Source organism: Pipra filicauda, unplaced genomic scaffold (genome assembly GCF_003945595.2).
Source record: "Pipra filicauda isolate LSUMZ 115617 unplaced genomic scaffold, ASM394559v2 scaffold115_size4368891_pilon, whole genome shotgun sequence".
NCBI classification, from domain to species: domain Eukaryota; kingdom Metazoa; phylum Chordata; class Aves; order Passeriformes; family Pipridae; genus Pipra; species Pipra filicauda.
The window spans coordinates 4,159,725-4,231,813 of NW_024103607.1; the positions used below are offsets into that span (position 1 = coordinate 4,159,725).

At 36.1% G+C, this 72,089-nt stretch overlaps 1 protein-coding gene across 4 annotated transcripts; it reads right to left on the minus strand.

Annotated features, from left to right (window-relative positions):
- Positions 1 to 2,198: 2,198 nt before the first annotated feature.
- On the minus strand, positions 2,199 to 55,900 carry PRKX (protein kinase X-linked). Of its 4 annotated transcripts, none has more exons than XM_039384785.1 (9): positions 55,491 to 55,898; positions 30,075 to 30,243; positions 25,732 to 25,995; positions 19,083 to 19,202; positions 13,338 to 13,433; positions 11,440 to 11,497; positions 8,875 to 8,952; positions 5,670 to 5,818; positions 2,199 to 2,584 (listed from the first exon to the last, which is right to left on the minus strand). In XM_039384785.1, the coding sequence occupies exons 1-8, from the start codon at positions 55,675 to 55,677 to the stop codon at positions 5,693 to 5,695; spliced, it is 1,098 nt and encodes a 365-aa protein (XP_039240719.1). In that variant the 5' UTR covers positions 55,678 to 55,898; the 3' UTR covers positions 2,199 to 2,584; positions 5,670 to 5,692. The 4 variants fall into 4 exon arrangements, with proteins under 4 accessions (XP_039240719.1, XP_027599318.1, XP_039240725.1 ...); XM_027743517.2 differs by lacking the exon at positions 2,199 to 2,584 and adding an exon at positions 2,590 to 5,256 and having other exon boundaries at positions 55,491 to 55,896; XM_039384791.1 differs by lacking the exons at positions 2,199 to 2,584; positions 55,491 to 55,898 and adding exons at positions 2,590 to 5,256; positions 54,857 to 55,132.
- Positions 55,901 to 72,089: the final 16,189 nt, after the last annotated feature.

Below are 72,089 nucleotides of genomic sequence, written 5' to 3' on the forward strand. Positions count from 1 at the left end.
TGATTAGAAGAGGGTCCTAAATTCAATTACAATTTCTTTGTAACAGAGAAATTAAAATCAGGCCAAAGAAGCTACTAGATATTATACACACAATTTGAAACACTCCATATTTCTGGCATTTGTTCACCAAACTTCAGAAGCACCAAGCAGCTCAGAATCTTTTATTTTTGTATCCTAAATCAAAAAATGAGCTAATGTTATTAACTTCTGAAGAAATGTGGACTCAGAGAAAGCTGCCATTGTAAAGCTCAGAGTTTTCCTAAGGCTCAGTCCTAATATTTGCTAAGCTGCTCAGTCACACTCTCACAAAGCTTCTGAAAGAAAAGAGACTTGGGCCTTCAGGGTGAGAAGACTTAAGTTCAGGCTCTGAAGCAAGCCTGACACACTGTAGGCTTGAGCAAGCTGCTGTTTTCTTCAAGTGAACTGCAACAGTACTCAAAGCACAACCACCTCCTCTGCACAGCTTACACTTGGACAGGATGGAAAATTAAGAAGATGACTGTAAAGCACACTCCTTCTCCAACCAAGAGATTTTAGTATCAAGGACTCTCTAAACTAAACCAATTACTGACTAAAGTTGAAATAAACTCTGGGTCTTACAACTGTCTCTTAGTATACAATATTGAGAAGAACACAATTATAGCTTGACAGTCAGCATAAACCTAGAACTGACACAATTTTTTCTGTGTTTAGTGGTAGAACAAGTACATGTGCAAGTATGTACTGGCGAGGCATATCAAGTTATTTCTTGAATTAAAGTGCAATTCAAGCTTATTTGTTTTCCCAAAATAGTTTTATCCCATTCATTTGCCTTCTTTATTATCAGAGTCCAGAATAGGGACAATATGCTAGAGGCAAGAATAAAAAAACACAAAATAATAATCTCTAGTTAGTTAGTTGTTTAAGATGACACACATTACACTTTTCAAGGTATTTATGATACATACTCTGATTAAGTAAAAACCAGTGCAGTAGAGACAGCACCTGCATAGAACCTCAGAGCTTCATCTACTAGAAGGCAGGCCTGCATTTTTTGGTGTTTTGGGTTACATATCAGTTTTGGGATGTCTCTCAGAAACTTCAGTGGCCTGAATTACAGACACAGTAAGACGTGTTCAACTCTCAACTGCCCTCATTCTTATTGGCATTGAAACAAATGCAGCAAATCCGATAAAACCACCTTAAGTCAAAGCTCATATATTAGCCCTGCGTACTGCTGCAATTTTCACAAAATAATAGTTTGGAATATTACTGCACAAAACCAGAAAAATATTTGGATACAAAGAAATAAATTCCTACAAATCAGCTTGCTATAAGTTTACAATATTCCTGGTTTCAAGGATAAATACGATGCTTGACATATATTCATGTGTGGTAGATTTTGAAGGGTAGATGGAAAGTGTGTGTGGAAGACAGAATGGAAAGCTAGTCTGCTACTGAGGACAGCAGAAGATCCTTTTACTTTCTCTGTGAAAAGCTGTCTTAATTCTGAAGCTGAGACTGTAGCAGCTAGCAGGAGTTTGCACAAGAAGAGCTTGATATGTGCATTATGCAGGAATTCATGAAGTGCAGGGCAGGATCCCATTGTAACAGTGCCAGTGGCTTTCAACCATTAGCAAGACTTATCGGCCCTGCACGAGTGAAAAAGCTTATTTTAAATGGCCTTTACTGGATAAGACGGAGTCACACACGCAGGCAAAAAAGATACAGTACTCAGAACAAATGAACAAAAACTCTACCACATGGTTGGGGTAAGAACAAGATGCTAAACCAAATTTTTTACAAACATCCTGGATTCTTGTTACTATTCAAAAATTTTGTATGTTTTAACTGAGCAGTTCTTTTGATTCATGTCAAAGATATGACCAAAAGCTTTCCAGGGCTCACTGCAGTGTTCCTTCACTTTCCATTAGCAGTTTGTTGAAGCACATAACATAGTGGTTTATTACAAGAGGAAAAACATCAATGCACAAAATTTAGAATGAAGCAAGGCAGAAAGAAAAAACTGTGTTACAAAAATTAACGTTTAACTAGTACAAACTGTATCCAGTTGACTCTATGACTATGTAATTATCTCTGCGAGATTAAGATATCTAGTGGGCAAGAAATAAAACACATTTGACCCAGGAAAAGTAATTTAACATCAACAGCTAAACAAATTTTGTTGAAAATGGACTTTTCAAGTTCTTAATGGAAGATGAAATAAAGGTTTAGTTAGGTGTGCTTGACATTGTAAAAATACTTTGATGCTTAAAGAAACAAATTGAAATGAGTGTTCTGGACAGTGTTCAGGTCATTAAGCTATGAAAATGTCAAAGCAATTAGGGTCATATAATCAAAGTTAAATGAGAAGTCTGAGTTAACACTTTTCATTATTGATGTGCTACCTGGAATGATTTTGAAAATATACTTTTTGGTACTTCTTCCACACCATCTGAAGTATGTTCCGGCACTCCTGTCTTGTTCTGGAAAGACTTAACTCCTAGAAACAAGGAACAGTTGTTTTTCTGCTCCGTCTCCTCTCCCCTTCATAATTTTCTTGGATGAAGAACCTCAACCTCCTCCCAACACAAATGGAAGCAAACTAGATTAAAACATTTAAAAAGATATAAAGGTTTATTAAATGAATCCAGATTTGACAGATATTACATAAATTAACAGCAATAAAGTTTTACTAGGGTTTATGTACAGATCACAGTGATTTTCATTGTGCAATGAGGGCTGACTTTGTAACTTTGAACAGTACTTATACATGTGAGCTACAACAAGCAACCAGCAACATACAATGTTAGTTCAAGTTAACCTCGCAAGTCTAGCAGTTCGAACTGATTATGCAGCACACAAATGCCTGCTACCACTATCACTACTTACTACACAACAGAGTATTTATAGAGCAGTCAAAGTTTGCCATAGAAAAGTGCAAAACATAGAAAGTCTGTACACAGTACAGTACAAAAAGGAATCATGCTACAGTCATTGAAAGCTGAAAAACAATTCTATAGCATAGGAAGCACTGCATCACAACTCTTCTGAATGGCAAGCAGATGGGCTGAGGAACAGCCATAGCTTAATTGCTTTCAAAACTGCAAAATCCCTGTTCATCCATTTAAACATAGTTTAGTACCTCTATTTGACCCATTGACAATGACTTTCTACAGTGGAAGATCACACTAGTTAAAGCTCAGTAGCACACATATTCATTGATCAAGCTAATTTACAGGAAAATTTACAGCATATTCTTCATTGAAATCATGAAGCATTTATATAATTTGGTTACAAGGCAATTGAGTTTACAATGCAAGTTAATCACTTAAAACCTCAAACTGGGCAATTAAAAATATATATATATATATGTATATATATATATATATAAAACTCAAAAATAAAGGTTGGTTTTTTAATGTTTAACATTCTTGTTCACTGACGTGGAATACCAAAGGCCTAAGGGCTCTTTTGCAAGACAACAGTCTGTATGCAAAAACATGTGCTAACAGAAGCAATCAAAGTAAAATGAACTTCAGAGAATACCCTACTTGAATAGAAAATAAAAAAGTGTTCCAGTCTTCTTAAAAAAAAAAAAAATCCATAAATCCAGAGCTCTTAGTGCAGCGTATATCTGCATGAACTCTCAGACAGAACTACATTAGTGGGCCATGAAGTCCCAGCAAAGACTTAAAATAAAACAGGCTCACTTGTGCAAATAAATTAAATGGGCTGGTAATAGTTCATTAAGTCCAAGACTGTAGAAAAAAATAACTGATCACTTCAAATAATGCTTAAAAAACAGTTTGGTTGTAGTTTTTAATTCAGGATTTGAATTAAAAAAAATCTGAAAGCAGTTTTGTCCTAGAAAGCATTTGACGAGGTCAGTAGTTACAGGAGTATGTACACATGGCTCTGGAAACAATGTAAAGTCAATGTAATAACTTTTTGCAATTGAAGCACTTCAAAATCAATTCCTCTATATTAACACAAGCATCACAATATGTAACCTCAAAAAAAAATGAAAAAAAATTCTAACTTGTATACAATCTACCTTCACATTCATGTGCATTCATATACACAGATCCATATGCACACAATGATATTTGCTGCTACTTAAAATGAAGCAATATTGCAAATAGTTCCAAAATACAGTGTACTCAAGCTGCTAGAAAGATGTTAGAGCAGGATGAAAAAAGACTCCTTACATCTAGGGTTTGAACCCTATACATACGAAATTCCTGGCAGCAGAGACTTCGGGACATTTTTTAAAAAGCAGGAGCAAAAAAAATCAGGCTTTACTATATATTCAGTCTTCCCTCTGATATTCTGAAGCACCCAGCATTCAACAACAACTATTTCACTAATGAAAAAGGTCTGTTATGGCTCATGCTTGGAGAAGACAGCAAGCTTGAGACAGAACAACTCCTGTAAGAGCTAGTTAGAGCCCTTTTTCAGTATGCACTGAACTGCATGTTTACAGTGAGTCTTCACGTGAGGAATCTCATTTCAGACAGCGTAAAATCATTCAAAATCCAGGTTTGCAAAGAGACATAATTTTAACAGAACTTCTTGAATTAGCCATTAAGATGCACCTTAAACAACAATAAAACATGCCCTTGTCTTTCTGCTTTCAAGTACTATGGTTGCAAGTGTGAGGCATTGGAAATTTTAGGTACAAATCTTTTTTAAAACGTAATTATTTTTATTTTTTACAAAGAATTATAAAATGTATATAAGATGATGAAAAACTCATTTATCCTTTTTAAGATTTTTATTCCTAAAGAACTTCTTGAAAAACATTATTTGAAAAATAAAAATCATAGACTCTGCAAAGTACAAAAATTTACATCTTTGCACAATTCCTGTGCTTTAGTTGTTTTGTATTCATTATATACATATATACTAATTTGTGCTTTTAATTACACAAGTTTAGTATAAACTTATAAAATTAAGTCTATGAGTTAACTATGCAAAAAGGATCTGAGAATAGCAGGAAACTTAACCATAAGTTAAAAAAAATAAATCCTAAAAATACTATTTTAGTGAGTCTACTTCAGAGTAGACTATCATTATTACAATTAACTAAACTAATGTTAAATGTTTACAGCAAAAAATCATTCTTGCCTGCCTCCACCTCTTTAGGTATTTACTATATACTAATACACACATGTGAATTCAGTATCATTCTTAGCTACAACGAAAATTTTCATTTACATATGAACTCCATCATTCTTCAGACTTGCTCTTAGGACTTCAATTTTCTTCCAGCTTCTAAGACAAGAAAAGGAACACAAAACACAAGGTGGAGTATGTGAACTGAATAACAAGTATCAAACTATCACAGTTAAAAGACAGAATCCAGGGTACAGAATTAATCTGAAAATCTTATTCTTCTAACTAAAGCCTGCATTCTTAATAGAAAAACCTTGCAATTAAGAACAATCGCATTACCTTATCTGTCAAATCAATCTAGATATTTCTTTTTAACACATTATTTTAAAAGATTTAAGGACAGGACTTAAATATCTCTATGCAAATAATTCTTCATCACTGTAGAAAACCAAAGCCCGTGAGATAAATGATCTTTATCATTCCATAAGCCATTATGAATGAGAAGATGTAATTTCTGAACATGGTTCTCAGTCTGCAATGTTTTCAAGATGGCTCCTGACATTTGGACATACCTCATCCATTGTAGATGTTGCTTTCAGAAGTTCTTGAAAATTTCTAGATCTTTTGGAGGTACTGGAGGTGTCTTATTCCAGTCATCTTCAGGATAAGCTTCAAAATTGGAAGTATCTCCATCATTGGACACTTTGGGTACTATAGGAGGCTAGTCAGAAAAAGCACAACAAAAATGTTAGTACAGTTTCCTCAGTGATCTTCCCCCATCATATTAAAGCAAAAATTCTGTAAAAGACCAATTAAACAAACGGGGTACAGATTTGCAGTTCACAGATTTACAGTTCACCTAATAATGAACGGCATGAGAGAGAGAAGCCTGCAGAAACCCATACACATTCCCACACCTTGTCTATTTTGCAGTTAAATAATGTGGTTAAAACACACTTATAATAACACCACCTCTAGCTGCTTTGCAGACTGAAGATAACTACTGCAGAACATTACTACAACTAGGCTTCCAGGCACATGCCATCATAGCATAATCTGCCACTCTTCTTCCTCACTCTTCCCATCATCTGTGGCCTATGAACAGAAAGGAATGTAATCATATTAGGTTCCTTTCAATTAAGAAAAAGTCATCATAGCAGTGTGGGAGATGCCTTTCTAATTGAAGGAGAAAAGCCTCCTCTTCTCTTTGGTTTTGAATAGATTGATCAGTTTTAAGGTGGCTGAAATGACTAACTTCTCTATATCTCACACTACCTAGTAGGTAGTGCTTTTTCCTAACCTAGTAATAAATTCAAACAGGTAAAGAAATTGCTGCACCGTAAGTCATTTCACAAGGATGGTTGTAAAAGCAACTTAATTCAAATGGATCTTTTTTATGAAACCTGAAGATGTATGAGAATTATCTGTTTTCTCTTTCTCTCCTCAGAGGATCCTTTCAATTTCTAGTACTGCCCACCAGCTTCACAGTACCTGTAGTTTTTCCTTGTTTTATATTTAGCATTCATATTACTTTACCCTTCTGCCCACAGGCTATGAGATAAACCTCCTTTCTGAAATATTTCATTAATTGCAGAGGTTAATGTAAGACAACCCCCTTTTCTGTTTCTCAAGGGACATTCATCTCTCTAACCACTTCTCAGCAACTGAGAGCTGAACTATCATGTGAGTCCAACAGAACACTTTAGAATGAGAAAATCTTACTGATGATCAATGAATTGGCTAATACAAGTTATACCACAGACAGAACTATAAAGTATAGCAAAATGTTACTCTGCATCTCCTCAAAAAGATGAAGGTTTGCCTTCCACTGCTTGTGAGACCTTATCTGATTTTCTGGGCTTTTCAAATCGATGTCATCATCAGTAGGTTTTAAATGGGAAACCAAGGGCCCCCGAGAGGTGATACTTCTAGCCTTCACCCAAAAGCAGAGTCCTACTTTTGCACCTGGCAGTCTCACTACACTGCCCAGATGCTTAAAAAATGTGTAGAATCTGTTCTGTTCCAGAGAACTGTCTGCTCCACTGTGGGCAATGCCCATACCCCCACCTCCCTGTAGGCATTTTGGCAGGAAAAAATAGTTTTGTGAAGTGACACACAAAAAGGAGACAACAAAAGAAAAGAAAGAGAGAAAGGATGATTAATGAAATTATTTTCTCTCTTTCAGCCATTAGTATTATTTATATAATACTGATACTTAAGACCTTATTAGGATGATGAATCAATGAGTCATTTGTACACTAGAGAAATTCACACTTTTTACAGGGAAAAGGGAGCATTGCGTGCATTATTTCATATTTTCAATCTCTTCATCAGTATGAAATACAGTGAGATTGTAAAAACAAATTCTGAAGAATAAAGCTGCCTCTAGAAATCACCAAGCAAAATTCTGACCCAATTCACATCCCTGCTCTGAAGTTTAGTTAAGCAGTGTCTTGTCTTCTAAGAACTTAATGTAATCATCACAAAGATTAAGAAACAAGTTTTAGATTCACAAGTGTGACAATGACTCTTTTTAAATTTTTTAATTAAAAAAAAAAATTTTTTTTTAAATAAAAATGCCACACAAAGGAGGTTTGGACCTGAGACGTTTGACTGTACATCTAACAATCAGGTTTTAATTTGTTTAATTTATTTGTTATTGATTTGGCAATAGAGAAGGTTTTCAAAAACTTCAGAATTTAAATACTTATAAAACAGGTTATCATCCAGATTGTGTTTTTTTGCAGATTTTCATGAACAGAATTTACAGTAAATAACTTGCAAAATGTGACTTCATTACAACACATTACATAAAAACGTGTGTAGTAATGATTAAAAATAAAACAAATCCACAAACTTAAAAATGTATGAACTTATTTCTGTTAAAGAAAAAAGCCATCTACAGCTTTGTATTAGGATGTTGTTTACAAGAATGCATCAAGAACATTTTAGTCTCTTCTAGTTTTTTGCAAGAACTCAATTTAAGATAACTAGCCAGAAATTAGGTGTAAGAAACTAATGCAAAAAAAAAGAAAAACAAACATTTAATTGGTACTTGATTGACTGCATATGGTAACCTCTGTTACAGAAAATCACTGCTGTAAGAAATCATATGAGTTAGAACTCTGGGGAAGGAAAGAAAGAAGGCAGTTTTAGTTCCAAAGGACTTGAAAAAGCATTTTGTCATGCTGATAGTTTTAGCAAACTTCTGCCCTCATACAATACTAGAATTCAGTGCTGTTAAAAAGTGTGTTAGAATTACATTCATAAATCCTTCTCTTTCACCTTCCCTATTCCTCCTACTCCCATATGCTTTACATTTTGTTAAAGCATTTACCTGAATTGAACTTGGCACAAAAATTTAAAGCCCAGAGTAAAATACTTCCATAAATGTAAGGGCAAGGAAAAAAAGAAAAATAATAATCAAACCAACAGACTACCAATCCCCTCCACCCCTCTAAATAAAAAACCACATACAAGTAATTATTTATAAACCCCTAAAACTGAAAACTAAATGTTGTATTAATCAACATAAGCAAAGCAGGCTTTTTTTTTAGACATTTTGTAAGTAGACAAAAATGCAAACAGACAGTCATACAATTAATTCTGCATTGTAAAAGGGTAAATATGCATTTAATTACTGAAGTGTGCATATAGACATTTAGTCATACACACACAAACACACAGATGCAACAGCCAACAAACCTTCAACAGATCAGCTTAAATGAACAATGAGTTCTCCTTGTGATGTCCTACACAGTATTTCGTGGAATATACCTTTAGTCTCCTTTGAGGTACAGCGTCCCAATCTATAGACCTGAACCATCGATGTCTCTTCACATCATCGGCTCCATTCTTTAAAGAAAAAAATCAAAATAACTATTTTGTTAGTTATATGTATTCCAAACCATGTATTTCAGCATAAGACCTGTGGTATCAAAGCAGACTAACAGTCTATCCTTTTGTCTTTTTTTGGGTGATAATCATTAAAAAAATCTACAGTATAAATTCATAGTGTTAATTCCCTAGCAGATCCTGAGTTCCAGCAATAAGACCCAAATGTTTGGTTTTTTGTTTGTTTGTTGTTGCTGTTGTTTGTTTGGCTTGTTTTTTTGTTTTTGTTATTTGGTTTTCTTTTTGTTGTTTGTTTAGTTTTTTTTTGTTTTATTATGTTTTGGGGGTTTTTTGCATTCTTCTGACACAATGCAGATCAAGAACAGGCTTTAAAGTACCCTCAAAACCATTCACTACAGTTCTATTCACTTTTGTATTCCCCAACATTTTTATTCAGATATACTTTCTAATTCTTACACTAATAAAAAAATAACTGAGAGTTGTTGGTGTCTTAAATAAAATAATGTCTGGGAAGCACAAAGTCTTCTCAAATATTACAGAAGTTTAGTGCTGACAGCAAGAGATTCTCAGTACTGTTACAGAAGTAAATATATTAGAACATTTGTTTTTATTTTAGATATACAGTTAAAGGTGCCTGTTTTGATTATGTACATAAGGAACAAAAATGTCTTTTTCCTTTTTCATGATGAAACTTGTTTCAAGCACAGGCTCATTCTCAAGGGATTAAGCACTGGGGAAAAACAGCTGGTTCTCTGTTTCAGGCCTGATCACAGCATAGCACTCAAGATCATACCACAAACAACTCCACAAAATGAAGTATATCACACATTTTCAGATTTATGTGGAGTGAGACCATCCATTGCCTCATATCCTATGAGACATCAAGAAGAACAGTATTATCACCTAGTTCCTTCAAAAGCAGATCTGTCTCAATGCTTCACCAGAAAGCGTCCAGCGGAATTTACCTCTTTTTAAACCAATTACAATCATGGAAAAGGATCAGACACAAGTCTGACCTACCGCTCCTACCCCAAAGCCTGCTTTTCATTAGAACTGGTTTTGATTTTGACATTTTAGTCAACTGCAGGGAAAAACCCCAAAACAAACCTAAGCAACCACAGACTAAAAATGACCAAAACCAACACAAAAGCCAGCCAAACACATTTTCTAAAACCTATGTTTGAATAAATCAAGGTTTGCTTTTGTTTTTGTTTTCCTTCAAAACTGTCTAAAGATATAAACATTTTCACTGATTAATCAGTTTTAAATTTTCAGCTTATGAAATCCTCCTGCTTCCACCCCTGAAAAACACTGCAAACCATTCTGAAGGATAAGAAAAACATTATTTCCTGGCTTTTCTTGCCAGTCTGACTTTGTGCCATAAAAGACTCCAAAAGAAAACCTTGGACAGCTGGTTACAGCATTTACACTTATACCAAAAGTATTTTAAAGACACCTGTATGACTGTGCATCTTCTAATTTCTTCACCTATGTGCACCATTCAATGTGCTTTGGGCAAAAAAGTAAACCACTAACCTCCCTTACCCAGAGAAATAAAGATGTTAGCTGCCCCTAAAGAAATAAAAAACTACCCAAGCTAATTTCGGTATCTGCCACACTGTAAGAACAAGAGCAAGTCAACAAATAAAGGATTAATTTACTTTGCCAGAAGGGTAAATTAACCCATACTGAGTTTGTGTGGTGTTCTGGCTAGCCTGTTAAAGTACTTGAGCTAATTCACATGCAGCTGACTGCTCACTGAACTACCAATCACAGCTGTAGAATCAAATAAGTTTGTCATACAGCTCTCATCATCTTGACATCATACTGTACTACATAAGGACAGCTCAAGAGAATTCAGAGGACCGCTTTGTGTTTCTCCTTGACATACCACAAATACAGGTGTATTTCTGAAATGCTACCCAGGACATGTGAGCACAGTCTCCAGTAAGTTATTACTTTCAGAAGTCTCTTGAGATTAGGATGCCTAATTCTTCCTGGTGGAAGACTATTTGGCTGTGCTTAATCAGCCCCACTAAGACAATGACCAAACATCATGGTATTACAATAACCCTTATACTCTTGAAAATAATTTTTAAGCTTCAAATATAATTAGTGTTCCTTCCAGGATTAACAACTCTAAAGAAAGAACCAAATGAGCTGGCCCTGTGTACTACAGGACTTAATCCTATGTTCCTGGTCTAATCTAAGTTTTCAAATTAATGAAGTGGGGTGGTAGTGGTGAACAGGGAGGGGAACTATTATGAAGGATAGCATTAACCCATATAGGAGTATGATTTTCAGAAAAACAGGAATACACAGACTAAACTTTGCATTTGGGATTGCATAACCAAAGTAACATATGGGAAACTGTAACTTTCATGCTTATAATAACAAAAGCTATAGAAGAGCTGTTCTACATCTTTCCTACAGAATTCTTTCAACCTCGTGCTGTGTTCCGTGTTACACCTAACATTTTACACTGACCTTCATATTTCCTAGTCGTCTTGTTCTGTCAACCACAAGTAGCTTCTTAATAAGATCTCTGAAGTAAAGAAAATACATTCTCTGTTAAGCAAAAGTTATTTATATTTGACCGTCACACAAATACAGACCTATTTCCCTTTGACCCATTCATTTCCTCATATTTGAGAACATTTTAGAGGAAATGATAAAAAAGAATAACCTGTTTCAAAAGGAACTTGCAGAATTCTTGCTCTTTCAAGAAACAAAGGAAAGAAACTTTCTCCCTCCTTTGTCCCTTGCCAAGTAGCATTATTTCTTTCTTTGTATATTTCTATTTTACTGGGCATTCCAAATCTCAAAATGGATCTCAAACCTCTTAGTCAGAACACAGCCCTAACATATATAAAGCAGATAACGCTGCACCCTTAACTTTATGCTAAATATCCAGGGAAACCATGGAAGAGCTAGTCATCTGCTTAAAGCTAGCAACATCTATAAGCTTCATTTCACTGAAAATGAAAATTATCCCCTGAGATTCATTGAACAGTTTTTCAGAAAGTTAAATCAACATTTTAGTAGTATAGAGACATAAAACTCTTCCATTTTAATAGCAAAATACTTTGAATATTAAGCACCAAACAACTACAACATAAATCAAAAGTATCATAATCTATTGAATTACCTTTATTACTTATGAGTTGAGGAAAAAATATAGCTTTGTATTTCTGCAAGCAGTTACTTTTTACCTCAAAGATTTTGCTATTTTTTGCATAAAGTACAATGGTAGCAAAGAACAAAAGTTTAACCATCCTTATTTCTACAATCTCAGATAGACCTGAGAGATGACATACTGTATGAAATGCTGGGGATCTACAGAGCATGGCTATTTCTAATTTTTAACTTTACAAAAAATTTAAAAAAGTGTCAATATTTACAGAAAAGAACGCAAACATAATAATGATACGCCTACCTCTCTCCATCCCTAACTGTAACACCTACTACCCAAAAATCAAAAGAGTTTTGCGTCACCTATCCTTGAAATCACAAAAGCCTATGCATAAAGAATATACGAACTGAGAGTGAATGTGCTGGATTGTTTGAAAAGCTGTTGTATTTGGCAGGAATACAATTCTAAAATTCAACTGGAAAAATATTCAATTGCCAGATAAAAGAATAAAAAAGTCCATGTTGAAAGCAATTTTTAAAACTCTCATGATCATTCCAGACAATCAATGTTTGGACTAGATTAAATCATGTGACCAACTCCTTTTACAGTCACCTTCACAGTTCTTCACAGACAAGACCTCTCCTTACGGAAGAGTCAGTTATAGAATTTTTAATTAGGAAAACCCATTACACCTGCAATATACCTTTAATGACTGCAAAATACTATAAAACCCACACATGCATATATAATACCGCATATTGAACTAGGCCCCTGCTATCACAAATTTAAGTTGATTTTACACTAGAACTTCTGAAGTACCAGAGTTCATTCAAGTAGTTATATTGAGAGAGATTTAAGTGGTACGTATGTATACAAAACAACAATTCAGTGTTTGCTTCCTGCTCTCCTAATTTTTACTCGTATTAAATTATCTCATTCTCTTTCTCCTCTTTACTTTTTACAGGGACCTGCTACCAATGAGCCTTGTACAAGGTGGAAAAGCATTTAATATCCTAGAATATGCAGAAAAGTAAGAGAGTCAGATACTATCTTACAACCATATCATCAGCTTGAAGCCTACCAGATATATAAGTTTATTTGGACTGCAAGTGTAAATGCAAAGTAAAATATTTTCCAACATGGTGTTTCAGAAAATCAGAATCTTGTATCTTGTCTTCTAAGAAGATCCTTCAGAAACAGTGCTCGGGAGATGTTTATAAAGTAAAATATAGTGTTGGAGTCACGGACTTACTTTACATATAAATCCAAATGCCTCGGGAAATCTATTTTGCCAGCAAGAATCTTCTGATATATACCAAATGGATTGTCATCAAAAAATGGAGGAAACCTATTTTAATACAGAAAATTTTTAGAGGTTAGAAAAAGAAGTTCTAAAAATCTTATAAGCAGTATTAGGTTATAGCAATTCCCCTCGGAAATAGCTGACTATGTCGTTCTTTTTGGTAGGGCAGCATGAACCAAATCCTAACTTGAAGAATAACTTAAGGCTCTCATTGAAAAACTGCAAACATTTCTGTACACAACACGCTGAATGTAGAATTAAAATTTAAGTATTACAACAGAATAGAAAAATATAAAAGTGTTACATTAATACAGTAAAAATATAATTTATCAAACAAATTTTCAGTATTAGAAGTAAAAAATACTTTGCCTTTATCTGTAAAACCCATGGGTATAGTTTCCAAAAGAGAATTACCATTTTTGACCTTGTCCTGTAACTGCAGGCACACTGTTCAGAACTCTCAAAATGTAGCTGTCTTTCTGTGTGGGACAGATTAAGTACTTATTTCATAACCTTCCCACGATGATCAGTAAATCAAGATGCAGATAAAATTCTACACTTATATTTTCTACAAAGTTCTTCATGAATTTATGAGCTAACAGAGACTGCTTCTTGTTGTACAGCTACAGTAAGAACTTAAGAGTTTTCTCTTGTGCTTCCTTTACCAGCACAATATATTACCCTGATTACTGCGAGAGCCTCAGAGTACATCAGAGTGCATCAGTACAGCCAGTATAGGCAGCTTAGCCCAAGTGCCAAGAAATTTCCAACTGTCAGTCATGTTTTTAAAAGTTACCACAGGAAACCTTCTAAGGGAATGGAATAAAGAACTACTCCATTCACTAATCTCAGTCCTGCTTTGCCTTCCGTAAATGACTGAAGCATCTCTCTCACTATGTTTCTGTCTCAAAATGCCTACAGAATAAAAATTAAAAAAAATGATTTTGAGTGTCAACCATATTCACAACATCCAAATACTATTACAGTTCAATGTTTAAAACATTTTCACATGACCCTAACATTTTATAATTACTTTCTAAGACAACTTAACTGTGTGTATACACACACAAATACAGTGCTAGTGACTTTAGAAATCACTGATAGCACAAACAAGGGTGAAACCAAAGCTTCTTCATTTCATGTTCTTTCTTTAATTTTATGGTACTTGAACTAGCTTATTCCTCAACAAGTACTATGCATCATTTCTATTCTGTTTTCAGCAGTACTAATTTCTTCATTTTTCAGCTGATGGTCAAGTGGATTAGCATTTCCTTTGAAATACTGTAAAATTTGGCCATGGGTAAAATCAAATTCCATCAGAATAGTTAAGTAAAGGTGTCTGTAGGCACATAGTAAAAAAACAAGTAATAGTTCAAAGCACTGAAATGCACAACAAAACTATATGGTTAAGGAAAGACTAAAGAACATTTCTTGGTGGTGTTCAGAAAGCCAGAGTAGTTTCATTATGAAAATCTACTTTCCAAGTAACTGGAAAATAGAAGAATCTCAGGAAGAGTACTTTGGTTATCAAAAATTTCTGCTTTGACACTAAAGAACAAGGAAAACGCTGTAAGTATTTAACGCGCACAAAATTTTCCCACACAAAGTTTTTTTTTAGTCAGGTAATATTAATGTTCTTCACATTCTCCACAGCAAGTTGACAAACAGTACACTCAATTTTCTATTTGTTATTACATATTAGCATCTATAAATGCATAAAGCTATCACAATGAAACTTTGTGAATATGTATTACAAAAGTGCCAGCTGCAGTAAACACATTACTGTACACTGAGGTATGAAATCAAGAAGAATAAAAAGTGTGATTTTTTACATATTTACATGTTTAAATTGCTCTTGGCTTTCCCACTTTGAAAATTCAAAATTAGAATGTCTAGAGCTCTTAAGAGAAATTTAAATTACACTTGGCTATAGAATAAGTTTATGGCAATGCTGCTTAAAGTGTATTTGAACTATATACAAAATGAGAACTGCTTTCAAAGATTACATAGTTTTCTTATGACAAACCAAATAACTTGATTTTGATGGTTCTTGTAAATGTCTCTCTTCAACACAGCACAGTCTTTAGACAAAACACACAAGTATTGTGCTGGAAGCTACCTAATAAATCATCAAAAAACCCCTTGAGCTTCAGACTGTCTTCACACCATAACACAAAAACAAACAGCTGCCTTTTTTCCATCAACTGAAAACAAGCTATATTATAAATAGTAATATCTCTGTAAATGGGACAACAGCTTCAAACCATTCCTTTTGCTAACTTATGCACAACAATGGCACTGACATTAGTCTCAAAGATAACAGATAGTCTGAAGAACAGAAGTTGTAAAACCTCAGGTGAAAACACCCAAGTCTGAGAATATGAATCTGCAGACAAGAACCATTACCACCTAAAATGACAGAACAGCACATCACGTGTGACCACCAATGCAAAAAAACCCCACAAAGCCCTCATTAATAGGCAAAACTCAGTTACCTACGTATCTGATGACAGTACAATTATGATTTAACATATTTAATGTTAAATAACAAATAAATTTTCCTCTATGGTAAATTGTAACAGAACTCTTTTACTCAAACAGATTTTCCAGCTTTTTGTATTGACAGTTTGTTTAGATTAACTCTACTCTGTGTTCTGTAAAGATTTCTTCTCAACTTTGGTTCTCCCTGTTTTTTCCCTTTCCTATATCTTACTGTCTTAAACCTAAACGGGACCTTGCCTTAAATCTAGTATGTGCAGAACTAGAATTCCATGGGCCTCTAGAGATTAAGACAGGGAAATAAGACACCATAGAACAGGAAAGTGTGGGTTTGTTTGTTTGTTTTTACAAAGATGATTTCCTTACATACACATCTACCAATTCTTTTCAATTGCTTTTGGGCTTCAGAGAGACTAATTTCAGGAAATAACTACCAAATGTCTTAAGTTAATTTACTTGCAGACAATAATTTAGTCGAAGTCAGGTTTTGTTCACCTTAAAAAAATTTTCGTATTTCTTAAAACTTCTTTGGGTTTCAAAGGATAAAGTTACCTAGGACTGTTTATGCTTTAAAAGCCTCGATAGCATAAATATCAAGCCACATCTTCAGTTGGTGAGGAAAAGCATTTAAAAAGACTACTGTCAACAACAGTTAAAAGCTGATAAAACACTAAAAGCATCCGCCCTATGTGACAACCTACCCACCTAAAAGGGAACACATACAAGCCATAATCTCTGCCTCCCTCTATACCTCCTAAAAAAAAAAAAAACAACACAGACCTAAGTAGTATAAAGTTACATTCCCCACCTCAAAAAACCAAAAACCCAAACAACAACCGCCCCCCAAAAACCAAACCAAACCAAAAAAGAACCCAAACCAAACAAAAACCAAACCAAACAATCAAAAAAACCCCCCAAAACCTCCAAACCAAACCTTATCCCAGTTTTGATAATGACTGAAAGCTGCTTTTTATTTTTTAGTTTTGGATGGAGTCCCTATTCAAAACAGCATTCAATTATGAAGAGCACGTCTACACAAATACTGTAGCAAAGGCCATGACAAAGTCGCACGCAGCAGACAGCTGCTCTGTCAATCAGCCTATGTAAGGCCTCAACTGCTTTTTAGAAAACTGTAATTTACGTCTATTGGTTAAAGGTCTCTAAAGCCAAAGTGTTCAAATTAAGCCACCCCTCCCCACCCCCCTAGAATCCAGATTTCATCCCTTGAGCCAGATGGTGTCATGACACAGAAGGCCCTACATAGAAATGACTGCAGCTGCTCCCTTTTTTCATGAAGAAGATATGCCAGTCATATTTCAGTAGAATACATAGCAGTCATACTTCAGCACCCTCCAGTCCAGAAATGAGATCTTGCTCGATTATCACCTGTAGGCAGCATGTTAACTTAGTAAAATAGAAACTTTGCTTCTCTTATTGCTCTAGTAGAAAGAATCCCATCAACATCTCTGTAAGGCACACAAAGAAAAAAGGTCTGATATCCACTTACATTGAGACCACATAGACCAGTGAGTGGTCCCAGTGAAGCCCGTGGTAGGAAGGTAAATCACTCAGACTACAGCTGGGTGACTGCAGCACCTGTGCTCATGTTACAGTACCAGACGCTTTCACCTACAGTTTCCTGCTGTCTAGGACTAAGATTAGCAATTCCCAACAAGACTGCCGGGAATTGCTTTCATCCCTCTGAGAAGGATTCCTCTTGACCAACTTGGGCTGCTCACCTTACAGGGAGCGATAGAAGAAAGGTGAAGCCTGGTCTCTGCACAGATTAGCCTACATAAATGACGACTTTGTATCAGACCAGGCAGCAAAAGCTGCCTGGCTCAGTAAGAACTATTACATATTTTTATGCTTTTCTGTCTACAAATTGCCTTGAGATTCAAAGTCAATGCATATGCAAGCCTCCAGGATATTGAGAAAGCAAGCAGCGGGCAGCAATACTGTCATGGGATAAAGTTTTGATGCTATTGGGTGGACTTCTTCACAGTAATACACACAATGAATTAGAGCTCTGAAGTAATTATCCATCCACCAGGGAATCTGCTTGATCAGGCAATCTGATGAGCTTGTCCAAACACTGGAAGAGTCACCAAAGTTACTCTGAGTGAGAGCGACAGTGCTAACTAGAGAAAAGGATGAATAAATCCAAGCAAGGACATTTTGTTCCGATCACTCTACAGGGCTGCAGATCTACAATGAAAGGCCACAGAAGCACCCTGACACACATGTGGAGACTGAGAAGGCATAGAGCACACTCACTCAGGTACCAAAAAGAAGTTCTAAGAAACCAAACTCATGAAATATACTATGTTTCTTCAGAAACTATGAAGGCCTTGCTTTCGCCTGGATTTGTTCTACACCATGGCAAAGCCTTGTTTAGTACATAAGCAGAATTTCACATTCTCCCTAAATCAGTTATTTATTGTACTAAAAACAGTATTTCTTTTTTGAAATCAGAGCAAACTAAGGCAATTGCTTTTATATAACTAATACTAGAAAGTCATAAACGGTTAATTATATTAATGCCAGTTAATTTAGTTTAAATCTGTATCTTTAGGAAACATTGCTTATCAAACAAATTCCAAAACATCAAATGTAGCATTTGAACAAATAGATTTTAAATACACCTTTAAAGTTTTTCCCTGTTCTTCTTCCTTTGGTTTTTAAAAAAAAAATAATTAAAACATCAGTGCTCAGTAGTAATACAAAGTGTATTAATACTTCCTACTTGCCATTATGCATTTTTACAGACTAAAGCTCCCACTGCAAGTACTATATCGCTATGCTAGAAATTAATTACAGAAGTAATCCTCTTCTTTAGCCTTTAAAGGATTTTATGAAAAAAAAATCTAAACTTTGACAAAGCCTGAATTTCCAAAACAGATGGGGAAAAGAGCAGTTGTTATAAAAGTCTTAAGTAAAACAAAAAAAAACCCCAAACCAAACCAACAAACAAACCCAACAAATTCAAAAATCTAAAACATTCCCATAGGAACAGTGATATCTGTTCTTTTGTACAGCTTCCCAATTCCTTGCTTCAGAGGCAAAAATTAAACTAGTATATCAATAATAAATTTAGCCCAAATTTGCTAATCCAAATATTGTAAACAGAACTTGTAAAGAATCCTGTATTACTGTATTACATAATATTGCTGTGATATAGTAATTGTCACTTACCCTGACAACATCTCAAATATAAGAATTCCTAAGGCCCACCAATCCACAGCTCTTCCATGGCCTTTACTTTGTATAACTTCTGGTGCAAGGTACTCAGGAGTGCCACAGAGAGTCCACGTTCTGGAAGTAAAAGAAGGAAAAAAACCCACAAAACAAACAACAAAACCAGATTGAAGTTAAACTGAAACACAGGAATAGGAAAAAACAAACACACACATATACCTATGTATTTACTGTATATAGAAACAGAAATAAGAAAGGCCTCTACAAGATCTAAACAGACTGCTTTGATGATGCTCTCCACTTTGTAACAGAGATACATGGAAATGAATAAACTTCTTGGCTGCAGAAAATGTCTGTGGACTGAGTTTGCTGACTGGTAGTATGGTACTCTATCTATTAGCCTGCATGTTTCTTTGAAAGTACTAACAGTGCTTTTCACCCTGTGAGCTGCAGACCCTGGGAGTTCATGGACTACTACTGACAGGCACAGCAGAAGACCAGCTTATTAGCCTTTTCCAGAAGAAGGAAGAAGTTTTGTTTATAAAAACAAAGGGAAGAAGGGAGTTAAAAAAGTAGTAGTTTAAATCAGTAAATAGTCACACATACAAGATAGATTCATTTTACAATCTAAGTAAAGTTTTTCAGATAGTATTGAAATGAAACCTGTTATCACTTCCACAATATCCATTAAAACACTTTGTATTTTTACAAAGGTGTAGTATGCAAATGTGAGATATGTAAGCAGCACTATTTTTGATATATTTTAATGTCATTTTTAGTCACAGCTTTCTATGATAAGGTAAGGATAAAACAGTGTTATACTGCTAACTAATTGAAATGTATATTTTGAGTTCTGTAAAGACATGAAATAAATTGAAATTAAGCAGGTATGTTTACAAAGATTAAATTACAATTTGAAAAGAATATTCTGTAACCAATTTTTCCAGAAATATATTGCTCTTCTTTGTAAAAATGCCCAAGTAGAATTTGCCGGGCTTCACTCCTCTGATTTAAGTACACATTTGAGAAAAAATGTGCTTGCTTTCTGAATAAATTGCACTTACTCAATACCAAGTCAAAAGATGAAAAAGTGCTCACCAATTCAGAGAAAATGAAATAACAGCACAGAATAAGAAAGAAAAAAGTGTATCACATTTTAAAAACAGTTCTACCTAGATATGACAAAGAATAAAGTCACAAATGGTCACTGCACATGATTTCTACCTTGCACCAAAAAAACCTCTCATTGAATATTTGTGAGAGCAGGAAGAATCTTTTCCAAGCAAACTGGTAACATGCTCCTGAACAAATGCATTAAGATGAGTAGCAATCACTTTTAGAAGTAATACTAATTCAACAACTTTTCTGAGACTGCAGGGAGGTGATTGTCCCATCCTACTCTGCACTGGTACAGCCTCACCTTGAATACTGTGTGCAGATCTGGGCACCTCAATATAGAAAAGACATTAAGCTATTAGAGAGCATCCAAAGGAGGGCAACTAAAATGGTGAAGGGTCTGGAGGGGAAGTTTTATGAGGAACAGATGAGGTCACTTAGTTTATTCAGCCTGGAGAAGATGAGACTGAAGGGTCTCATTGTGGTCCTCATGAGGGAAAGTAAAGGGGTAAGTTCCAGTCTCTTCACTTTGGTGATCAGTGACAGGACTTGAGGAAACCACATGAAACTGAGTCAGGGGAGGTTTAGGTTAGATATCAGGGAAAGGTTTTACACCCTGAGAGTGGCTGAGCACTGGAACAGGCTCCTCAGGGAAGTGGTTACAGCACCAAGCCTCAGAGTTCAAGAAGCATTTGGACAACACTGTAAGGCGCATGGTGTGACTCTTGGGGTGTCCTGCACAGGGCCAGGAGCTGGACTCAATGATTCTGATGGGTTCCTCCCAACTCAGCATATTCTATGACTCCATGAATTATTTTAAAGAGAGCTTTTGCGAGGTGTTTTTCCCTTGTTTTCCTTTTGTTTGTTGGGTTTTTTTTAAGCCTTAGCTTATATTCATAAAAATATTTAAGATAAAGGAAGAGGAGCTGTACAGTCAGCCAAGGCTTTAAACGAAAAATTATGACTTGAATTTCTTCAAGCTTGATTTTCCTATGGTGAAAGCTAAATTACTCCAGGTAAACTGTCAGACTGCGTAAGACACGCTGTGCATCCAATGTGCTTCATGGCTCTTGAAACTACCTTCATTAGTGTAAACAATGCATTTTTAATTTTTATCATAAATTTATCTAAAAAAGTTTAAACTCTCATTTTCCAGATCAAGCATACTGAAGAAATCTCTTACTTTCAGCACTGCTTGACACTACTGCCATCTAGCAGTTGCATGGATCAGCACTACGGAATTCAGAAAAAACAGCAAAGCTCTGTTGTCTTTTAAAACAAAAATTTCTCCCTCTCCCAAATTTAAAAAGCTATATGCAAAACAGCACTGTATGCATTGTTAATCACATTGATTTAGCCAGCTCTGCAAGTGAAGCAGCTGACAGTTTTACTATACTTGGGAAGAAGAAGGTTTTCATCCCTTATCAAGGTCATTTACATACAAGAAAAAAATAAATCATTTGACCATGACTTCCAGGACCTACACAATTTGCTGGGGACAATGTAAAATGACTCAGTTACCATACAGGTTATTAACAAGATCTTTTTATGGAAGCAAGAGGAAAACTGCGAATTAACCAAAGGCTAACATACCTTGAAGTCTCCTAGCTGCACTAGGAAATAAAATTTATTACCACCAAGAAATTTATTCTCATTGACTACACAAAAACAGGGAAGAAGCTCGTGTTCTTTTCCAAGCTACGTATTTTGCTGTAAGATGTGTAAGACTTGTGTTTCCCCTTTTGTTGGTCAAGAAACAAACTACTTAATATTTTGGAAAACACATCAAGTAAGAGCTATAAATAGATAACATGCCTAAATTTTTTTTTATTATTACTATTTTATGACTATTTCATACTCATCTGAAACTTCAGATCATCCTTTTGAAGATAAATTACAATGCAGGAAAATAAGAATAGACTGTTCCCTTGAAACTGCTAGAAAATATCCACTGCTCTGCGTTTTCAGGAAAAAAGTTGAAATGCAGGTAAGTAATAGTTGATAAGGTTGAACACTGAATTTTAAAATATGGAAATAAAACAAAGAATCTACTGTGGTTACAAAGGTAAGTTATAAAATAATATTTGTGGGACTTATTAAGAGTACTAGTAGTTAATGTAAGAAGTTAATGTATTTTAGCATTCTACACCATTCAGCATCCATCTCTGTAGTAATTGACAGGCTTCTAGCATATGAGCCAGAGATTACCAAAAATGTTCTTTCTGGTATTCTGGCTATTTGTTTGTAATACTATTAATAAAGATTGCTTTGTTTCCAGCCCACAAAAATTTGTTCTGCAAGACGTTCTTGCTTGTTTCTACAGTGACAAACAATACACTTTGTAAACCAGACTTACTGTGTGTCTTACTTAGTTTTTTTCTCTGCAATATCCACTCTGCAGAAAAAACATGAGGCACATTCAGCTTAAGGAACAGTGTAGAACTATCCTGAATATATTTAGGATTAATCACTTCAAGTTTCTAAAAGACTTTCACAGGTAATTTTTTTTTAAGAATATAAACTGAAGAAACTAAAATTAACATTCCAAAAAAAAAAAAAAAGTTTTAACTTTACCTAAAACTTTTATAACTTTCTGAGTGAAATCTGAGCATAAAAAAATATAAAATTCCATGCAGATTAGTTTTAAGCTTCTCTGAAAGAACACAGGAATAAAAAAACCAACCAAAAGTATATACAAAAAAAAAAAACACATTAGAAAAAATTTTTAATGGAAATACTATACACAAAACGTGGTGTATACTTTTCAGAAAAAGAAAGGTCTACAAATGTAATGGCTGCAAAGTTCAAAGCAAATCCTTTCTAGAACCTTCACGTAACAATAATTTATAAAAATCCCCTCCCCATCGCTCTTCTTGACACTGCCCCTTTTTTAAAGTATAAATGTACTTACAAGAAACTGAAAAGGTTATTAAGTCTTCAGTTAAGCAACATCAAAGTGGAAAAGAGAAGAAATAAACAGCAGCTGAGGCAAAGACACACTGTTTTGGAGAAAAATTTAGAATTTTTAAACGTACACTACGACTGCAAAAGCAGGAACAAGGATAAACAGGACATACCAACAAGGAACAGAAGGAGAAAAGAAAACCTCCTCTCCTTCCTCTGTCTATATAAAGAAAATATTAAGAATCTAGCCCTTCAGAAATTGTACTAATAAGAAGGTAAACATGTAGGCTGCTTCCCAGAGTGGGAACATGAGCTATGAGCCAGACACTTCTTCTAAAGAGCAGCTTAATTGGAGATGGACATGGTGAACACTTCGTGTTTTCACATAGCGTAATGGGAAGGAAGGAAAATGTGTACAGCAAAACCTCAATTAGGCAGCTACAGAATCTTTCATGTGAAGTATTATGTATCAAGAATGTGTAATTGTATCAAAGGTCTCCTGGAGATGATGCTTTAATTTCCATATCGTGTTTTCTTCTCTCTAGGAATATATCTGCTGATCCTGAGTGGCAGGTTACCTCATAATGTTTGAGAAACATTAAGGCTTCTTGTCTTATTTTCGCAATTCATATACAGTGTATATATACACACACATCTACACACGTGTACATGTACATGTAAGACTCATATGTACAGATGTTTGCCAACATAAAAATGACAAAACGTATCCCATAATTTTAATTAAATAGCCTATGCCATAAACAAAAGAACTTACTGGAGTGCATTTGTGGATAAATGGTGACAACTGTGTATCTTTACAGTGACAAAACCAGCTTCGTAAAAATGACTTCAGCCAATATACTAGCGAGTGTACTATGGGAACTATCGTGTAGTTCCAATAAAACCAATAACACAAAAAACTAAACCAGACTTGCACAGGTGCAAGTCTTTGCTCTAACTGATAATGTTCTTGCTCCTTCCAATGTTATGTTCTGTATTTATATTACCTGTCATACATTTACAGGTAAATCAGCTAGGAATATAAAACCACTATAGTCTTCTATGGTTCAATTTAACACAAGCTAATCGATTTCACTTCCCCTCCAGGAAATACAGGAAACAAAAAAACCAATTAAAACCAGTAGTGATAACTTGTTTTGATGTCCTAAAATGCATTTGAACCAATCCACTCATAGAGATTTATCTTCCAGGTTGAAAAAATATACTCTGATGTGAACTATCACCTTATTTAACTAAGGGTTACTTCTGTTGTGCCTTAAAGCCACAGAAATCCAGATCAAGAATAACCACTAAGTGGCAGTATCTACATGTCAAGAGAAAGTCATAAGAATTTGCATGAAAATGTCTTATAAAGAGATTGTCCCACTTTCTTACATGTAAGTAGCATTACCTCTTTCTGCAAGAAGTTATTTTGATCTAAAAACAAAGTATTAAAAGAAAAGGTCAGCATTTGGATGCCTATTTGCTTGCCCAATGGAAACTGAATTCAATCAAATGTGTTGATATTAAAATTCTACGGTTTTCAAACATACTTGTAGACCTTAAAGGTGAATAGAACCAGCTTATTAGTTATTAGTTGTCTACCATTTTTCTGTGCCAAGGCAACCCAGCACTGTGTGCATGTTACCCGTGGGGAAGTAGATATTATGACCTCCATAATATGATTTGATTTCTTATCTGACTTTTACTTTGTAAGGGATCCATTAAGTAGCTCCCTCAGATCCACCCTCCTTTCAAATTGAAGTTGTAGAATTATCCTCACCCACCGAAACATCTGTTGCAAAAGCAGCATCAAACAGGTACACAGATGAGTGAAGAGAATAAGCACCTATATAACACCTAACTAGCTGCCTCAACTAGAACAATATAATACTGTTCCCCTCAAGGATGGCTCAAGGGCATAATATCAAACTTTGTCACATTGCTTTTCTGATACAACAGGCTAGATTTCCCTCCGTTTTCTTGAATCTCAATGCTCTTGCTTCCTTTTAAGAACATGCATGTCATCTTGGAAGAGTAGTTCAAACAGAGAGAAAAAACCCTCTGCATTATCAAAAAGTTTATATATACTATTAAAGCTTACAGTAACGTAAAAGTTAACAGTTAAATAAACCAATTCTGCTGAAGCTGACTTCATTGTTTTTGTCTAGATTTTTGCAGTTTCATTTTAGCAACAGGCTAACACAGTATGCAGTTTTAAAATGTTATTCTCACACTTCAAAAATCTCTAAAAGGAAAGCAGAAGGAAACACGAGTTACAAAACATTTAGCCATTCAATATGTATGGAGGATTAATGTACAGATTTTAATATTTGCTCATATTACTTTACTGAACTCCCTTTATATAAGATGACTGCTGAAAACTTCAATATACAAAATCACTCATCTAAAAATATTTTTCTACTGTTGCTTATGTGTGATATTGCTCCTAGTTATACTTAAGGGGTAATACGGGTTTCCATGCAGCCATTTCAAGATGATTACTTCCTTCATATTAAATGACTTGACATGTATGAATCACATGGGGTGTCAGATGAAATCAAACCTTTTTGTTCATAACTGTTTAGCAAGCAAAATGTAATTACCATAAGAAAACCCCACTTACCTATCCACCAGCTTTTTAGCAAATCCAAAGTCAGTAAGCTTGATATGTCCTTCTTTGTCCAGTAATATATTTTCAGGTTTTAAGTCTCTATAAACTATTTCTTTGGAGTGCAGGTATTCTATTGCACAAATAATTTCCGCAGAGTAAAACAGTCCTGTGCTGTTGTTGAAACGCCCCATGTTGCGCAGGTAACTAAAAAGTTCTCCTCCTGGTACATATTCCATTAACATATATAAAAAACGTTCATCGTGGTTGGTCCAAAATCTGTAATAAAAGTATTATTTTACTGAATAAAGAAATTATGTCTCCAATTTGCTTTAGAAGAAAATTTCCGTAAAATGTATGTAACTAATTTCTGATATCTAGTCTGCAAATATCAAACCCCCAAGAATCCAGCAAGATTATGTAACAGACATTCAAGGTAGCTGATTTAACCTGCAACGTAAAACAGGTAGTTGAGGATGAGTACAGCACAAGCCAAGGAAGTAAATTAACTGATAGACTCTGTTGCATTGTACAAAATAGGTATCAGCTAAGCATCAAATAACTGACTTGATGTAAAGACCAGACATTTCTTACACACCTTACATTTTATGTAATGAAACACTGTCAAAGTGATGGGGGTGAGCAGAATCTGCTTTTGTAAAGACTTTCATGACAATACATTCAAAATAAGACATCACAGAGTTGTCCTTCTATCTCTCCTTCCCTGGAAATACACAACCCCAGCTAAAGCATCAGATCACAATGCTTGCTCTTCTATGGTATCTTTTAACAAAAAGCAGTAGGAAAGCAAAAATGACACCAAAACAGGATTCATTTCTGTACCTCAGAATTAACCCAATGATAAGTACCTTCCATTCCTCAGACTGTGACTGCCACCTTCGATTTAAGAACTATTATTGTGGTACAGTCATTATTAGTGTGCAGTAAAGAACAGTAAAGAACAGGTAAAGAAGAAAGAAAATAATTCCATGTGGCTTTAAAATGCTTCATTTACAGAATACAGTAATCTTTCCTCCCACATTCCCCTAAACTAAGCTGTTTTTCTTTCTATCCACACTAAACAACTCACATACCACACACCCAAATGTAACTCAACTGTTAAGAAGAAACTATCTGTAACAACACCTTGAAGAACACTATCATTTAATAAAAAGAGATAGCCCCAATTTTTTAATAAAAGACAGAGAACATTGTATCCCTACCTACTTTATTGATACAAGAAGAGAGGCTACTTTAGCTTCTAGTAACTGCCTCTGCAGTATCACAAGTACTTCTGCAGTATCATCGGGCACTTAATCAAGGCAGAGAGCCTCAGCAAAGACAGGCAGAGTAAGCTGAGGTCCCAAACACGTGAATGACTTTTACTCAGTAAGGTTTTATTTTTTAATACCACCACTGAGGCAACCAAGAAAATGAGATGGACTACCAGACATCACTAACAGCTCCTCCATTCCTTCAAAGTGATGAAGAAAGCAGAGTCCAGGCTCGCCTTTGCTTTTATGGAACTTCTTCCCTATGACACCCATCAACATAATGAATTGACTATTGATGATGTCCACAGTATCTTTATTGACTGTTTGTAAAAACACTCTGGAGATGAACTTCAGGTAGTTAATAAATAATAAACAATGAAAGAAGAACAGGAGTGGGCAAAACAAAGCAAACCACATATTTAAAAGAACATGTACGTGGAGAGAAAGAGCAAAATCTGACAAAGAATACAGAGGGGGAAAAGTGGAAGATCTAGACCATTAAAACAAAGTAGCTTTACAGTAGTTTCCACAGAAAAAATGGATATGTTATTTCATATACATGAAAAAGAGTAAAATTAAGAACTTCGATACTTGCAATGTAGATTGCTTTAAACGGTAATTCCAATACAAAAAAGAAGAAAAAAATCTCAGAAGCTGTGATCAGAATAATATGCATGGTGATGTTAACTCTACAATTCAGCTTTACTACATGAACTTTCGATGCCACTGTGAACTCTCAGAGACAACCTTAGCTTACAAACAACCTTAGTTTTAGCTTATAGGTCTACAAGACACAGTGGACTTTTATTAATTCTTGTTCTCTTGAAAAAAAAAATCAAAAGATACATGTCAACATTACAGCTCACTATGAAGTGTTGCACACAGAGGTATGATATATCACTCAAACATGCAGTAAAGATTGCAAGAGCACCAAACAAGCATTTACAAAAAATTGTTTAAAAAATATGTAGATAAATAACTTAAGTGTCTACAGAAAAAACAGACCTCCCTAAATGCAGACAAGACATTTCTCACGAGCAACAGGAAAACGAAAAAAAGTTATATAAACTCTTTATATAAAGGAAGACATAGGAAGGACGAACACCGGAAATAAATTATGTGCAGCATTACTTATTATTTTCCATCATAAAATGCTGAAGTATTGTGCTTCACTGACACAGATTCCTTGAGGAAAATACCATCCATGTTTAAGATGGTGAAGCTAACTGAAGATATAAAACCCAGGAAGTAGATAACACAGTTTAAAGGCACTGAAGCAGAACTATATCAATTTTTTCCCTTTTTGTTAAACATTTAGTAAAACACTTTAAAGAATTCATAGAAAAATCCACATCTATTGGGCAGCTGAAAAAAGCTGTTACCCACATAAAAAGCTATAGAAAGTGTTATTTGTCATACAGTCAGTGATAATCACCCATGAAAACTTGTTTAACCTAAAGCACACAAATATTATTGTGACTTAAATTTTAACTACCTCATTTCAGCTAGGTTGCTTTGAGTCTCCTTTACCAAGGGACAAAGGCATCACATGGACAATTACATGAGCACAGCTGATGCAATGTCTCATTGGACATTTCAACAGAAAAGGCAGAGCTCTAGAAGACGTGAAAAATGTTTGCCTTGCAGCACACAAGCAAACTTCCATTTGAATTGTGTCCTTTGGCAACTTTAAAAATCTGGTATTTTGGAAATAAGGTATGAATGAAATTCAAGAAAACTTATCAGTTTGGATTTTTGATCACTTCTGTATGGACATGAATCCCTGCATCCCTATCTCTGACATGTCACACAGGTTTCTCTATTCTCACTCTTCCTGACACACAGACCTATTTAGCTGGGTTTTTTTGCTGGGTTTGGTAGGGTTTTCTTTAAAGAATTTACTTATGTACATAGACATACACATAAAATCCTGTTCCCCCTGTTCCGTCCGTATTCCAACCAGTCTAACCAGATGCACCCAGCCTCTTCATCTTGCTTTCCTCCAAGCATCTCAAACTCCACACACACCATAGAACTCATCTTACTGATCCTGTGCCATACACAGGATTTCTGAACACTAGTTGGAAACTAATTGCATCATGATGCTGGAAAAAGCAACAACACACCAGAGAAAAATCCTCCTCCTGCAAGGCTCATTCCATCTTCTGGATGACTATCATGCTGTTCCTTCTTCTTTCTCTCTGATACTTTCTGAGCCCTGGGAGGAGACTGCACTCCTGGCAGCTAGAGACTAAGGTTAATTTTGTCTACTTTTATGTAAAACTGATTAAGGCAGGTAAATGCAAAACAAATCTTGGTCAATAGCCCTATATCCATGCATGAGAAAATATAAATGGAAATTGACTCTGCAACTACCCAGAGTTTTAATTATCCAATTAATAGATCTGGACTCAGATACACAAGAAATGCTGTGGTGCTGTGAACAGAAAAGTATGATAACTTCTATCTTTAACAATGGGATTACTGGGATCATTAGAATTACCATAATTCCATGAAAAAAAAAAAGTGTTCTTTATGAATTGTGTTTAAAACATGTTTCTCAATAGGTTCCATCACTTAACAACCTTAAATATGGGAATATCAAAGTCCAAGAAATGATGCAGTTATTTAAACTCCTTAAAGTTTCCAAGAGTTCACATAAGTTTTTAAAAAGCAGATATTTAAATTTAATAATATCTTTAGCTAGATACCTACAAGACATACATGTAAAAATACTTTTATCACATTTCTAACATCAAGGATCATTCTAGAAGTCGTTTTGATGAGCAAATCCTAACAATTCTTCATTAGTATTTTCCCCTCACTTAAGAAGATTTCTCTTCTGCAGTATGAAAATAAGAGACAGAAAAATTCTTATCATAAATTATTGCTTGAATGTTTAAATTATGCATCTTGATTTTAAATTCTTCATTCTTCTATAATAAATATTTTAGTCCAAAGTCTATTTTAGTCTAGATTATGTAATAGAAATTAAATGCTCAGCATTGGTTAATTGAGACCCTGGAATATTTTAACTGCACTTAATGCATGAGTTAAATGAATTAAAAAAACACAAGAACTTACAATCTGATCAAAAAGGGGTGGTTGACTTCTTTTAAGACAGACTTTTCGTTGTGCACGTGTTGCTCTTGCTTCAGTCGAATGACATCAGGAATGCTCATTACTTTCAGTGCAAAGTAACGTTTGCCCATTTTTTCCCTCACCAGATGAACACGTCCAAAGGTACCCGTGCCTGAAAAGTTGAAGTAGAAACAACAATTTATTGTAAAAGGAGAAAAAAAAAACAGTGATAACTTGCTAAATCACAACCTACAGGAACTCAATTCCAGGTTAGTTTGTTTTGGTTTTCCTCATATTTTCACATATTCTACCTGTTTTCACAGAATTCTTTTTCTTGGGATTTCTCGATTTTGTCAATAGTGATTTGATAAAAAATAATGGTATTGTGATACTGCAACTCTTTGGATAGATACTGGAAGCATTTCTGGCAAAGGAGAGAAATGGTCCTGAGAAAGGGTAATGGAGATGCACACAAAAAATAAGTATGTAATATGTAAGTTTCAAATGTAACCAATTTAAATGGAAGAAGCAAAACTGTTGCCAAATGCAGAAGAAAAGCTGGGAAACATTCTCTTCAATTTCATTATTTCCATTTATTAATTATTTAAACTAGGTAGTTCAAAATCAATCAAGGCTTAAAACATAAGAACTCATAACACAAAGAATACAAAATACAGAATCATGATGACAACAAAAAAAATTTAAAATATTCATCTCCCAAGGTTTGGTGACTGAGAACAGCTCCAGTCTCCAATTATTCAGGGTAGGGAATTATTCCCTTAAACATGCACAGAGAGGTGAAGTGATTCAGCAGGATAAGGAAGTGATGGGAAAAAAATACTTAAAAAGTTGCTGACCTTTCTAAAAAGAAACTAAAAAATCTGCTTATAGTGCTGCAGCATTTTATCACTTGGAAACAGTAGCTCTCTGGCACCCTTTTTTTGGAGTTACTGTATTCCTTTTACAATTCACTCTTAAAAGTATAAAAGGAAAATAAAAAACATATTGACTTTTAAATAATGTATTAGCATTTGTCTATTCAATCATCATCATCATACAGTAGTCATTACAGTTCCTTTTCAGTGCATTGAGTTCATGACAATCATACATAACTGAACTATTTCTTTTAGTTTGAAATGAAAGTTAAAACTAGCACATTTAGCCACATTACTATTTGTAGTGCAGCACAGTGTTACACATTTGAACAGACATTTCGGCTCGTTGGATGGTTGCTTATTGTTTTTCAGCTCATTAAACAATGCCATGTAGATTCCATTACAGAACTACACCAGATACTTTTAATCCCATTCTGACAGAAATATGTGCTGCTATAAAGGACACTTGGCATTCAAACCAAGTGCCTAACTTGTAAAAGGTCACTCTCTCCAAAAAAGTCAAAATCCTGTACTTGAGCTCACAATCTTCCCTTTCCCTGCACACACCCTAGAAAGGCAGCCCACAGATGCATTACAGGATTATTAATTAGTATGTCAATTGATTTCAGATTGTGTTAATCAGTTATCATCAATCTATACTACCAGACAATTTTAATTTTCTAAGATGTGTAACATGTGCAAGGAGATGAGTATGTATGTGAAAGGAAAGGGGAAAGAGACCAACAAATGAACTTCTAAAACTGCACTATCTGGGGAGAAAAGACAAGGGAATTTTTGCCTCTGGTAAATTCAAGAAACTTGAGAATTTATTTTTAAAATGTTTGGGTTTTGTATGTCTATTCTCACCTAAAACATTTACATTTTATTTAACAGTTTTTCTTTCCAGTCATCTGTAATATTGTTTAAGACCATTGTATTTACTAAAAAACCAAACAAAGTACTCATTTTACAAACTAGAAACTACCAACTCCAGCAGTCCAGTTTTATGGAACTTGCAGCTCCCCTAACAATACAAGTTTTCAAAGCCAGCTTTTGAGATAAAACTTCTCACTACACAAACACATCAATGATTACCATTGTCCAAGCACAAAAGATTCTATCAAAGTTTTACATTCCCACCTGTCCCAAGCCTGCTATTATAACAAAGTAAGCCATCAGGTTACCCTGGAAAATTTATCATGCAATTAAATCCTTTAACAATGTAGTCACATTACATGACTATACCTGTAAACAACTTTATTTGCTCAGGGATGAGCTTTTGCAGTAAAAAAACTCCCATACAAAAAAATTAAGGACCAAAAGCTTCCAAGCAGAGACATCTGTTCAAGTTGCTTTAAATACTGATTATTTACATCTACATTGAATAAACAGGATAAAAAAAAGTAACTTATGTTATTTCAAAATTAGGAGTTGAAATTTTAATTCTGAGTAAAAACACTGTGAGGGATAACTAGTCATATTGCACACTGAAACTAAAAATCACCCTTCATTTTTGCAACTTCCAAATGTGGACTCAGGGAAATTAACAGTACTAACCCCATCAGCAAATGTGGGTTTTACATGCATTTTGACACCTGTGTGAACAAAGTTCTTCCACAGACATATGCAACAGGAAAGTCAGAAGTGAATACATATCTAATTGCTCCTAGGTCTCTAGTGACCGCATGTTTCATGACTTGTTCTACTTGTCCTAGAAACTTTTATTTTAGAATGTTTTACTTTTCCTTACGCTATTGGTCTAACTGTACAAACTGCTGTGCAGAAATAACAAAATCACAAGTTCCATCCATTTTCAAAGAACCTGTCAGGGACTTATTTAGCAATACTCCTAAGTTTGAAAACATGGCCTCCTTAAAAACGCCTTTGCCAGGAACAGCAAAGCTTGGCAAGCTATTCGAGAACAGTGGCAAGCACCTAATCTAGAGTGCCTCCGGGAAAACCAGAAGACCACACAGACAGGCGAGAACACAGAACTTCCCTAACCAGTTTTACTTTTGAACTGATCGCAGGCAGTCTTTTTTCAAACATCTTTAACCCAAGTTCAAGCAACGATGGAAATCAACAAGGCACTAGGCCTGCATTAGCTGGCAGTACCCAGACACACACCCACCACCCTTCCATGGGACTAATTGTTAACCTTTTTTTTATGCTCAGCCAGTCTTCAAACAACCAGATAAAGTTTGCATACAAAACCGACTATAATTTAAATATCTCACTTCAAACTTTTGGTCTGGGTCCCCTGCTCATACTTCTAGCCATTTCTGCAAACACTTTTTAAATTTTCTTCCTTGCAACTAGGGGGGTTGGGGGAAGGAACAGGATGACAGTCAAAGTGGAAGGCTGAGACAAGATGATGTAATGGTTGTTTAGCATAGTCAAGAAAACCTAACTCTTTTATATAAACAGGTCTTCTTGTGACTAGATGTAAATTCTGCTCCTCAGATTCACAGTAAGAAAACTAAAAAACTGAAGCAGTGAAGTGGCAGTGTGTAAGACAAAGGCCCAACTCCATAAATTTGAGGGAAAGTTTTTGGAAGCAAAGAAAGGCAGGGTTACCAGTCTTCCATCAAAGCACCACTGCCTTTTGCCCTCCACAAAAAAGACACTAAACTCACAGAAGTTTCTGTTAATCCCTGTGAAAGGACTGTTCAACCTTTTTCCCTGATTACCTCAGAGCTTAGCTGAATGAACTAAATGAATTCAACCTTTTGTGACAGATAAGTAAACATTCCTTAGGATTACCTTAAAATAGAAATATTTTATACTTGCACGCTATGAACGAAAGGAAATTCAGTATATACAAATCTGTACTTTATTCTACTGACATTTATTTCATACTTGGTTCAAAACAAGGGAACTTCAGGGACCTTGTACCATTCTGGATGAGTTCTGAGAATTACCAAGTACTATCCTGCTGAAGGAAGAGCAATGGCTACATACACACATGCATATCCCTACCTGTCTTTACAGCACATATTATTAGAGTTTTAGAGCAAAAAAAGCACCTCAGAAAATTATACTTCAGCTATTACTAGAAGGTTGAAGGCAGATTTGTGCAGTTTAGTTTATTTGTGCAGGCCCCTTCTCCCTGATAAGGCATATGGCAGGTGAAGGTTTCTGGCCACAAAAGAAAGCGAAGAGTGCCTGTGCTATTTACAACATAATTCAGGATTTTCAGGACTAAATGGGCAAACAGAATAAAAATATGCAAAATGCTAACCACTAATCCAGTACAATCTGTTTACAACAGAAACAATAAATTTTTTTGATCCCATTGCATATTTTATATGGTAGTAGAGCTTGAAGGAATGCCAGCAATCTTCTCCATTAGGTAACCTTCTCATGTTAAACACACACAAAGGGCCAAAACCTGCTGAGGACCAGCTTGGCCTAAATATCAAATGCAAGAAAGGCATTTTCAGTCTTACAAAAGCTGGATTCCCTAATGCCATGCCAAAATACCACAGCCAGTTTCTAGGATTTTACTCTCTTTGAAGCCTGGTAGAAAAGAATAAAGAATGTGGGAACATTTCTGATGCAATTTTAGATACTTTTGATGCTAGGAAAACCAATCCTGCAACTTTTGTTTAGCTAAAACAAGTGGTGAGTAGTCATGTAGTGACTATTTTGCTATTGATGTAGGTGACTAATTTAATGCTCAGTTTGCCTCTTTATTTGCTCCCATTAATTAGGCCCGGCTGTTCCAGCTTCCCATCCTTTTAATCCCCAGCTCTTTCTTAAAACCAAGTTTGCCTTGCTTAGACAGATACCATCTGTTTTAATGAAGAATAAACTAGGTCATGTGAGATCTACCACCCCGAGGGCTGCTTTCTGAGTCCCAAAGGGTTTGGTCCCGACTTCGACAGATGCCTACAAAAACCATCAGATGCATTCACTTTTATTTACAGTTAGAAGAAACATTTCCTACTGTGACACATATTAGTCTTTATTGATAGCCACAAGCACAACAGACTTAATTCTGTTGACTATCAGAGATGAACTAAGCAAATTGTATCACATTACAAATTCACTACTGAGTGTCAAATTCATCTTCCATTTAAACTTTGTCTCATTTTGGGATGGAACTTGAACAGCCTAGCCTGGGAAATGGAGGTTGTTACTAATTCCTGACAAGGAAGTGGCACAGCAAAGGAAATGAGCCTGCCCTAACAGACCGGTAATCAGAAGATTAACACTTGGGAGAAAGATATGGGGAAACCACAAGGCACAAGTAACTGTGGGCTTCTACAACAAATGATGCAGATGGCACATCAAAGGACAACTCAAAATGAGGATGATGATTTTGGAAATCATAGTAGCCAAGTTCACATTTTTATTAATGTTTCAACCCATAAACCAATGTCAACTGAAAATGCCAAATTCAGTGTCTTTGCTGTTCTGCAAGTCAGCTGTAGATTGCTCACTGTAACTCTTAGACCACTGCTTTTATAGCTCTGCATCACTCTAGAGGGTTCATATCTACAACTGAAAAACATGTCAGAGAAATAATGAAATTTAAAAGAGGTTCTATAGGAGGCCTTTTTTTCTGCCTAGAACTGCTCATCTCATACTCCTGAATATAAGAAGGAAATGTCAACCCACAATTTTTGTAAAGCTTTTGCATATACTTCAATGATATGCAGTGAAATAAGAGACAGTCTGATTAAAAGCACTTAAAAGCACAGAAAATAGAGATGCATGTGTAGAGTTCACCCTGTGCAGCTCTGAGAGTTCACCCTGTGCAGCACCCATAGAGCAGCTTGCTTCTATGATGCTTTTCATTCATGCATTGTGCTATGATTCAGTTTACACTAAGTACCCCTTGGATAGAGAAAACGTCTTTCTACTTAGCAAGCATGTGAGATAACAAGAACACAGCAAGAACTATGACCACCACATTCTAGGCAAGATCATCACTGTTCAGACTACCTGTCCCAAATATAGTTTTGCCAGTGGCATATCAGTGGTTTTCCCTTACTTCTGTTTTAGATTATAGACTCACCCCTTGTCAAACCATTTTTAAATTGGAAGTTCAGTCTCATTAATTCTTTATACCAGCTCAGCTGAAGTAAAAAAGAAACTAGCAATACACGTTCAAAGTACAGCCTAGCTTCTGACTCAAAGGGGCTGCTGTAAGAAATTTCCAAAGATTCCAAAGACTTAGCATATTTTCATGTTCCTTCTTACTTGGTATACAAGGAGTCTATAACAACACACCATTAAAACTGCATTTAACAACCTGTAATTCGTTATAGTCTCTTTTCAACTTTGCACAAAATTTAATATGGCAGAGAATACCAAGGAATTGTGTCAACAACTCTCATTGTTGACCCACCCATTTAAATCTTTCTGAACTACAATCTTAATGAACTAAGGACACAGGAAACACTAGGCTAATTAATAGCCATCAGTCAAGTTTCCTGTTTTTCACATAGTTCAGAGACAGGTTTCTGATTTCCAAAATGTGCCAATCAACTGAACACCGATGATGCAAGTTCCTTTATAATCCCGGATTTATCTATTTTTTTGGCTCACAAATTATTGTCTCTCTGTAAAAATACTTTAAATATCAAGATGCCTTTAAACAAAACAAGCAGAATCCTTGGAAATTTCTCCTCTCTCTATTCTTTATTTACTTATTTTGAAATATCAGGACCAATAAATAAATGCTACTGGTGATGGTAACCTTAAATCCATTCAATTTCTAAACAGCTCTTAGAACACTGAATTTACATGCATGTCCCTTCACAAAACTTTAACATCTACAATCTTCAAAACAATTCTCATAAAACTTGTATTTCCCTACTTGAATGGCACCTTTGCAACTCTTCCCATGCCTTCCTCTACCTATGACTCGTGAGACACTGATAGAAAGAAGATGAATAAATGAGCAGATGAAAAGCTTTTCCGAATAGGACATTGCAAAGTCATTATTACTTCTACTTTTACCTATTTAAATATTGCACTTGATGTATAGATAGGCCACAACTGCAAAACTGTTTTTTTATAAAAGCAGCTCAAACAGAAACCTTTAAAGATGAACTTCCTTTTCACCTAGAAACTAAGCTTCACACTATTTACTGAACTAAATTAAAGCCTATTGAAATAGCATATTTTAAATGATACCAAACACCTGCTAGAAATTAAGTGTATCAGTCTGTCTTGACCTGATTTTAAAAAACCTTAGTCTATCATGTTTTAAAAGACAAACGTAGTTAAGCTAAGAATCAGGTACCTGTCTGGCTAGCAACACATGCCAAGCTAGAACACTAGAAAGTATTAAATTCTCTCTTTCAACTGATGAGAATTTCAGGTAATCAAAGCATTATCAAAAAGTGTCAGGTTTTAATAGTTGGAAAAGAATCTGTAAATTGGAAATTATACTAGCAAGATAGACCATCTCTGGACTTTAAAAGGTTATTTCATTCAAATCCTATTCAGAGAATTGCTTCTTTCAGGTAGGGAGAGGTTAAAATAAACACATTAACTGAGAGGAATGCAAATATTAAAGAGAAGGATTTTTAACCTGTTGGTTTCTTTCTAAATAATTCCTCAAACAACAAAAGCCAGACATGCAAACCCCACATCTAGCCAACTTCTGTCCATTAACTGGTGCCCAAAATTCCCATCAAGTTTAGAGTAATTCAGTATTCTTTCTAAATCAATTTGTGCTCTAAGTTAATCTTTTATAATTGCTTTAATTATTTTTAAGTGTTTAAAACCACTAGGAAACAGCTTCCTTAAAATGAAAATTCAGACAAATTGATGGACATTTAGGCTAAAAGTAACTCTTTTTATTCAAGGGTGTTACACTTCTACTTACCACAAACAAAATGTGTCACAAAGTAAACCAGACTCAGGCAAAGAGAAGGAAAAACAACAAGATGAATAAAGTAGTATTCTAGGTATCATAAAAATCCCAAATAAAAATCATAAAAATCCAAGACTCCTTTTGATTGTTTAAAAAATGTAATAAAAATGCTATGACAGAAACATTTTTCAATACAACTCAAAGTGACGAATCCTGATCTCTCTTCAGATACTGTTTGATTTTGTGTCTGTGAATGGGTATGAGTTGCAAATATATAGCTCCTGCTTCTTGAGCTGGGATTAGTACTACTCTCAGTATTTTGAATTGGATGTCCCAGAAGCAGTCTAAGCCAAAAGGGACTGACTAATTTTCTATGAGGACGAATACCTTGCAGTTTACCTCTGGTAGTATATAAATAATCAATTCCAGTAAATCATTAATACATAATTTTTCATTTATTCTATTCAGTTAATGCGATAGAAGTGTTTCCCAGTGATTTTTTTTTCCCCTCTCAATGAAGGTAAGAAGAAAAAGTAGAACATATGCAGGGACATCTTACATGGGAATAAAACCAACCAAACAAAAAACAGATCAGTTGCTAAGTTTCATTCCCACAGTCAAGTTTTTACCCAAGAGAACAAAAGTAAGGCTTTCTCTCTCCATTTATCAGCACTTCTATCTTCACCTTCAGTTTCCCTCTTTACTGGAAGCATTTACAGAACTGTTCTGGCTTGTTGCTTTACTCAAATTCAGCATGGAGATATTTAGTTGATTTTTCACCAAAAAAAACCCTCCAAAACAAAATAAACCCCTCAAAACTAAATAAATTGCCATGTCACAGTCAAGAGCAGACTGAAACCCTTTTTAGGTAACTTCAACTAAAAGAAACAGTCATTTTGGTCTTAAAAATTTGAAACAGCACCTCTATAGAAAACACACTACTGTTCAGGTACTTGAAATATTGTTCCAGCAGCTTTTGCTGTCAGTTGCTACAGCTGAACATATGTTGCCATGAAACTATTACATGCACAAAACTCACAATTATGCACACAGAAAACAGAAAACCTTAAAATAAAACTGGCCAGCCAAACAACTACAAAACATGTCTGTGCCCAAAACTCATGTTTTCATCTGAGAAAAATAAATAGAAATAAAATTTTGATGATTAAGAAAAAAACACAAATGCAATAATCTGTGAAGGATTATGGAACTTAGTTCCATAGAAGTTAATGCTACATGGAGTCTGATAAAAATCAGATCCATGCAGCAGCATGGATCAAAACCTTAACAGCAGCCTCCTCTGAACTAGGTAAGCCTAAATGGGGGTACTTAGTAGGTATCCAAGACCTGATTAGCAACCTTTCTTTTCAACCCAGAAATGTCTCTACACACTTGTTGGATTTTTCCATAATCAGCATCTTTTTGCCTGTCCTAAAACTCAGCTTTTCAGAAAGAACTACTTGCTGCAAATCAGTCCCATATTAACGCAAAGAAAGCATGAGGCTTAATATCCCTGTGTCCTTTTAAAAAGCAAACAAAAAAAATCTTGTTGAAGTACAAAGGTTTATTATTGCTGACTAAATGTAATAAAAGCCACATTGTTGGTACTTGACCAATTTCCTCCTTCACCAGTGCTGGACAGAAGCCTTTGAGGGACTACTACCTCTTATAATACATCCCTTTCAATTACATTTCACTTCCATCTTCATCTAAAGCAGTGTTAAAGGAGAAAAAAATTGAGAGAGACACTTCACACAGTGCATAAAAACTGTCTTTTTAAATACTTTTCAAACAGATTAAAAGCATTGTAGAAATACCATATTAAATGGTGAACAGATAAAGTATAAGACTGAAGAGCAGATTATGTTGAAGAGTTCCTGGATGAAGACAGATCTAAGACTTAGACTTAATTTAAATGCACCCAGCACATTTAGTTCTCTCATGCATTTCAGGAAATAGCTAAATAGGCAACTAATAGAAAGATATTCCAAGATTACCTATTCCCTGCTATTTTGTGTGCTACCACATAATTCAACACAGAAGGCCCTGGTCCAGAAACATACTTGCATATTTACATACACGTGTACCACCAAAATTGAGACTCAGCCTGAAAGGTCGGGTTCAAAACCAGATACACTAATATTCAGAAAGTAAAATGAAACTAAAGCTCAGTAGTACTCAACACCTACTTTTCCATTCTTTTTTCCAATCATACTTTTGACTCCATTTTTAAATTTTAAACTGACCTAGAGCTAATTCAGGCTATAGAAAAAAAAAAAAAAACAACCACCAAACAACAAACCTCTGGACATTCCAGTGAAGACAAAGCCTGACCACTGAGTAGTAGTTAAAGACCTCAAAGCATCAGAAAGTTCACTGTTCACAATATATCTTAAAATCTTAGGACTGGTATTTTTGTAAAATGTCATACTGGAGTTCTTTCTACTTTCAAAGATAAAAGACTACCACAAAGCACCACGCAGCTCCATATCATCTCTTTATGGTTGGACATTAAAAGATACAATCCATGTATGTTCTGAAAAGCTGCCACTGTTCTTGGCCTGTTTCAACTTATGATGGAAACTTAAAGAAAGTCTTTCACAATACAAAAAAGTCAAAGTAGTAATGTTGCAGGTGAAGGCAGTACCCCAAAAACAAGGTGAGAGATAGAATTTCTCCCGTCTTTTAGGCAAACGACCAACAGTCTCCCTAGACACTTTGAATTGGAACACCCTCACTTATTACACAGCTTACCTTTGGACCAGATAGGTGGAATCCCCTGCAAGTCAACAGAGGAGAAAAAAGGCACTTCTATATTCAGAGTGGTTTTACAAATCCAATTTATGAACACAGAAGTACCTATTTACTCTGTTGATTCTACACATGTAGGTTTGATAGTCATTTACACTGCATAGGTCTATATTAAGACAGAAGAAACCAACGTCAAAGTTATACAGTCTGATAAGTGCATGCAGGATTTCATGACATGGAAACTATTGACCCAGAATGTGCTAGTTTGTTAAGGAAGTACACATTTGTGAGGTTCAAAAAAGAATTGTTAGCAACTCACTGAATTCTTCCTACATCATGAAAACTATGCCCAATGATACGTATGTGACTTTACAATCTTCAGCACTGTTATCTAAATATAACTTACTGGCACAGTGTCACAAATATGCTATTAAAATGCCAGCTCATTCATCTAGCTTTTTCTTTTTAAATCCTGATAATAGTTAAACATTACACGCAAGAAAGGATACAGTTTGTACAAATAATCACAGCTCAAACCATATCCAATTTGGAAGCTTGAATTTATCCATAGTCTGTAATTTTACATGTTATTCAAGTTTTTACAGCACAATAGTCTTAGAAGGTACTTAAAACTATTGTTACGTTACTCACACTTCAGCTGTTATGCTGGCAAAAAGAGAAAAATATTTCTGATATAATTAAGACCTTTTCTAGAATTTCTATTTAGTTTGATCTTCATTTTGAATGGGTTGTACTGAGTAGTAGAGATTTTACTATAATATGTACAAAGGACTTAGTGTTGTAACTACAGCAAAATGAATACCTTCACGAAAGACTCAAATAATAACTTTGCATCTCTAAGTTACAAGCAGTGCGCTGTGCCACTACAACTCTGTATTCTATCTTCTGTAAACAAAGTTTTACAAAACAAAAATCAAGCTACAAGCCAGTAAGAATCTCCCAAAATTCTATCTCAATCTGGAAAATGCACTGCAAATTATTTATTTTTTGTTACGGGTCAATACACTGAGAATTCATGATTGGAACAAAGTATTCCTCAAAGGGAAGGCTTTGTTTATATTTATAATGCAGCATCAACTGATATTCCTGAGAGACTACAGAATAACGATGCATTAGGTATACAGAATTTACTTCACGTGTTCATTACCTTTCCAAATTCTCACATAGTATACCTTACAAAAATTAGTATAACTCTGTACCAGACAAGGTGATGAAATCACAATTGTTTGGCACTAGTATGGACATCATAATATTCTCCATATAAAGAACTATTATGCAAGAAAGCGCAAGGAGGTCTACAATATTCAAATAAAGTTATATCTGATATGGAACTGGAACAAACACAGTAAGTTTCAAAATCCCAGTCTCCACTAAATTCCATTCTCGAACATTAAACATTTTAGAAAAAAATCTCTACAGTGCCCAAGAATTACATTAGTAATAGCAGACTAAAAATATTATTTGTATTAATACCTGATTTTACTGAAGACATGCCAATGGTAATTTGACAGTTTTGTCTTGTGTAAACACTTAAACTGCCTATCAGAAAAGGACCATGGTCTGAATTTTTCATGCTACTCAGGATTGTATGGACCACTTGTTGCTTTTTCTCTACAATGCAGAAAAGTAAGTCTAAACTTAAATTCTGTTCTAACTTCAGTTCAGCCTAGTATGCAACTGAAACACATTAGTTTTTTTCTACTGTTACTATAGAGTTTCTTAATAGGAAAGAAAAGCCACTCTACCAATTTTCCAACAGTTTCAACTGCCCTTCTCAGTTTTTATGCACACACTTTCCCTCCCATCTCAAAACTGGGATCCAATCTCTTTCTCCACTATTATACCTCTGAATATCATGGCCAAGAAACCCATCCAAGTCAACAAATAAGACTTTAAATAGAATGTTGTACATAATTCACATTATTTAAATGAACAAAATGAACCAAGACAAGATCATTTGAGAATTTATGAAAAACTACACCCAAACTTTCATGAAACAACTCTGATTTTCAAAGTGACTCTCAGGAAACTAAATGTACAGGAAAACAGAAATCAAGAGGTGAACAGGTCACTACAGTCACTACTAAAGTAAGTTTCAGAGGCTGCAGTATCTATCATAACAATGTCATTAATTTTGCAACAGTAAGGATAGACTTTTTGACAGATACTTGATGGCATTTCTGTGGTAGACATTTCAATACAATCTTTTTGTTTTTCCTTAAGCATAAAGTCATCTGACGTTCAATTTTTTTAACAAAATTTGTATTAAACATAGTTTGCAAATTTCATACATCTGAAAACACAGATGGAAAGATGCAATATGTCACAAACAGGCAAGGATGTAGGTGAACTCCCTACACAATACTTTTTTTCCCATGCAAAAGCAAGATTGACATACAAGATTATAGAAATAAATCTCATTTAAAACGACTAGTAGCTGCTCCTGAACAAATATATTTAAAGAATAAATATATACGTATAATAAAGAATTTATCAGATCTGAAATTATTCATGAGTCACATTATGAAACCGACAATCCTCCATATAGTCACATGAAGAGCAAAGAGAAGGATAAGGTTCAAAATTCAATACCAATGCCACAGGAAGTAAAATATCATGCCCTACTTATGTCCAATCACACACAGACCAAGGAAAGCTTAGCAAGCTGCAGAGTTCACTCTAAATTTCCAAGCTAAACACTGCAGAAAAGCTAAGCTTGTTACTTCTTGGACTATTCATGACAAAATGCAGGTAGCTGATTTCACACTCATTTTACACTATTTGATAGTTAGTTATTTTGGAATGGCCAACTTACCCAATATTAAACAGTATGTGTACTGTGAGAAGGCCTAAATCTAAGAAAATCAAAACCTGCACTGCAGAACACTAAGTCCCTTCCATTAAAGGCACAGTATATGTGACTTTAAATTGCATACAATCTTTCAAAATACAATCTCAGTGCCATTTCTGATGGTATTTGTGTTCAAATTTATTATTTCTCAATTGTTTATGAGTAGTTCTTTCTTAAATATTATCTGTCAATTCAAGGACTGGTTTCAATAAACTAAAATAAAACATCACCTCATCCTCATGCTGTAGGATTTGAACAATATCATATCAAACAAGAAGGAGGAAAACAGTAGGTACATACATGAGCATGTACCCTACACAAATCTTTCCATAAGACCTGACAACTTGCCATAACATCTGACAATCTTTCTTTCATATGTCAAAAAAATTTTGTTCAGTTTTTAAATCCACTGAGAGAGGACCATGTAACTCTTCACATGTATTGAGTTTGGGCTGACAAAATCTCATCCCTACTAATGACCCAGTGTTCAAGACTCCCCTCAAATTGCAGAATCTCATACTAACAATTAACTGGATTCACACATTAACCTGATAGAGACTAAGCACAGGGTAGCACAGTGGCAAATCACTTAAGATGTGTACATAAGAGAAGTCAATTGAGATGTTAAAAAGTGCATTTCAGCACAACTGTTCGGACAATACACTGACTCAATGCACATGGACAGCTCTCCATTCTCAGTGGACTGGCTAATTTAAGGAAGGTCTCAAATGGAAAACAAAGCTTTAAACATAAAACAACACAATACTCCACAAAAATCCCATCAGTTACCTGTGACAGTTGAAACCATCAGGAGATCAGAATCTACAGATCTAAATTTGATTAGTCCATAATTAGTGTTATCCTTATTACACCCTTTCTCACAAACTTTTACTCTAGACACAGTAGTTTAACTTTTACATGTAGCGTATTTAAAATACTGACTGAAATCAACTACCAGCAATTAAGCATTTACTGATTGCTCTGTTCCACAGGCGATTTCTCAGTTCTTAACTCATAATGCTCTGTATGGTCATAAAGAGTATCAAGTATATTACAGTAGTAATAATAGTGAAGACTAGCAGACAAACCTTACTAATAGAAACAAAATCTTCAACTCATCATATCACAATTACCATCTAGTCAGCCACACAGAGCCTTTTTTATGTCCACAGTATTCTCACTTTCCAGTCACTGAAAGCAGTTAGCTAGTCACCAGTTCTTGGGGATTTTCATGGATGAAAAAGCTGGACATGATCCATAAATGCATGCTTGCAGCCCAGAAGGTCAATCGCATCCCGAGCTGCATCAAAAGCCAGCAGGTCAAGGCAGGTGAGACCCTGCCTGGATTGCTGCACCTGTGCTCTGGTGAGACCCCATCTGGAGTGCTGCATCCAGCAATGGGGTCTTCAACATAAAAAAGATGTGGAACTGTTAAAATGGGTCCAAAGGAGGAACAAAAAGTTCATCAGAGGCCTAGAACACCTTTCATACGAAGACAGGCTGAGAGAGCAGGGGTTGCTCAACCTTGAGAAGGCAAGGCTCCAGGCAGACTTCATTGTGGCTTTCCAGTACTTAAAGGGGGCTTACAGAAAAAAACCTACTTCATATGTGGGCAGATAGCAACAGACAAGGGGGAACAGCCTCAAACTGAAAGAGGTTTAGGTCAGATGCTAGGTTAGATTACTCAGAGAAGTTGTGAATGCCTGGTTCCTGGAAGTATTCAACGCCAGGCTGGTTGGGGCTTTGAGCAACCTGGTCTAGTGTCCCTGCCCACGGCAGAGAGGTGGAACGAGATGGTCTTTAAGGTCACTTTTAACCAAAAGCATTCTATGATTCTATACATACTCAAAACTTGAAAATAAAACCAAGTTCTCTTTTTTCATCAGAATCAACATTTTCTTCTAGATTTTGTTATTTCACTCTATCCTATGTATGTCTTCATCATACATCAACCTTCTTAGCAACATATACATATCTATATGTAGATAACACATCCATATAAGTAGATGAGTATACATGTATACGCACGCACCCATTTACCCAAACTCACGTTTATTTATTTTGTTGTTTGCTGACATAGTTGCTTCTCACTTCTACTCCCTTCAATTCTCTCATGCCATACAATCTCTGAATTATCTGAACTTAGACTGATATATTTAAAAACAGGATCACAGTCTGCGGTAAAGGGAGTAATGAATAGCAAATCCAACACTACTTTGATAGGATAGATTAAACTACAGCTAATTGAATTCACGAGCTATAGTTCACATGCCGAGAGTACTTGACATGCCTTTTGCAGACTTTCTTTCTCCAAAACTGAAACATCATTGCTGAGGGTCACTTGCTATTACAGCTGACACAGCACACAGATCAACAGAAATATAATTTTAAATTGTATTCAATTTAAAGAACAAACATTTCAAAATAATTTAGGATTTACGCTTAAAGAAACAGTAAAAAAGCTCAAAGATGCTAAAATTAGAATGCAGGGGCAGATGTAAGGATCAGAAATAAACACAAAACGAATCTATCCGGGCTGGCTCATTGGTTCATATCTAACTCAAGTCAGTTGTAACTGAAAGCTACTGGTATCTGCTGGTTAATAGTTTATCATCCATTAACACTTTTACAGGAGGTGAAGCATGTGAAGTTTTCAGTAGCAAAAACAAAAGGCATACTTCTGCCCTGAAGACAGATGAAATACAGTTTGGAGAATATAGTTTATTTTAATAAATTCTAAAACTGGATAGCTGTCATAGGCTTTACAGCATCAGGAACAGATGTGCCCCAATTTGTATCTACTTCTCAAATAATGAAGGATGAAATGTACAAAACTGAAATTAAAAAAAAAATTAAAACCCCACCATTTTTTTTACCCCAGAAGAAATATATTTTCCTGTCTTTGAAAATATTTTGCATTAACTTTGATGTTACTTCTTTTTTCAGATTCTTTCCAATTCTCTTCTCAGTTACTTTTGTTTTCCTTCTAATGGTTCTGTCTTGTAGGACACACTGTCCTTCTCACACCTTCTTCCCAGCTGTCATTTGCAGCAGAAAAAAAAAAAAGTATCAAAATCAATTTTAATCATGAACAATTTTCCATTAACAGATCCAAGGAACCACTGCTACTCACTGTAAAAATACTAGAAGAGATGTAGAAAGCTTTCAAACAGAATATTTTGAATTAAGGTGCAATACTGGGAAAATTTTAGAAAGGTTCTTAAATTTATTATAACCCAAATTACATTATTTCCAAATATATTAATGAATGAGCAATTTCTACACATATTGTTGCTAATATAAATTTATTTTAAATTAATTGAACTATGCCGTCACTAAAAAAGGAGGAAGAATAATGTTGCTGATTCAGCATAAATTCCAAATTCACCACTTTTGAGTGTGACAACTGGGTGGCTTAAATAAAGACATACCATCAAAGTTTTTATAGGCCTCTGAAAGTCACAAAAGTCAGGGAGAGGTTAGTGGCCTCAGAACACAAATTCAACATTACAAACAGGCAATGTGAAACATTTTAATGAAAGAGGGAACAGGAATCCCAATTTAGAAACAGACTGACCAGCAGCTGTCCTCATTGTTTGTTCTCCAGAGACAGACAACGAGTTACCCACTAATCTTCCTGAAAACAAACTGAAATTTACAATGCATACTCTGAAGTTATTTTTGACAGGCCATGCAAATTAAAACTGTACAAGCTATCATCTCCTGCACCCAAGAGCTGTAGGAAGCCAGTGTCAAACTGGAGGGGAGGAAGAGGTCTGAGGCTGGAAGTCTGTCATCAGTTTGGGGGCAGGTGCTTAGAGGAGTCTGCTATTATAGCACTCAGAAGTTTACTATAAACAGTCAACCACCAGCTTCTTAATTTTTGTACTCGCCATCCATACAGCTATTACAGTGCACCCTTATGAGTAGAGCAGCAAAGTAAAAATCTTACACCCAGTTTAGCATGTTTTTGAAGAGTCTGTGGAGGGATAGCTCTCTGAACATCTACCAAAATCGCTTCAGAGCATTTAATTTACTGACTGGAGCAATACCTGAGAGGCATAAAAAGCAGTAATAACTAGACATTTCCATCCAGAGAGCACTCTGCACCTTCAACAATAATGGCAGTGCCATTACCATAAATATTTCAGATTTCTCAGTCTCCTCATATTCCCCAACACAAACAGAACAACACTTATGCAAATGCCTGGGACACTGTGTAAGAAATTGCATTTTAGCAAAGAACCATACCAAAACTCATAAAAAATACTGCATAGTGGACACCTTAAACGGTCATTTTATGTGATTTTGGTAACAAATCTTTACCTCCTTTGTAAGAATTATGTAAAGAAGAAACTAACAACAAAACCAACCAAACAAAAACAAAACAAAACAAAACAAAAAAATCCCAAACCTTGGAACCTTCATATGCTTTCCTCTTGTAGTAGACAATGTCAGTGGTTCTAAAATCCCACTTTCCAGGCAAAATAATGTACTGCTTTCATAGCTTTAGTGCTTTTAACAAACATGCATAAGACAATGTCAAGTGTACACACAAAAAATAATGCATGTCCAAGGGTACAACTTCTAATAACAGTTTATACTATATAGCTCTTCTGACTTCCTTTTCTCAAGTACTCCAATAAATACAAAATATAAATCATTACACCTGAATATGCAAATTGCATATTACAATTAAAGTAACAAGTATCAGGTACATGATCTTTCCTGAAAAATTAGCTCAGAACCAATACTTTAAGGAAGTAAAAAAATCCTGGCTTAAAAATTTAAAAAAAAAAAATTGCTGCATGCTGTAGGTACTACATGAACAAAGGTCTGATAAGTGTGATAGCCATAAAGAAGTCCATATATGTTGACAGAAAATGAGCAGAAGACTTACATATTCTCACTCTTCCTACATCAAGCTGCGGAACAGTAAAACTTAGGGTTTATGAGTTTGTATAAATTTAAATATATATGCATATTTACATATAAAATATAAAATCCAATAGGGAAATCTGAAGGTGATATTCAAACTGAATATCCAGAAAAGAAACAGAAGAAAATATTTCACATAAAAATGAGTCTATTTTAAACACCGCAGCTTGTTGGTATAAGGGTTATGAAATACACTGCAAACCAGAACTATATAACCAATCTACTTTTACTTTGGTAGTAAATAAACAACCTCCAACAAACGAGAGGCACAAGACTAGAAAATCAGATACTGCAGGAATGGTTCCACTACCAGAACAACTCAACAGACAAGTCTAACATTCCCCTACCACTGGTGGCACACCATACAGTTTAGTCACATAGAAAGGATACTTCCCTCATTGTATTTAATGTATTTCAGTTATACATAAATAAACAACACACACAAACACACACACACTAGCTATTTGTCTGACATGAAATGTATCGAAGCAGACCAATTGATTCCCTGGAGAAAAACGACAACACATTTACAAAAAGTTACTGCCAACCAATTAACAGACCAGCTAGCAACTAGTCCAAACTGGGATGGGAGCAAACAAAGTGGGCAGAAGAAAAAGGGCTGCCAAGTGGAAAGTTTGCACCACCAAATCCTACAGATCACCATCACTGATCCATCTTCAGTATTTAAAACAAGGATAAAAAAAAAATGTATTTCATATAAAAAACTGAACCACTGCTCTAATGTGAAGTTCAAACTGTGCACCTAACAAGGTAAACAAGCTTCACAAAGAATGTTGTATCTTATATGTCTCCCTTCTTCATTTAAAGAAACCCAAACAAACACACTTGTTCATTCATTTGAAAGATAATCTTCTTATAGGAAAGCAGAAATAGCCTAATTTTGAGAACTGCTCTTCCCTAACACCTGAATTTCCCAGGTGCACACTAACACACTGTACTCACCAGAATTTTACTGACCAACTTCTTTGAAGCTGCTAAAAAACCCTCCAAAACATCGCAGAGATGGAAGGGTGCCTTCCCAAGTAAAGGTAACATATTAAACTACTCGAGTAGTACAACTAATGTTGAACATCTTTTACATTGCTAAGTATCAACAGTAAGGAAATTATATTGTTTAACCTAAATTTGGTTAAGAACAGCTTATACTCAGACAAGACCTTGAAAGGTAAACACAAGTTCCCATCTTTTACTTCACAAAAATTCACTTTTCATCACTGTATACACATCTATGCCGCTCATAACAAACAAATTCCACCACATTTGTCTTTTTTCTAATTATACTGCATATCATCCTTAAAAGTGGACCAAACTAGGATTAAACACACTTTAGGTAGGAATTTGCCTCCTTAAGTTTTCATGATATAAAAGCCAAAATATCAAGGTATCCATCTCCAAAAGGTTGTTCTCCCTGTCCGCTACAAACAGTCCAGACATGCAAACTCAGGAACTTAAATATAGAAAAAGGTGAGTCAAGCCCTAAGAGCCTCCATGCTCTCAACCACCAGTACTTTAAGTTCCTGCTTCTTCCCTTTGAAAGAAAAAAAAATTAGTTCAAATTGGTATTTCTCTTCAGGTTTCATATCTTCTTCAGTTTGGGCTGACACACAACACTTGACAGAGAAATTTCTCAAAAGTATTTTCACCTGGAACATTACTTTTATTTAAGCATAAACTTGGCAGAGGAAAGAAAGGCATGCTTTTCATTTTGTGGGAGAGTTTTGCACGATTCTTATTCCTGAAATGTTAGCACTAGCTGGGTTCCAGACTATTTGATTATTTGCATTGCAAAAGGCACTTCTGGGCATCTCTGAGCTATTTATAGGACTTAACAAATTACTTATCTCCAGAAGTATATGTGAGTGTCAAAGCGTACTCTATAACATCTATAATACCTAACTCTATAATTCTGTGTTAAATTCACAACATCAGACAAAGAATAATGAATTTCTTTCTGCAATCACTTAAATATCTAAATTAGACTCAGACAAAAGAAACAAGTGACAGGCAAACACTGACCATTTACCTCAAGACTGATTTTAAACACTGAAGATAGAAAAGCAGAAATGTGAACTTTCAATTTTCACGTGTTCAGACTTCTTCAATACACTCTCACTTTCCTGACCTCTCTGAAAGATAAAAGAAAATACTTGTTTCAATCCATTTTTTCTAGCCTAGTGAGAAAAAGAACCTTATGGGAAAGAACCTGTTGCTGCTTAATCCACAATAAACATTATGCTACTGAAATTCACCTCAGCAGTGGATAACAGGAAAAGCAAGAGAAGAAAGCTGAGTCACACCTGGTCATTTTCTCTCTAGAACACCAGCTATAACAATAATAAGGATTTATTTTGGGACAAGTATCATTTAGTGGGAGTGAAAAATGAAGTAAGAAATATAGAGACTGAAAACAAAGTCCAAGTCATTTAGCTTTATGACTAAAGCCTCAAAGATGTACAAACGTAATGGTGAATTCAGGTCACCATTACAGTCACAACATTCAGACCATGTTTTCTTTCAAAACTTGTGGTATTTAAAAACACTGCCAAGTAAAATCATGGATTATTATTTATCATTTTAGTATCAAGAAAAGGTGACAAAAGAGGAAAAAAATGCTCATACATCCCTTAGAATATTTTAAAATAGGGGAAGATCTCAATAGTGAAACAAAAAATAACACTTGATAAGAAACTGGAGTAATATGAGAACTGCCATCTAAAATTCCCCTGGCCCCACCCCCGGGGGGGTTGGGGAAAAAGCCACCAGCATCCTTTAGTGTAAAGAACTGGCTACTCTGTAGCAGAATTTCTTACCTAAACAATACACTGGGAAAATAGTACTGCAGTGTCCTATACAGGAGTCAATTCCTACGGCATTAGACTACAGTTCCTACGGCATTAGACTACAGTTCCTACGGCATTAGACTACAGTTCCTACTGTCCTGCTGACACAATGTCATTTGAAATTTATTTGACTAGCAACTTTTGTGTGTGAACATAGAGAAATTAAGTATTTGAAAATACGCTGCACCTCATCTTTCCCATGAACTTTTTTAAATTTTCCCATGCTCATAGAAATGAAAATACTGGTTTGCCCAACTTTTTATTCTGCATTTGTTTAGTGTAAAGCACGTCATGGGAACACTAGTTTAAAGGAATCTTTTTGCATGAAAATACTGTTATTAAAATATTTCAATCAATTGAGTAGATTTACAAAACCAAATTTACATTTATAAATACTACTATGGAATTCACTGCACTTTGAAAAATGGGCAAGAAACAGATCTCACAGAACAGAGGGCAAGAATAAGTTTGTCATCTTTCTCCTCCTGGTGTTCTCTTCTTTCTCCCTTTCCTATCACCATACATTTCAATTGGGAACATAACATTCCCTCTGCCAACTTCACCTACACAAAAGTGAAGAAGTACCTTCTGGTTTTCCTGTACTACTTATTCTAGTTTACCTGAATTACTTTTTCATTGTGGCATAATTAAAAATTTAATATCTCCATTTCAGGATACGTGTCGGGTGTTCTGGCTACTGGAATAGGAAGGCTGCTCATGCTAAATGCTCACTAAAACCAAGCGTGATTCAGAAATTATGCCACTACTGTTCATAGTCTCCCTCTACCACTGACCGGACCTACAAGAAGTTTGAAATTAGTTCAGATAAGCAGAAGTGGTCCACAAACTTTCAGCAGTTAAATTTCAATGAACATGGTGGTCATGGCATATTAATTTTTGTTTCTGTGCAGCACAGAACTAAATCAATCTTGGCACAGCTGAGTATGTAAATTCACTAAGATGCATACAGTATTTCAGTCTGGCCTGAGCAACAGATTCTGCGTGTGCTGAGCAAACATCTGTATTTCAATCTCCTTTGAAAGGAAAATTAATTCAAAACAAGATGGGCATAACCAGGCACCTTCAATAGCTCCAGAGCAGGAGTGTTCATCTTTCATATAAGACTAGTTAAAAACTCCATACAATTCAAAGGTTCAAAAACACATCTTCAAGCCCTCAGATAGTATCCTTAAAGAAGTATTTTTCTTGTTCAACTTCCACTAGTGCCAGAAACCACTATGCACCCCAGTCCTACACCCTCCCCAAACGCATAACTTCCCTTTATCAACTAAATATTAGGGCACTTCCCCCAAAAGCATACCTGTACTCTGGACTCTGCCTTTTAACAAAGGGCCCACAAACACCAAACCAAAGGTTGAGCTCTGGGATGTCTGGGGGAGATAAATGTCCTCTGAATCATTATGCTAAACTGTACTTCCCTTTCGCTCTTCCTTCCTTCATAGCAAGTTCTTTGCTGGGACACTCTGCCTGGTTTAGCAGAAATCACAGAGAACACATGCAATTCAGCCTGCATTATGGTGGTCGGGTTAACAGAGAGAATTTAATCCTCTTAGACTATGAAGGATACTTAAAACAGTAGTTACTATATTCAAAGCAGATATTGCATTCAACTTTTTTTTTTACATGGCCTTTATTCTGTCCTCCAAGAGAAGTTCCCTAAAGTCATGGATGATCATAATCTCACAGACACCAACATAATTTTTTTACCTTAAATACTACTCATAAACAGCTGTAAGAGCATGGAGCTCACTGCCCTATTTTGACTCTTTCTGAAGTTGACTGTTTCCAAGGCCCTAACAATTTCTAAGCTTGGGTATATCTATAAGCAACAATGATTCTAGCAAAGAAGATATCAGAACTTCCTGTTATGTAATTTCTGAGCACTCCTCCTCCCCTCCACAAATATCTCAGAGCACACAGCTTTCGAGAACATCAGCAGAAAGAAAATGATTTTTCTTATCAGAGCAGTCAAACTGCAGACAACCCTAAATTGCTTTAGTGAAACTGGTGACATTAATCTCATCTATTTGTGCAGGGAGATCAAAATGGAAGATAGGATAATACTGACTTAAACCACTGCTAAAAAGAATTGTAGATATATTCTTTCAGTACCTGTGATATAAACCTACAGTGTACTTAACTAAATTCAAAAAGGTATAAACCAAGCAAAAAAGAGTTTTTCAAGGTAAACTACACATCTACATATTACCCTGCACTATTCTGCACTGGTTTAACTTGCAGCCCATTTAACTCAGGAATGCAATGCAGCATGTTAGTAGGTGCACACCGAGCAGCCCAACCTCAGATCTCAGATGCACTACAGAGACATTAGTCTCTGTAGTGCATCTCATAAACTCAGCCACTCAGAGGCAGGTACAAATGTGTTCAGTTTCAGTATCACTTTGAGGCTGCAATACTGCTTCCTGGTCAGGAGTGAGATCCTGTCCCTGTCACAGCCTTCTACTGAGATGCACAGGCATGTCATAAATTCATTTTTAAACCAACTTACAGTAAGACAGATCAGTTTCTTTGACAAGGTGAGGCCTTATGTATTTATTTGTGTACATTTTTATACCCTTCCAGTTTTGCATTTTGTCTTCCTTCTCCCTGCAAAACCACCAATGTCACAGTTCAAAAGAGATGCAAAGAATGGTCATCTTCTCAGACAGAGCTATTTGAGAAAAGAAGAAAAAACAATCAAGCTGGAGAAGACAGAAAGGGGAGACTGAGTATTCTGTCAGTGTCCTGACAGGCAGCTATTGCTCCTTTCACATTTTATTCTCTTCTCTCTTTCTTCATATCAAGCAGTCTGGTATAAAGTTTCTCTTTATACCATGTGGAATCACAACTTTCTGCTTCCTTCCTTAACCTTGAAGAAACACCTTAAAGAACACTCTAAAAAAGGTGCATTGTTTCCACATTTCTTCACTGGCCTCAGGAATATTTCCATGACTACTATGCTTTCTTTAAAAATTACTATTTTTCTGCAATCCGTGTTTCACTTAAAGTCTTAATCATCTGTGATGACAGTTGTATCAACAGCAACTGGTCATGATGTAACGAACGAGATCAACCACTTCTGGAGAAAAAACATATCACAGAGCTTTCAAGAAGTCTCTTAATAATCTCAAATAACTTCTCAATAAAATGCCCGTCCATGTTTCAAAGAGGAAAAATATATCAAAAAACAACACACTTGAAGAAAAAATAACATGTTCTTCATCGATAACTACACTCTTGGGCCTTTCCAACTCCATTATTCAAGACCTATTAAAACCATCAACTTCACTAAGAAAGGGTTTGTATCACACGTTTTTGGCTAAAGAGAGCTTATGGGAAGTTCAGATTTACAGCACTTTCTGAAATAAATCTACCCAAAATAATTTCACAGTCCTATAAAGAAAAAAGTCAACAAAACTTCCCTGTGGTTGAGCATTCAAGCTTTCAAACCAGGTGCAAAAACGCCTGTAACTACACGAATGTACATTCAAATGCAACGCACAGATATATGAACACAATGAACATCATCACTGACGTCTGAAATGCCAATTTATTACACACACGCATTTACTCCACAATGCCACTGACTACATGTAGTTTTCAATAAGTGTGGTACATGTCAGATGCGACCTTACCTTCTACCAAAATTCTACACACGCAAAGCATCTTTGCATCAATATTCCAGGCAACAGCGTGTTGGGTGTTTGACATACACTCAGCCGTATTCAGTTAACCTGTTTGATCTCTTCACTGGCCCGACAACTACATTTAAATGATGAATTTTTTATCATGATGCAGGTAAATGAAGTTAAACCAGATAAACCAGGTTTTACACCAAAAGGTCTTTCCGCTTCAGCAGTGGCTGCCCCCGCCTTAGACAGGCCAAACCCGGCTACAGGCTCGCTGTGCTGCAGATCAAAGCCGCGATCCCGGAATCGAAGGCACCGGCACAGCACCTGGAGCAGACAATGCCAAGAGCCTCCCGCAGACCCGCAGCGCGGCTCCCGATCTGCGCGGAGGCTTCGGCGCGTCCCCCTCGGCCGCCCACAGCCACCGCAGGCACCCGAGCTGCCCGACACCGGCCGGCGGGGGGCGGGCGGCAGAGAAGGGCACGGACCGGGGAGTGGGGCACACAGGGGAAAAACAAAAAAGCCTAAAAAGAGGCGCTGGGAAAGGAGGCAGCCGGCTGTTGGGGCACCTCCTCCCGCCGGGCACGGCCGCAAGCAGGCACCTCAGCAGCTCCTTTGTTCCACCCCTTCCCCTACTCACCCACGGTGGCCAGGGTCTCCAGGTCCTCCAGCTTGTAAGCGGCGGGCTCGAGCGCGGCGGGCGAGCCGGGACCGGCGGGGCTGGGGGCCGGCGCAGCGGGCGGAGGCGCGGCCACCCCCGCCGCCGCCGCCGCCTCGCCGCCGCTCTTCGCCCCCATTTTGGCCTTGGCGGCGCTGAAGGCGTCCATGGGGCCGGGCGGGCGCCCCGCGGCCGCTCAGCGCATGGAGGAGGGCGAAAGGAAGGGGGAGGAGAGGGAGCGGCGGACACGCAAAGTTTCTGTCTTCAGCAGAAGGGGTGGCTGCTCCCGGGGGCTGGAGCCCGCTGCCGCCTCTGAGGGAGCACGGAGCCCTTCAGCATCGCGGTCGCAGCCGCCGCGCCGCCCGCCGGTGCCCGCAGCAGGGACCGCCGCGCAGACAATGGCGAGGGTGCGCCCAGCTGTGCCGCGCCGCGCTGTGCCGAGCCCAGCCGAGCCGCGCCACACGCGGGGCGGGGGGGCGGGGTTTGCCGCTGCCGCTCCGTCCCGCTGAGGGCTGGCGGAGCGGGGAGGGGCCGGGGCGAAGCGCGGCCACGGCGCACAGCGGGAGAGCGGTGATCGCCCCTCGCCGCGGGCGCGGCCCGCGGATAGGTGGCAGCGGCGGTGCTCTCCGCTCGTCCTTCCACACCCCTGCGTCCCGCCCGAGGGGCGGCGCGGCAGTGCTGCGAGGGAAGGGGGTGGAGGGGAGCGTCCCTCGGCGCTCCCTCACTGCTCCCAGGCGAGGGGGAGGATCCCGTCCGCTTCCCGCAGAAAGTTAAAAGTGAACGATGGGGCCCCTACGAAGCGGCCTCTGGGCCCACCCGGCTGCACAGTAACACCTCTGGGAAGGGCCGGTCGTTCCCCACGCGTGGGAGCTGAGTAACGCGGCTGTTCGGGTGTCAGCGAGTGTCCCTCACCCGCACGTCTTCTAATAGGGCTTCTCACGCCTTGTTTAACTCCCCGTTTTCTCGCAGGTGTGGATACTGCACTGACCGCAGCCCATCCCCGCCCCCTGCCCCATCCTGCGGGATGTCTGTGTGGCTGGGGATGGCTGGCGGGTGTGCTGAGCTGCTCGGCTGAGCCGAGGAGGCGCCCATCGCATGTAGCAGCAGCAGCCGAGTACCGAATATAGCTCCTTCCTCAGCGGCCAAGAAGCTGTTGACGATTACGCTGGAAGACAGGGAAAATTGGTGTGTGAGCCAAGTCACTGCGAAGCGTAGGTGTCAAAATTGGGAAGGAAATCCTGATTTTTTCCACGCCTTATTCTCAGTTTTACCCCGTTCACAACTCCCACCCTATGCTCCAGTAAGCAGGATATCTGCATAGCTGATGTGTAAATCAAGTCAAACGGCTGGCTTTTGGCATCTCCTTTTTATTAAATGTGGCAACATGGGAATATAAGGCCTAGTAGTTTCTATGTGGAGGAGGTTCAATAATAATGGGAAATAATTGTGTGTATGCAAAAAATGAATACAAATATATGTTATTTTTAAGAATTACAAATTTATGTACATCTGTCTTGAATTTTAAGACATCCTTACAGTGTCATTTGTAGTCATGATACTCAGAGGATATAACATGCATTTTTATCTTTTAGCTTGTTTACACGAAGGGTTATGAGTAATTCGGAAAAACGTTAGGTCATCTCTGTTTCCTGTCAGCCTGTGAAGAGTCACCAGTCAAGGAGGATGACATCACTTTTGCTACAGAATTTCAAATTTCATTTGTGAACTCTCTGGAATGCAAGTTTTGCACTTCTATTTTGCTTTACTACTTCACTTAATTTCTTTTTGTGCTTCTTTACTGTGAGGGTGACTAAACACTGGAACAGATTACTCAGGGAGGTTGTGGAGCCTCCCTCACTGGAGATATTCAAGAACCACCTGTATGCAATTCTGTGCGATGTGCATTAGGATGACCCTACTAAAGCAGGGAGGCTGGACCAGATGACCTACTGTGGTCCTTTCCAACCTGTGATTCCATTCTGTGACTGTGTTTTGTACATTGTATGCGAGAACTACCGTGATTCAGGCCTTGAATGGAGTATTTTAAAGATTCCTTAAATGGGAACTGTAAATGTTCTGTTAAGCTATAAATTTAATTCCTGTTTGGTCAAAAGATGAGCAAGCCAACAAAGCTCTCTTAACAATAACAGAAAATTTGTTTAAGATAACAATTTGAAAAATAAACATTTATACATTGAAGAAATCTCACTGTATATAAAAATGTAACTTTGGTTTTTTTTGCCAAATAGTTGCAAATTGAGAAAAAAATGTATAAGCTGATTGCGATCATTATTTCCAAGAGAAAGTACCTTAACTTCGGTCTATCCAAGAAAATTGATATTTGATCTTCCTGAAACATTTTTTTAAATTAAAAACTAAGAAATCATTCACTGCTCAGATGTTAAAAAGGACATAAAGTACTTTACAGAAGGTAAATTACTTTCAACTCATATTTCCATTTATGCTACAAACTTTACTTGATGATTAAATTACTTCCATTCAGGAACTTAAAACTTTCTTTTTTTAAAGAGCCTCCTACTGCCATGCTTCAACAGTTGGTGGCCTGTACAACAACACATATTCAAAAATACTGTGATTCAGCAAGGTTGCTAAGCACAGGATTAGTTCCATTTGATGCAGTGTTTTAAGATTAAAATTAGCTTACTTCCTTGGCATCCAAAGCATTCGCTAGTTGTAGCAATATAATTGCAATGTTTATATTTAGAATGTCAACATGCTATTAGTGTGCTTTGCCACCTCTGTATAACCTACTTAGAATTTATCTTGCAGATACTGATTATAATTCACAGTACTTCAGGGAAAGAAAATACCATTCTTTCTACATACAGCAAGATTGAGAATCAAAACTCCTAACTTCAGAAATTGCAAGTAGAGATGACCACTGGGTTGCAATGGTGGATATGAAACATAGTTTCTTGCCCAATTTGGACATAATTCATAAGCAAGTCTGCAGCCCTGTGCTCCTTTTTTTCTTTCAATTTTTCCACTATTCTAACTTAAAATGTGAACTTTTGGTCACAGGTACTTTTTGAATAATCTTAGCCTTTCCCTTGCTCTTGGTAATTCATAGTTCTCAATTTTTTCACTTTTTCCGCACATGCATTAGGTACCTACAGCTAGGTTCCTGTATCTTAGAGGTTACTGCCTTATGTTTCCATTCCTTTCCCTTACAGGTGCTTACACCAAAGGTTAGCTCTATTTTCATTTTCCCTCAAAAGTATCAGATGTTACAGATGATCCTTTCCAAAGACAGTAAATGCCTTTCTAAATAAAAAACAAAAATCCAGAGAACAGTAGTTTAAATTGTTTTCTCAGTAGTCATGACTTTAGATGAGGGTTTATTCTTCCATTTCATCTGCAAAAAATATTCAGTGTACTTATATTCCTTTATAAGCTCAGATTTTTGAGGATCCAAAAGGGTCCCAGGTGTCAATTTGGTTACTTCCTGCTGCCTTTTATGTATGTAGGTTTGCCAAACTTCAGCATGTGTAGCCACACCAATAGTTCAATGATTATTTGGGTCCTAAATTGCTAACCTTCCTCCCATTCCTTCCTTTTTGTTTGTTTGTTGTTTTTTTATTTCCTCTCAAGAAACCTTTAGTAAACTAATGGAAAGGATTACAAACATTTTACCTTTCAATGAATTGGTATAACAGATCATTTCTCTGTAATTTTGAGGGGACACTGTGGTACACATACCGTGCAAATGGAAAAGCACCCAACTCTCTGGGAAAGGAATCAGTCATTTAAATGTCTCCATGACTGCAGACAAAAGAGTCTTTCCTGTGGTCTGAGCAGGTTTGCGTTTGTCTACCTGAAAGCCTACTTCTTTCTGCCCTGCAAATATATGATTTTCCTTACAAATCTTGTTAAAGCCTATCTTTACCATCACTGTAATAGTAAAACTACTGCAACAAGTTTGCTACAGAACCTGTTAAGACCTGTAGGGAGGAAATGGAGAAGTCCTTCAATGGTGGTTGTTACTAATGAATAGGTCTGTATCATCTCCTTTAGTCACATTACTTATAGTGCCTAAAAACGTGGGACTGCACTGAGAAGGAAGAATAACTAGTACAGATAATTAGTACTGGTATATGTTTTTCATCTTCTGTTTTGTTTTGCTAAAGAAGCTCATGATCAGGCAAGCCCTATGAAGTAAACCAGCACCCTTTCGTGCAAGAAATCCTGGCCTGTGACAAAGGAAGGGGGAAATTGTTCCACCCATCTGAAGCAATTCCTTCATATTATGGAAATAAAACCATTTGTTTAATGAACAATCACACATCATGTGAATATATCTACACATTTATATAGCAACTATCACACTTTTATTTGAATATGAGTATGTTTAACATTTTTTTTTTAAAGCATTTAAATTTTGATGAGTATAGTGGCTGAATCCAAATAAGAATTTTAACACCAAGAATATAACGTAGTTGCCTACATCCAAAACTGTGATTCTGTTGAGTCTTACTGAGTTGACGCCTCGCTTCGGAAATGCATCGACGTAGCCAGTTCAAACATTGAAATGCTGTTACTAGGGTGTCTAGACTTCTGCTCAGTCTGAGCAAGTTTGTGTCTAGCTTCTGCCAAAACTAGATTGTGATCTGGAAATAAGATGTTACTTTGCCTACTTTTGCTGAGGAACTTGTTCTGTTAAGCATTCTGAAAGTATATCTCACATATATGCAAAACTTCTCCCCTCACAAAAGTAAGTCATGGACAACTTTTCAGAAAAAAATATGTTAGAGGAATGCTGTGTTATCCAATAGGAGACCCTGAAACAACACTGTGCTGGATAAGCTTTTTGAAGGCAGATAGTGATATTTTCTTCAGTTCAAAGATAGAATAAAGTGGCAGTGCACTAGGACATATTTTTGTTCATTCTTTTCTCCAAACTACTAGTTATGTATATTGACACTAACACATCCCATTTTGAATATCAAGATAGCATGCAGGTTAGAGCAGTCACCCAGCCAATGGGATATCCAGAATTTTTGATCTTGATTGTATGGAAGGAATTCTCATTCTAGCCTCCCTTCTTTAAATTACTGAAGGCAGTTGCAGGACATATTCTCCCATGCTGTGCATTCTTACTTCACAAATGCTCCATTTTTACTGTACCCAGAAAATGAAGTGTTTGCTACGTTGCTCTCTAGAATGCTGCAAAAGTTGTATAAATTAAATAATAGTATGAGTCATACTACATAAAAGTTATGGTATGCAACTATAGTGTGTTTTTACAACTTTTACAAATTTTACCATGCTTCTGCAAAGAGTAGTGTAAAATAATGAATTCCACAAATTATTAAATTAATTTGAATTTTATCAATTTTTTTGGTAGCAAGACACACCTTATTTGAACTTTATACAATTCAGTGTAGTCAAACAGAATAATAAACCCCATCTGTTGCTACCAACTTCATAGAACTAAGCTGTCTCAACAAGGAGTTCTCAGTCAGAAAAATGTAAAATTTCTGTGACAAAATTTCTCCCCCTGTATTTAGAATATTTAAGACTTTTAAAGTGAAATTGTCTATGTCTCTTTTAAGACACACATCTAATGCATTAACAAAATAAATCTGTTAATTCAAGATTTTTAAATTCTATTTGGTTTCATGTTGATGTCTTCATGTTCAAGACTAAGGATTTGCCAAGAAAAAAGAAACAGCTAAAATCTTCCTTTAGTCAAAGGCATCAAAGTGAGAATGATACCAGGCTTAAGAGTCCATTGTAACTTCATTGATTTAATGTCAAGTTTTCCACATGTCCTAGTTTATGTGGGCTTCAGTCTTAGAAAGGTGTGGTTCATTTTAACCTGATCCAAATTCAGGCTGCTACAGTTCTGTTGTCCTCCTCCCTCTCTCCCATCAGCAGTCCCACCCACGCCCTTGCTTTTGCATTTGACATTCAGGTAGCTTCCTGGTGAGCCAGTTCAGGAATTAGTTCAGGAATTTATTTATTAGATAAAGTTATTAGAGTTTCTAGCCAAATCACTTCCCCAAACCCTTACCATGTACAAGGTTTTAGGGCATTTAATGCCCTAATCACTTAGCCATGGGGAATTCTGAGCCAGACTGCATTTCCATCAAACTGGTTCAGCTTTATCCACCACTTGCTTTTGCTTATGCCTGTGATGTCTATCCCATTGTCTCTGGAAAATAAAAAATCAGCACTTTGAATACTTCATGGATGTACATGGTTGCAGCCGAGGTTGGTGTTTCCCATTAACGGTTTTTAATGAGACCTTCATTCAGAAGTCTTTTCCAGCCGAAATGGTTCTATGTTCTGGATGAATAAATCGCTTCACAGTGGCCTTGAGGCTGGCCATAAAACCAGAGGAATGAGGTGGGCACCTTGTTTAGATTGTAAGGATTTGTAGTATTCTGGATTCCTTTCTTTCCCTAGCTCTATCAGAAAATATGCAGTTAAATTTAACTCAGGTTGGCTCCAGGCAAGAGGCTGGCACTCTTTCTTGCCTCTGAAGCACTTAAAATCAGCTAAGCAAAATCCGACCCTTTTTTACTCCAAGTTTAAGCAAATCTCTACAAATCTTTGCAGTTTATCTCTAAAACAAAGATGACATCACATCCCCCAAAGTTTTACAGATAGTAAAGATGTTTTATAAATATTTATATGCATGGCTAAATGTAAGCAAATCTTGTGGTTTGTTTTTTTTTTTATTGAAAGCAAAATGCTTGCATGCATGATAGCTACATCTTTAAAATTGGGATGGAACTGTGAAAAGAAAGGACATTATCAGTTGAATCCAGCAACATTAATTATGCCTTTATTACCCGTAACTGATATCTTCTGCTGTGAAGTAATATATTCTTAATCTTCTCTTAGTGTAATTAAAATATTATAAATTCTTTAAATTAATTCTGCAATGTCACAATTACAACTTTAACACTTCAAGCTGGCCTAATTTATACTTTTATCTCTTATTATAAAATAAAATTCTTATAGAAACATGAACTAAAGCAGATAGAAAAGTCTTCAAAATACTTCTACTGATACTCTTACAATCTGATTACTACTGAAGGTGAAGAAATAGATTTTAAATTTCTTAGAATTTTTGTACTTCTACATATGAAATTATATTTATGTATGATATTCAAAGTCTTTTTCTGCTAAACAAATATGTATTTTCCTGAACAAATATAAAGTGATTCATTGTTCTGTTTACAGTTCAGTTCATGGACTGTTCAGTACACGAGAGTCATTGCAGACTCATTAAGCAAAAGTATTGAAGCACCTACCTACTTTATTTCTGTTAGTTTTAAGCAAGTGCCTACATTCTGTTAAAACCAATGGAGTTAGTCACAAGGTGCAATATTTCAATGGCTTCAGTTACATGAGTTTGCATGAATACCTAGAGTCATGCATTCACTTATGTGCTTTTATGAACGAGAGCATAAACTGAAAGCATGACAGCAATGAAACTGAGAAGGAATCAAATTTCAAATATAAAATGAAAATACATTTTTCTTAAGCATCTTGCTCATTTAATTATGAACTTCGGAAAAAAAAAAAAGTTACATTGTGGCTTTTAGGAAGAGCCAAGTTAATATATGATCATTATAGGTTATACCCAAGCATATATACTTGGGTATATATACTAAATAGCTGGTCAAAATAGCTCCTGAAGGAGAAGAAGGATAGTTTATTATCAAGGGCTTTTACATGTGAATTCATTTATTGCTATCACTTTTTTTCTACTTTACATTTTATTTTTTTTCATCGTATATTGCTTAGATATAGTATAAAATCTGTGAAGTAGTCAACATAAATATAGAATGAAGTGAATGTTGGGCAATACAGAATATGCATGTGGCTGAGTTCAGCAATGTATGAGCAGTCCAATAGTTCATTGATCTTGCAAAATAACTAATTACGTAACTCCCCTACTATACTTAGCAGCCGATCTCTGGCCTTTGAGTCAACTTTGTATGTATTGAAAGGCAATGGATCATTTCTCTAGCTGGAGAGGATCACTCATTCATAGTTCTGTTAAGGATGAAAACTTTTAGAAAGCCAAGTTTGGTACACAGTCATTCTTCTATCCAGGTTTCAGACACTGATGTAATTTTACAAATTCTGGACAGATGAAATTAGGATTACTTAACTAAATTTAAAATCCAACGGTTCAAATTCAAGCTAATAGCATTTCAGGGGATAGGTTACTGCATTCAACTGGTGCACTGTCAAAGCAGTTCCCTGCAAGTCAGAGGAGAACGAAGAAGACAGTGGCTTGAATCAGAGGAAAAATTCATTTAGGAAGAAGAGATGCTTTAAGTCATCTCAAAATAATTGCAAGCATTCTTTTCCACCTTTGAGCATAGTATATGTAGGGATCAGATCTTATCCGTCATGAGATAGAGGTTATTCTCATCATTAACAAATTCACTGTATCAAAGTTTATACCCAGTGTTTTGTAAAATTTCTCTACATGTTTATCTATTTTTGCCATGATTATTTTTCAGCATTCACTCATCTACTTCTCATAGGCATAGAGATATTTCTGTGATGACAGAGACTTTGTATTAGGTATAATCTCATGGCTGGGCTTCGCGAACGAAGATTTGGGAAGGCTCTATCCACATTTGTTACAGGTACGTTGGTGACTTATGAGGCCAATACGAGACAGACATATCCGATTGCAAAAGGCACAGCAGAAAGACTCTTTAGATGGTATATTCTGCAGAACACGGTTCTTTCTGCGTTGCCTTTTCTCCTCAAGAGTGATCCTGCGTGAGTTCTCAAAGGAGACAGCTGCGTTATAGATGGTGTTTCTCCAGGCCTCCCGATTTGAGGCCAGAGTAGACCAGTTATGGTGATCAATATGGCCAAGGCTGAGATGTCGTTTCAGGGAGTCCTTGTATCTTTTCTTCGGGGCTCCTCTCATGCAGCAGCCAGTGGCAAGTTCACCATAAAGCAAGATCTTAGGGAGGTGGTGGTCCTTCATCCTGGAGACGTGCCCTGCCCATCGCAGCTGTGTTCTCATCAACATGACCTCAATACTTGTGACTGCTGCTTGCTCTAGAACAGATGTATTGGTCACAAAATCTGAGCAGTGGATGTTTAGGATTGTGCGGAGGCAGCGTTGATGGAAGCGTTCTAGGAGACGCAGGTGGTGGCGGTAGATGACCCATGATTCGGAGCCATACAAGAGAGTAGACAACACTATGGCTCTGTAAACACTGATCTTGGTACTTTTCTTCAAGTGTTTATTACGCCATACTCTTTTGTGGAGTTTTCCAAAAGCACTATATGTCTTTGCCAACCTGTTGTCTATCTCTCCGTCAATCTTACCATCCAAGGAGATGAGGCTGCCTAGGTAATTAAACTGCTACATACACTTTAGATTGGTTGGTTTGTTTGCTGGGATTAGTTAGTAATGGCATACTCCAAGTATTGAAAAAATGGTTGCTTAGACACTGATTCAAACCTAGTGAAAATTAACATGAATCTTGCACTTTCTGATGTCCAAGAGTAGTAGATAATATATAAAAAAATTATGTATTTATTTTGTAAAATAATAAATAACTTTGTGGAATCTTGGATTAGAGGAGAAGGATCTTTGTTGATGTTTCCCTCCATTTTAGTAAATTTCTCAAGAAGTATTTTGTGTTTATTTGCATTTCCTATGACGTTTATATGTATATATGAAAGAATATGACAATTTTCATTTTTATTAACAACCACTGTGATTATTGTAATTTGGAATTCAATTTTAAACATTAGCATTTCAACATGTGAAGTATTTTCCTTGCCATTAATATAGGCAATTCTTGTAATACTTTAAGTTTGTCTGAAATGTTGTGAATGTCTTTTTGCATGCATGTGGACATTCCTCTTGTGCATAAGGTTCTCTCTGGTTGTGTAGCTTTTTTCCCTGTTTTGTAATATTTGCAGGGAAAGGAAACTGCAGGTAGAAAAGATGGTTAGGAGATTTTGCTGGAACTGCAGGTAACCTTTTGTAGCTGCTGCTCTCCTTTATAAATGTCAGAGGCAATCCTGCTCATGTTGAAAACAAGAGTTTTGCTGTTGGTTTCACTGGGCTCACCACTGGGGAATGGAGTTAACTGATAATCAAGCAGAACACAGAGCAAGAGAGTCGTTAGTTGTCTCATTCTCTCTCAAAAGTTTTCTGTTGGAATGAATTGTGAGGTTTTGTTTTCAGTCATGGCTTGTCTCTTTACAGTCCTCAGCTGCTCCAAATGGGCTTCACAAGGCAAACACTTGGGTCCACTGCCTCTGTTGAATATCCTGCTTCTGTCTCTCTAGCCTTGCTTGAGAAGGGAACACAGCAATTCCCTAGAACCCCTATTCCTTCTGATCTGATACTGAATTACTGCAATACTGCTCTCAGATGTGCCTGTACATGTCTGCAACTTATTAACTAGAAATAGGAGGGGGGAAAGGGTGGAAGAGGACGAGAACCATAATAATGCTCTTTCTGCACTTATTTCAGAATGATTTTTTTATTATTTAATCAAATTATTTTCATTTTGAACTGTTCTATTTTCATTCTGTCTCTTTCCTGTATATGTGTCATGAAAACCACACAGACACATGCAATTTATTTTACTAAAAAAACTCTGACTATATATTTTTTATTTAAAAAAATTAACTCTGTTTTTAACTTGTGCTGTGTTTAACTACTTGATAGGTTCTGTGACATGAGGATAAGGGTTTGTTCTGCGTTTGATTACTCCTTCTTTGTGCCTGTTATTCTTCAGATACTTTACTGCCTTAACTGCTTTATCAGTGGTGCTGCTTTCATGTTATAAGAAGCTGTCCTCCTCATGTTTATGTACTGTGGTTTCTTATCTGCTTCTGTTTTTACACACTCTTTCATCAGACAGCCAAACAGTCTCCTTGCTTATACAAGGATGACGCTTATACAGCTGCAAAGGTTACTACTCAAAAACTAATAGAAAACTCTACCAGATGGCTTCACTTTTTTCACATTCTCCATTAAAAAGCATACCCAAATTCATTATAGGAAAGTATGTGAAAAGTGAAAAATGTAAATAATAAGTAATAGTAAACATATAGGCCAAGGAGAAAGAGTGTTTTGTGTTGGAAAAACCAGTGCCATGTAGGGTGGGCAGGGTGGTAGGAGTCAGGGCAACACTTCCAGGTGGCCCAGCTAAGGAGGAAGTCTGCTGAGGATTTCTGAGCCCTGGAAAAAGCCTTTTGAAGGAGAGTGTTGGTAGGGTTTCCTTTTTCACCTTCCTTCTGAATGTCTAGTGAGGGTAATAGCAGATTTACATTTCACTGGGGCCTGAGAAGCCCAGTCTATAGAAACTACTGAGGAGAGAAACTGGATTTGAACATACCATGGTTCATTACATGACTTTCCTGGCCAGCTCTGTCCATTTCAAAGCCCATAGGTGAAATGGGCAATAAATGCACATGTGATAGCACATATGCATCACATATGCATCTGATTCTAAAATTAATGGGAGAAAGATGAAGTTCCTTAGCAATGATTTAGCTGGGTTCATTGATTGTTTTTACTATCTGCATTCGAGCAGCTGGAACTTGGGGAATACTGAAAAGAAGAAAATTACTGTAATTCGGAAAAAAATGTAGGTAAGGGGATACAGAGATTTCACAAAGAAATAGTGGTGAAGAGACAGAAGTGCTTTCCTAAAAATGCAGAGGTACAAGTTTTAAGGTACAGGTGACTAGGGGAGCACTTGGTGAGGTGTTTCTTAATGAGAATATGCCCTTTAGGCTGGACAGCTGACCACCTTTTGTGGTGTAATTTTCATCCATAATTGTTCTGTCAGTGGCGATATCTGACTGTGTTAACCTATTCCCCCAGTGGATTTCACATAGGAAGAGTGAGGATCTTAATGAAGGGATGTGCATGAGACTTTCAGAAGTTAAGAATTTAAAAGCTGAAAATGTAAAAATCATATTGTTATGATGCTACAGATAGAACAGTATCAAGTCTAAACTGGAAGATGGAGACATCAAACATTTCTACAGATTTATTCAGTACTCTTCTACTCTGTTATTTGGGATGGAGTAACTTTTACATAACCATTGGTAGATTTTCCATTCACTATAGATATTCATGATCTTTAAAAGTGTAGTGTGCTGTTCTTCTAAAAGTCATTTTTGCTATTTGATGGAAAAAGATAAGCCCAAAGATGACTTGTGCATTTGAGAAGAAATGTGAGAATACTTGGTGATATTATTTCTGAGATTCAATGAGAAGTGGTTTTCACTAGCTGGTTTCAAAAGCACTAATAGCATTTATTTGGCATATTGTAATATTTGGCATTTGTAATATTTGGCAATATTACAAGTAGTACATATCCTAATCTCATTACGTCATAGATTATTTTAAATTCTTAAAAATCAGTAGTTATTTGCTGAACATAGCATGACAACTTTGATATTTGTTCAAAGTTTTTTTGACAGAAAGGTTTTAACTTTAGATAAGGTATCAAAGTTTGACAATTTATTCTCCCCAGCCACATTCAGGGATTTTGAGAAAAATAAAATCTTTAATGAATTTTAATGGAATCAGATGGCAGCTTGAAGCTTTTATTGGGTAAGTCCGTCGAAAATGTATTTCTTAGTTTGGTCTTGTTTTATGAAAGCAATTATATGTGTGTTTCGGTTTAAGCTTGTTTATGATTTGAAATCAGTAGGAGCAAAAGAAACATTTAAGTGCTTTGTTGACTAACAAAAATTAAGCACATACTTAGCAGAAACTGCTTTACTAGATTGAAACTCTTCTAATTTATACGTTTTCTCCAGTTTGATGAGAGTAGAATGAAGTAGGAAAACAAAAAATACCCTTTGATCTGACTGAACCATATAAAATACAGGCATGGCTCTGTAGGAACCTATTGTATCAAATCAGGCCAATTCAGCAGAATGAAGCTTCAAACTGCATATTCTTATTACATGTAACACTAATTTCACTGGGTGTGAAATTGTTTTTTGCTAATGCAAAAAGCATAAAATAAGCACTGAGCAAGGAATACCTCATAGAAATAAAATACCACACTGATGATTTCTGACAGTGGGTAATGATTTAAGAGAGGGAAAAGGTGTTCTTTTGTCACAGGCTTGCTGCAAACTAAAAAAGAAATAACTTTCCAGTATTTCTTTAGCACCCTAATTTATTCTTTTCTGAAGAGGTACTAAATTTTTATTTCACAAAGCAGTAAAAGTGTTGAAAGTGAAACTATGAATGCAAAGGAAATATGATATTAGAAATGTAAATTTTTGTGGTTTTATATATTTGCTGAAAATATGAATTAATTTCTTGCCAAATGAACCTTAAAGTGCAGTGCAGAAATAAAAGACTAGCAAATGATACATTACTGACACATGTAAACATGCACATGTCTGTGCTAAGGCCTTCCAAGTAATTAAAATTATTTCTTTTAGTTCACACATGTTAATATAATGTAAGGGCCTAGGTTCCCCCTTATTACAGAAATAATGTAAGTTTTCAGTGGAAGTGGTTATTCATTAGGTATTTCAAACTAAAACAGAAATGATAAAAATATCCTGAAAAGATTATTCTTTGCATGAGATGAAGATCTGCCTCAGTTCTGAGAAGTGTTTCTGCTGAAGCTGTGACAATCAGTCAAGGCCATGAGAATACCTACTCTGTGGTGCAGCCTGGTAAGGTCTAAGGAGGGGATTATTTCAAGATGGGGAAAACTATATGACCTCTAAAGCCCTTCAAGGCCTCTTGCTATATACCATAGAAAGATTTTTGGTGATTTCTGTTTGCTTTATATGTGGCTCCGAAAAACAAATTATTAGCTTACAATTTTATTCTTTGGATTTTGCTTTTGTAAAATGTAAACATGAACATAAAGTAGTATACCACTTATTTCAGTCTAATTCAGTATTCCTGTTCTTATCTAAGTGCATGCTAGTGAAAATCAAACATTTTCTAAGTGGTCCATTTACTGAACTCAAGGAACTTTAAAACTAGATTAGAATCATGATTTATATTGCCATGTTTTAATTTGAAACAAAATCTTTCAAATTTAAACAAAACATTGCTTAAGGGTCTAATATTTTTCTTCTGAAGACACATTTGTTAATTACTTCAGTGTCTCTTTGAGTTATGCTTTGCACTTTCTCAAAAGCATATAATGACAATGTAAAATGCCATGCTGTATCTTTGCTTCTCTTTTAGAAATCTCATAGAAAATTGAATTTATTCACTGTTTGAATTTTGAAAACAGGCACATTTATTCAATATAGCAAACAGTTTTCTGAAAAAAATTCCTTTTCCATGAGTGCAGGGGAATTACCTGGTTTTGATTTTCCCTCTGCAAAATTCTCTTTGTTTCTCCCTGAAGGACTTGACCATTTCTGAGGCATAAAAAGAAGAAAGAATGAGCGCTGCTAACTACACTGAGGTAATATTGAAACCAGAGTTGCAAAGCCCAGTGCACTGAGTGAGGAACTAATAATCATCCATGAGTGAACATAGGTGAGAGAAGGCAAGGGCAAGAGTGGTGTGGGCAAAGGTGAGAATTTACCTTTGATATTCAAAGTAGTAGTATACAAAATCAAGATTGAAATGCAGGTTCCTTATCACCTCAGGCATTGGGGTAAAATGAGATTCTGGCCAAGTCAGCAGTCCTCAACTGATTGTTTCTTTTTCCCTCAGTCCCTTGCACTTGTCCCCTCTGTTGTGCAACCACCCAGTGAACAGTCCTGGCAAAGATGATGTCACAGAATGAGAGGGCTTTCTCCAGCCTCACCAGTTCCTTGATTTGGGTCACTACACAGTTACAAAAATAGCTTTCCCAGAAAAATGAAAGAAGTGATCAGGAAAAGAGGAGGTACAGGAGACCACATAAAATAATGACCTCACAGAAGTATTTTTATCAAACTATGTCTTGCCATTGACTTGCTACAGAATATAGTAGAGTCAGAACACTTCTGTTTCCTCCTGAATCTAGATATAAGGTAAAGCTGCTTTATAAGACCACTATTCTTAAAAACAGAACATTTGCTTATCTTCAGTTAATTATGAAATTGGTTTTTGTACCTAAGAAATAATCTGCTTCATCAAAATTAATAAGAATAGTCAGAAAAGACACAAAGATAGTGAAACCTGTCTTTAGTGGTTTCTAGCATTCTTAAGACTGCATTCACAGTTGAATTGTAAACTGTAGTCCTTGACAATAAACTCCATGGATTTAATCCAAGTGATTTCTTTTGTATTCCTATTTCTTTTGCATTCCTATAGCACATTAACTACCTTTTATAACATTAACATGTCTTTTGCTGTTGTCTTTTTTTCTTCTTCTTTTAGCCTTATTGTCACAAGTATTTGGGAAGAACTAAATCTTCATGCAGTTGAAAAAGAAATCTGACATTTTAACGTCTATTTATTTTGTTGTAGTATCTCATTAGAGCCATATTCAACCCAAGATCTTGCCAATCTTGACTTCTTTTTATTATTCATAGTTGTTTATTAACTTCCTTTGAAATACATTTTACAAATATTGGACAGATCCCCATATGAATTTCTCAACAGTTATTATCAAGGTGCTATTATATTTTCTGATTTTTTGACATTTTTCATTCCTTTTTCCATTATTTCACATCTCTGTCTTTAGCAATGTTTTTTCTTATGTAATTACATCTCACCATTTATAACAGAATATAATATAACATATGTGAAATCTGCCATGGCTGTTGGATTGAGGACTAAACCCTGTGCTACCATACAGTACATCTGAAGTTAACTGTGTCATGTTTTGTTCTTCCTCATGACATATTTAACATTTCTATTTCTCCATATTTGTCCATATCTTTCATCTCTTTTCTCATTCTGGAACGGAAAACATTTGTTCTGGAGCTCTCACTACTTTTTGTTGTTTAGTAGCCTGCAAACTTACTTATCCTGCATTCTATCTGATTTTCAGTTCTGTAAAGCTTAAATATTTCTGTCATATTTCACTCATTCTCATTCACAACTGTCTTTCCTTCTGCTGTTTTAGATTTATTTCACCTTCTGTAGCAGCATTTGTATCTGTTTATGTCATACATGTCTATTTAAAATTTATTGATGTAACTCTAATGATTCAATATTTTACTTATTTTTCAGGAATATAAATATTTAACAGATTTTCTATGCCATGGCCCTTCCCTGTCCTTCTCATTCATTTCACATATATTTACTTTATCAACTGAATCCTTATGTTTTTCAAAATATGTTTGGTAAAAATTCTCTTTGAGTGATTAATGGGTTGATTAAATATTTCTATGATTGATGATAAATGAGCATAAACTAAATACAGCAACTGGATTTCCATAAAAAGGATAACAAATAAGGAAAAAGTTAGAATTCGTTTTCACTGTGAAGGGTGAAATAGAGTCCATAGTTATCTTTAACTGGAGTTTTGGAAGCAGTGAAGACATCCAAGTACTCAGCTCTCAGGGCTTTTTAACTGTGGTGCAATGATTGCTTGTGCAGCAATGCTGCTTCTGTGTTGTACCTGGTAAATGTATTAATGCTGTTGAGCCCTGTAGTTGTGACCTTAGTGT

Bases quoted from the DNA above. Each gene is read 5' to 3' on its own strand.
- PRKX (XM_039384785.1), bottom strand. From the start codon at position 55,677: ATGGACGCCTTCAGCGCCGCCAAGGCCAAAATGGGGGCGAAGAGCGGC. The intron at 30,244-55,490 runs GTGAGTAGGGGA...TCAACTTTTCAG, and splicing joins GGAGACCCTGGCCACCGTGG to GCACGGGTACCTTTGGACGT. The intron at 8,953-11,439 runs GTCAGTGTAAAA...TTTTCTTTAAAG, and splicing joins GACGACTAGGAAATATGAAG to AATGGAGCCGATGATGTGAA.